This window comes from Streptopelia decaocto (assembly GCF_964273445.1).
Source record: "Streptopelia decaocto genome assembly, chromosome: 1".
Classification (NCBI taxonomy): Eukaryota; Metazoa; Chordata; class Aves; order Columbiformes; family Columbidae; genus Streptopelia; species Streptopelia decaocto.
The window spans coordinates 165,772,699-165,844,787 of NC_138663.1; positions in this window are offsets into that span (position 1 = coordinate 165,772,699).

Genomic DNA, 72,089 nt, shown 5'->3' on the forward strand with positions numbered 1-72,089 from the left:
ATATTATTTATTATTACGACAAATTGTGTTAGCACTTCATTTCGTCTGAAGAACCCTTCACTAATAATGGTACTTTTTCTTATTGGTGACGCTTCCTAAATTTTAATCAAACTTTAGTGTGTATCACAAATCTATGCTAATTGAAGAGGTGTACATGAGGTTATGCTACTTTCAATTATCTCATTTAAAACTTTCATAGTTCCTTAGGGTAAGAAGCACTTCATATACAACTGCAAGGTTATACTCTATAGCACACCACTGACAATATCTCATCTTAGATAAAAAGGATTCCACATAACTAATTATTTTCCAGACTTTTGTGAATCATGAAGTTTTACTGAAGTGAGTATGCAGTCACACAGTATCATTTGACTTGAGCACTGTAGCAGATCTTAAATATTTCAAAAAGCTTTGCAAGTCACTATTCAGAAAGTTTTGGCTGAGGGAAACAATGTCCAACAAGATCTCTAAGTCTTGCATAAAAATATCTATATAATAAAGAGATATTTCAGAAAACTAAGGAAAAAAGGCAGATCTGAGAATTATTTGCAGGGAAGAAAGAGAATCTCCCTGTGCCCCACTGTCAGGCCATTTGATGAGTTCAGTGCATTGGCCTAGCAGCTCTCTTCTCACTGTCTTCTCTCAAAGCCACATCTTTTCATTCCACAGCAATGCTCACATACACACATCCTCAAAAAGCCAAGAGCATGCAATTTTAACATCGGGCCTCACTGGAAGTGCCCATAGTACAAATGTAGCTCATTGTAGATCACACATCACAATATGCTTATCAAACTAGTCAGACACAAAGGAAAGGGTCTTAGGCAAGAAACCATTAGGAGTGGCAAACTTTTACACCAAATAGCTCTTGTTTAACAACAGGGTAGTAGATCAGGGTATCTGGCTCATTTTGTTTGCAAGGAAGAAAAATCAATATATATCAATTTTCCATTTTTTTATTCATGCTCTTTTGTATTACTTATAAGGTAACAAAGGTGGATTTTGCCTAAAACTGCGTTCTTCTGACACTGACCTCTTGTCTGCACTGAAATTCCCAATTACAGGTGTAATCAGATATTGTGTTGTAGAAGCATATCCATATTTCTAAAATAGATAATAGTAAAGGTACAGCTAAATGCTATCATGATGTTAAGAACTGGTACAAACAAAACAGAAAGCAAATATAGCTGCACTAATGAGCCTTTAAGTTATCTGAAAATTAAAGAAGATGATAAATATATGTATCTAAGTTTAGATGCAGAGGAAAAGCATGAGAACTGAAGGATGAAGCTAAAAAAGGACTAAGGCAAAAACTAAGTTACAAACAAGTGACTTATTAAGGAAAGAATGGCTCATGGAATATTTCGACAGCTTGGTTCATTGTCAGTAAGTAATCACTCATGAAATCCATCCTCTGGCTCTAAAGAATCCACTAAATACAGCATCCAGAATATTAGTGTTCTTCTTTGGATACTAAGGAAGACATTATTATATTTAAAAGAACATAAGGAAAGCTATATAAATGAAAAGGATAATCAAAAGTAAAAAAAGATCAATTCTAGAACTCACAGATACAATGGAATAACTTAATGAACAGTCACTTTGCTAACACCTCAGTAATAATAAGGCAACCAGAGACAGACCATGGACAGTAAGCAATAGCCGTGTATAATGTGTGTCATTTCCTTTCTGGATACTGTAACAGGTCTGTTGTATATAGGTGATTCAGTAGACCTGATATATATAACAACACTTTGTTTAGAATTCCATATCAGAAGTAAAAATGTTGAAAGTAAAAATGCTGAAAAAAATACACAAATAATAGTTATTAACAGTCAAATTGTGAAGATATATCAAGGAAGATCCTAAAGGTACCGTTCAGAATCATAGAATCATTTTGTTTGGAAGAGACCCTCAGGGTCGTTGAGTCCAAGCATAACCTAGCTCTGGCACTAAATGATGTCCCTAAGAACCTCATCTAAATGCCTTTTAAACACCTTGAGGAATGGTGGCTCCACCATTTCCCTGGGCAGCCTGTTCCAGTGCCTGACAAACTTTTCTGTGAAGAATTTTTTCCATTTCCTTGTCCACCAAACAGTCCACCCATCAAATACATATCTGTCCAATTTAGAGAGAAGGCTGCTGTGGGAGACCATGTCAAAGGCTTCACAGAAGTCCAGATAGACAACACCTGTAGCCCTTCCTTTATCCACTGATGTAGTTACTCCATTGTAGAAGGCCACTAGATTGGTGAGGCAGGACTTGCTCTTGGTGAAACTGTGCTGGCTGTCCTGAATCACCTCCCTGTCCTCCATGTGCGTAGCTTCTAGGAGGATCTATTCCACAATCTTCCCAGATAGCACTGAGAAAAAGATTAAACTATATGCTACAGGATGTTCTGATTAGCTGATTTTCATTGCCTTGAAAATATTCAGCTGTAACTGTGAAAAAGCCCAACAATCTTAAGTACTGACCTAAGAAAACAGAATATATATACAGGGCTGGATAGTTACCGACTTCCTTCCACACCAGACTCCATGTCAAAAGCAAAATATGTTACCAGTTTTGACAGCAAATCTGGATACCATCGAATTAAGAAAGAAAGAAAAAAAAAAAGTAGCTGAAGATTAAGAGCAAAAAAACATATTTATGACACCCTGTCAATTATTTCAGTCCTCTAGAATGCTTTTCAAATTGTGAGTGCATGAGGGACTTTTCAGAAGGCACTAGCTGATCTAAGCCACATTTTGAGAATTTTAAACATCCTCACGTATTTAGATGACTTCATTTGTTTCCATAAAACATCGGAAGAACATCTGGCAGGAGCGGAAAGGCTTCTAAAGCTTTTTAAGGAGTAATGGTTTAAACTTCAGAAAAACAAATGTGAGTTTCTGAGGGATCACATTACCTTGTAAGGATATGCATGTCCTGAAGACAGACAGAAGCCTCAGTCACAGAAATTGGATATTAAGAAATATTGTATAGTTCCTGGAAACATAGATGTAAAATCTTGTCCAGATTCTCAAGGATACTTACACAAAATTTTCCAAAAAAGCCAACCAAAAGCAGCTTTGTCATGATGCAAAAACTTGAGAATATTTTTTATTTCCTGAAGTTTTAAATACATTTTTGTTTAAATTCCTTAAAATACAGCAGCTTGTAGAAACTTGTGTTTCCTCAGAAATTAATGTCACAGTGTTAGGGGAATAAATCAATAACGTGCTGAATAACAGCTATTTAAGGTTTTAAAAATGTGTAGCAAAATTAAATACTCAAATTTATCTTATGATCTTTGAGTCGGCCTCAAAGAGATATTCACTAAGAATGAAATGCATCAGGTATATGGACTATAATTCCTCGTACTGTCTACTTACAAATCCAAAAGAGTCTTGTGGAAGTGGGCACACAAACTATCTAAAAAGATTTTCAATTATGTATTAGTTTGGAAAACAGTGTGCCAGCATATGTTTCAAGTTCACTAAAGGCAAAGAGATTAGAGACACTGAGGTTCAGTGGATGTATTTAAGAAAAATAGGTTTTACAGGTTAAATTGAAATATTATTGAAGTATTAATTTGCCTAGTTATACATGTCATAGAGATGTTACATTGTTGTTCTTGTCTACACTATACACAGAAGGGACCTGAAGTGTCCTCAAAGTCTATGGTGGTGACATGCTGGATTTTTACTTTTCTTTTTTTTTTTTAATGTGGCCTGCTTGAAGCTGTTATTGTCTGGGTGTTCTTTTAAGAGATCTCAATTCTGGAGAACAAAGAATTTTTTCCAAAATCTCTAAGAAATTAGATCACAGAGAAGCCTGGCAGATATCTGATGAAGTAGCCCTATATATTTATTTTTTTTTTCTGAGACATCTATTTCTGGATATATCCAGCAACAGGATACTGGCTAGATGGACAACTGGTTTCACTTCAGGTGTTCAAGATGTTCAGTCTTAAAAGTTTGTCCACTAAATATACATTTAACTTATTGTACAGACGTGAAATTCTCTCCTTACTGAAAATCTAGATCCTGTTCTGTGTCCATAAACACAAGACTCAAGAAGACCAATCCAGAAATATTCAGAGAACAACAGAGTGGATGTTGATGACCAATGAACTGGACATGGAGAAGTCAAGAAAATCAATTAAAACTTGTGAAGTTGTTTTGAAACTCTTTATTAAACTAAAGAGCAGAAAACAGAAAGAAATAACTTTTAATAAATACTGGTATTATCCGAAATCTGACTTGGAGTTTCCCTGAATCAGTCACCCTAAAAACCCTTTATAATCATTAGAAAGAAGCAGACATTTTGTGAGGCCTGGATGTCTAACACAGGAAAGATGTCTCACATCTTAAAAGAGACTACCTCTAAAGTTGGCTCAGAGAAAGGTAAGTACTGTCTCTGTTACTTTCAGTAGCCTTCTGTTAACTGTATAGTTGCAAAATCAAATGCACAAACACTGAAGGAGAACAGCAGGATTAGCATTCTAATGTAAAAAAGATCTGGGGAAATTCACTGCTGGTGAATGCCAAACGAGACATATTAGCAGATATAATGTAAAACAGACATTTCTGGTTTGTAAACTAGCTCAATTGTCTCAGTAAAAACAAACAAACAAAAAGGATTTTAGAAAAAGTAAAGATTCAGTTCAATGGACAGTTTACTGAAAATATCTTCTCAGTGTGTAATACTGTTTAAAAACCCAGCATAGCATTAGAAGGCCTGAAGAATGAAACAAACATTATAATTACAGAATATTATAATATCTTGTTTAAACCAGGAGTCTATCTTCACTGCAAATACTGGTCTATGTTCTTCACTACCTTAATATGGGTAAGGTTACAAACACTGTAACAGTCTGGTCATGGTAGTTATTGTGGCTGTAGAACAATGTTCATGAGAAAAAACTCTGAAAGAGACTGAGATACTTTTCATCAAGTATGAATGAATAATAGACTTAATAAACACATGCAACATGATAAGTAGTACAGGAAAAGAAAGAGCAGATTTTTGTCTTATTCTTTTTCCTTTTTATAAAACAGACTTATGGCAAAATGAGAAGATATGTAGATTTGTAAGAATACATACTCTCACACGGTGTAGAATTGTCACAAGTTATCCAGAATTTAACAAGGCTTGAAAAAAGGGGATCAAAAATGCTTATGAGTCAAGGACACTTAAGGAATGCAAAATGCATTAGTTAAATACACCATGGGGAGCATAAAAATAGATGCTATGTTTCATAGCCTAATGTGATCTCTGACTTCTTTGAGAGAAAGTAAACTTTTTTGCCCCTTCTTTTTGTTTGTTCAGAACTGGTCACAAAGTAGTAGATTCTCTAAAAATTATTATTTTAAACCAATCTGTTAGTCATTTTGATGCAAGAAAAGTAAGATATGAATGAAATACTCCATAGACTGTTGTAGGAGCTCTTCTGCCTGAGTAGACTGGAGACAGTAGAATTATGCTTTCTAGCCAGAAATCAAATTACAAAGCTCTTGGAACTCCATATCCATCATTTCTGTCCACCATGTGATATGCTCTACACATTCTTCAAGTCCATTCTGTGAGCTTTCAAACTCTCTTCTTTTTCCAGCCTTCTCACTTCAGCGCTGTTTTTTGTATGACGCTGCCTAAGATAACTTTTCTCCTTAAGCACTGTTATATGTAACACAAGCAGAAAAAAACTGCTGGAATGCATGCATTTTTGCCATATATAAGTAGCTAAAGCTTTTCAGATCACTCCAAAGCTTCAAGAGCAACAAACTGTGATTCTGCAAGAGCACCCAGCTGTTCCAGAAAACAGTAGTCAAAAGAAACAGGACAAGCTCCACAGGAACACTCATGTACAAGTAGTGCCTTTCCCAGTAGGGCTGTCAGCCATCACAACTCAATTTAGATTGCTGTCATGCTCTACTACACTTCCCTAGCCAAGACTATGGGCTGCTTCCATACAAACACAACATTTGATGAAATCTTCAATAGAACCTAAACCCAAACTGTATTTTGTTCAGCTTGTATCACTTGTTCATGAACCTGCTCCTGAGTAACCACTTAATAACTGTAACTTTGATTGTGTGATGATAGAATTTACATCCCCACTCAGGTTACATTGATTGCCATGAAAGTAAGGTAAGTTGATTGACCTTGTATGAATCTGTCAAAATAACACACATGGTATGTCTAGTGAATGACCTGTTGTTACTGGTCAAAATTGCTCACTTTGAAGAACAGCTAAAAACAGAAAAGAGGAGAATTTGGCTTAAAGATTACACTGTTATTCTCCTTGAATATATTGACAGTAAAGGGATAATTGTAGAAAAAGAATGAGTATAAACTGTGCTTGACTAAGCTTTGGTTAGAAATCTAAACAAAGATTCTATCTATCTTGAGAGAAGCCAGATTCTTGAACAGTGTTTCACCAAGATAACTGAAGACAAGGAACATAAATGCTTCTGGATGAAGCTGAACATATTTATTAACAGAATTGTATAAAGGACTTGAATGTAATAGCCAAGAACTAGTCATAACACTTTGGCTTGCTCCTGTGTCCCAAAGGCCTTTATTAGTGTGATAAAAAGGAGGGCAGAACTTAGACATAGTTAGGAAAACACAAGGGGAACTGGTGGGTGAGATTTCAAATACACATATTACCTAACTTTTATAGTACTTTCAGGACAATAATAAAAAAGCCAAAATAAGAAATTCAAATTAAAAAAAAAAAAAAAAAAAAGCTGTATCTCCTAATTCTATAATTTTGTTTACTTTTTTTTTTTTTTTGGTCAGACAGTAAGAGGGCTATTTATTTTATCTGTCATGGGTATTTATTTTATTGATGGTGAGCAAAAAACATATTTAAAGGAAGATAAAGAATTTTAAAATTCTCTAGTTTCTGACCTAAATCCTGCAGAAAATGGTTTTAAAACTCTTAAATATGATGATGTATATACCTGACATAAATATTTAAACTGCCATTTGAGAGTAGAAGTGAAGTTATCCTGTTTGTAGATACAGTTAGATATAGTCTTCCAGATTTTGTGACAGTAAGTGCTCTTTTCATTCCTTCTGCTATGATTAAAATCAAGACAAGCACTTTATACCTTATCTTCTAATGCAAATGAATTTGAAGGTTTTACTCTGAGTATGATGGGTGTCATACAAAGCAGTCTGTAAATTTTTTGTGGTGCTGGTAATGACCTTCTACTTTGTCACTTCTATGACTGTTCTGTACTTCATCAAATATTAAACACCATCTATCTAATCTATCTGAACAGAGTGAACAGAGTGATGGTTCCTGTGTAACACACACGACTTAAGTTACAGGCTAGAGTTCAGCCCTACAGCTAGGCTATTGAACTTATAATTTTTGGTTATTTACATTCATATCAAATGCCAGAGAAGATTAATCACTGCAATACTGTTCACAAACATGTGTGCTGTTCCCTCAGCCTCAAAGAAATGTAAATTCAACTTGTAAAATATCAATGAACTACAAAGAGTAAATCTCATGTAAATCTTATGAAGTTTCTACACTCCCCAAGTACATTATGAAACACTACTAACCAGTATGCAGGAACTCTGTTGCAGTTGAAAGTAAGCAAAACCATATTTACAGTATGTGAAATATGAATCCTTACCTTCTTTGCAATGCATAGTATTCAGGGCCTCTGTCTTCCAGGTGATACCTACAATTACAAATGGGAAATTAAGTCTTGAGGATTGAGGGGACATTTAACCTATGGTACCTACTGTTGAGCTGACCATGTGACTTCCCATAACTATTGTCAGCATCAGCTAAATTAATACAGAGCCTTGATGCCCACACAGGGGAATTTCACATATCTTCTGGGGATTGGTTCAAAAAGTTAAAGAAAGTGACTGTCGAGTTGCAGACTGACAGCAGCTGAAGAATGTGCAGTGTGTCTTAAAAGTATGGTGTTTGGGGTAAAACTACCAAAGATGTCCTTAGTCTCCTTAGCCTTTGCAATGTCTGAGTGCTTATTGAAAATGCAAGGAAGATCCAGTCATATTCCCTTTTTACAGTAAAATTCGCTATGCTCACAAGCAATAAATTGGACAGCATGTGGCATCAGTTTTAAGAAATATCAGGATCCCCCTGGCATGGAACCTCTCCATTGCTACGCTACCTTTGGAGCCATTTTTCAATGTGTGCGAAGGATCTGCAACACAGTAGAGCACTGAAGACTTATGTGTCTGAAGTCTATTCAACACAATAGGATGAAATTGTTTTTAACAGCAAAAAACTCTAAATGCCTGTCTTATCTGTGGATGTCATTTGAAACAAACAATGAAACATATACACTTATGCATGGACTGAGAAACTATGGACACACAAATCAATCCCAAAATTCAACTCGTTTTGTATCTCATACTACAGATTTGTAGAATGCATTAATTTTCATTGCAGTCTTCTGCTGAAAAAAACAGCCACTAAGAAGTGCTGAGACAAAATACAGCTTAAGAGGATCCTGCAAACACTTAAACTCTAAATGTGCCCTAAGCAGAAACAACCCAATATCCTGCATTTAAAATGAAAATATATTTCTCCTTTGTGAATAGTTAGCTGGAGCCAAGAGCACATCTGTTATGAGGATTCCACCTCGTTTTTGTGCTCAGCATTCCTGAGAACAAAAGGTTTTTTTGTTGTGTCTTTTTTTTAAAGATCATTTACAAATGTATATCTGCAAAAACCTTTGTATTATTTATTTTTTTTATTTTATTTAATGTTTTCTGTTCATCCATTGCTTATCATTAGGTTCAATAACAAAAAGCTGAATCTCTCCTGAAGTGATAATGGAAAAAAGGGATATTAGAGAGAGGAAATGTTATGGGAGTGACAGAAGAATGCAGCTATAAATTTTGATGAACAGTGAGTGTTCAGTGACCCAAGACAGAGGAAGCTATACATGATTTATAACTTTGAGATATTCTGTAGTTGAGGTAATTTAAGACATAGAGTTCTATCTAATTAAAAGTAAGTACAGTATCTACTTCGGTCTTAGCTCTTTTATTGGGTCTTGGCTTCAGTAAAATTATTTTCATGTGAACCACATTGCTATTTTAAGGGCCTCTGTATGGTGTATTGGTTGATTTATTATTATCTGATTTACACATTGAAAATGATTGCCCTCGGGAGAATTACAATGGGATTTGATTCAGATGTAAATAAATAACAGAAGAGCCCTGAGATCTCAGCACAGTTTGCTTCTTTTTGTGGAGCTTTCCAGATTTCCTAACTTGCCAGAAAATATTTTCCAAACCTAAAGGCATAATTTTACAATTTGTGTCCCACTTTTTTTTTTTTTTTTTTTTTTTTAATTGATACATTATTTATATAATGCACAGCTGTCTCTGACTTCTCCGGTATGGTTGTCCTTGTGGTCATTCCTGTTGTAAATTCAGGCTAGATAAATATTTCCAATACTCTCATTTGATACCTGAAAATAACTTTCTATTATTTGCTATATGTATAAAAATACCCTGATTCTGCAAATACGTGCACACACACATAGATTTATCTAAAACCTAAGTTGAAAAACAACATACAGAAAAACCTCAGATGTCTTAAAGTCAAAGCCTGAACTTCCATTTTTTAGACACCTGGCACTCTGAGGGAAATCCAAAATCTGGATTCAGGCACATTAGACAGGAAATCAAGAGAACTTGCAAGTACTGGTCAGGGAACTGCAGAGCTAAGCAGAAGAAAACCCAAACTTCCCTAGAAATTAGGAAACTGAATGGGACTTTCAGGGGCTTATCCTGACCACCAGAAATTAATAACTTTTTCCAGAAGAACTCACACAATATTTCTGCCTATTTTTTGCACAAATGATTGGCAATCTAAAGTAAATTACTGTAACACAATTAAAAAGATTGCAACTCTAGTTGAGGGACAAGGAATTTTTAAATACCTTGAGATGGATAACAAGAATATGTTTGATATAAGAGCATGTATCATTCATGATCTTGTGTATAACTTTTTACTTCTCCTCAGGTGTAAACTTTTACCCACAGCTTTACAGTTTCATCCCTAGTGATGACATAAGAAATCCATCCTACATTCAGTGAAAGTAACCACAACGACTTAATACAGTATTAATTGATTAAAATATTAACTAATTCATTGCTTTTTACCATCAATTATTTGGAGACCTCCTTTACTTTAAAGAGAACAGATGGACTGTCTTTAACACTTATGATGGCCTGGCTTATCTGTTCTTTTCTTTCAGTTTCATGTTTTCCTTTTGGAGTTCTAGGGGACAGAGTCCCTTAAGATCATTGAGTCCAACCATAACCTAACTCTGGCACTAAACCATGTCCCTAAGAACCTCACCTATCCATCTTTTAGACGCCTCCACAGATGGTGACTCAACCACTTCCCTGGGCAGCCTGTTCCTGTGCTTGACAAACCCTTACTGTGAAGAAGTTTTCTCTAATATCCAATCTAAACCTTCCCTGGCACAACTTGAGGCCTTTTCCTCTCTTCCTATTGCTTCTTACTTGGAAAAAGAGACCAACATCCTTCATGCTACAACCTCCTTTCAGACGGTTGCAGAGACCAATAAGGTCTCCCCTCAGCCTCCTTTTCCCCAGGCTAAACAGCTCCAGGTCCCTCAGCTGCTCCTCATAAGACTTGTACTCCAGACCCTTCATGAGCTTCATTGCCTTTCTCCGAACTCTCTCTAAGTACCTCAATGTCTTTCCTGTAGTGAGGGCCCCAAAACAGAAGACAGGATTTGAGGTGCAGCTTCACCAGCACTTAGTACAGGGGGACAATCACTTCACTAGTCCTATTGGCTACAAGCCAGGATGCTGTTGGCCTTTTTGGTCAGTTGGGCACACTGCTGGTTCATGTTCAGCTGGCTGTCAACCAACATCCCTAGGTCCTTTTCCACCAGGCAGCTTTCCAGCCACCTTTCCCTAAGCCTTTAGCAGTATATGGGGTTGTTGCGACCCAAGTGCAGGACCCGGAACTTGGCCTTGTTGGACCTCATGCAATTGGCTTCAGCCCAATGATCCAGCCTGTCCAGATCCCTCTGTAGAGCCTTCCTACCCTCAAGCAGATCAACACTCCCACCCACCTTGGTGTCATCTGCAAACTTACTGAGGGTGCACTCAATCCCCTCATCCAGATTGCTGATAAAGATATTGAACAGAACTGGCCCAAATCCTGATACCTGGGGAACATCACTCATGACCGGCCACCAACTGGATTTGGCTCCATTTACCACAACTCTTTGTGTCCTGCCGTCCAGACAGTTCTTTACCCAGTGAAGAGTATGCCTGTCTAAGCCACGAGCTGCCAGCTTCTACAGGAGAATGCTGTGGAAAACAGTGTCAAAGGCTTTACTGAAATCAAAGTACACAACATCGACAGCTTTTCCCTTGTCCACTGAATGTGTCACCTTGTCATAGAAGGAGATCAGGTTAGTCAAGCAGGACCTGCCTTTCATAAAACTATGCTGACTGGGTCTGATTGCTTTGTTTTCTTGTATGTGCTGCATGATGGCACTCAGGATGATCTGCTCCATGACCTTCCCTGGCACTGAGGTCAGATTGACAGGCCTGTAATTCCCCAGATCCTCCTTCCAGCCCTTCTTGTCGATGGGTGTCACATTTGTCAGCTTCCAGTCAACTGGTACGTCCCCGGTTAGCCCGGACTGCTGATAAATGAAAGTAGCTTGGTGAGCACTTCTGCCAGCTCCCTCGGTACCCTTGGGTGGATCCCATCTGACCCCATAGACTTGTGGGTCTCTAAGTGGTGTAGCAGGTTACTAACCATTTCCATTTGGATTAATGGGGCTTCATTTTGTTTCCTGTTCCTGTCTTCTGGCTCAGGGGGTTGTGTACCTGGAGAACAACTATTCTGACTAATAAAGACTGAAGCAAAGAAGGCATTTAGTACCTCAGCCTTTCCCTCATCCTCTGTCACTATGCTTCCCCCAGTATCCACCAGAGGGTGGAGATTCTCCTTAATTCTCCTTTTGTTGCTGATGTATTTATAGAAGGATTTTTTTGGTTCCCTTTTACAGCAGTAGCCAGGCTCAGCTCCAGCTGAGCTTTGGAAGATGTGTTTTTCTCCTATTGACAATTTTTGGTGTAAATGGCAGCATGCAATGAAGTCACAATAGCTCTGACAGGCACCATTCCCCAGAATCTGAGTGAGGTGGGCTGACATGTTAGAGAGTGACAGAAACCACTGACAGCCCCCAGAACTTTCAGGGAGGAATGAGCCAGAGCTGGGGCCCAGCCAGCCTGTCCCATCACAAGCAGATGGAGATGGGACCAGAGACAAGACAAGATTGAAAAGTCTGGTCAGGAGATGAGGTCCCCAGAGAGTCAGAGCCAGAGACAGGGCTGAGCACAGAGACCCCTACAGCATTAGTGCAGCCGGCATGGGTGCTGACCAAGCCAAAATGGGGCACAGGGACCCTGAGTGGGGGATCCTAGGTCAGGCCCATCAGGGCTAATAGGATCAATAGTGCTCTCAGGACCCTGGCAATAAGACTGTATCTTTATGAGAAGCTAGAGGATGAAAGAGCAAAAGTTATATACTTTTGGTGAAACAGAGATTTAGGAGCAGTATTTAAATCTAAGTGGGTTGTAAAATGAGTGTTGTTCCTCCCAAGCAATGTCAGTGCTGCTCTAAAACAATATAAGATGAAAGCCCATAATTTGCAGATTCAGGTAAGGAAGTTAGAGATGCAAGATTCCTAAGAAATTGTCATTAGGTTTCTAAAGTTCTTGTGGCAATTCTATCACATGACCTAGATATCATCACAGTGTAAGTTACATGAGCTTAAGTTTTGTTATTTTATTTTTAAATCTCAGCCTTATCCCACTGAAAGTTTCAAACTCATCTGCTCCTATGTCATTGCTAAAATCCCTTTTGAGCTCAGAGTTTTAAGGCAAATGGAGAGAAAAGAGACGCCTGATTTATTACTCAAGATATGTGACTCATATAGTCCTGTCAATGTCCAAGAGAGGTTTTTTCTTCCTCCCTCAATTACACCATTATTTTAAATACCACATACGGTTCACAGTGTTATCAAACTTTTCTACAAAGAGAATCACACATGCACGAAGAAACTTAGTAAGAAATGAAGTAAGAAACACAATCATTTAATGAACAAATTTGTGTGGTAAAAAAATGCAGGAGCAGTAAGGTAGTATGAGAAAAAATAAACGAATGCAGGAGAATAATGTCAAGAAAAAAGAATGTAAATATGAATGATAATGCAAAAAAAAAAAAAGTAAGAGGAGGAAAATATCAAGAAATAGGAAGCAGTAGAAAAATTAATAAAAATGGAAAAAAAATCACTGAAGACAATGTATTTGTTGCAAGAACACATTGGAGGTAATTACAGCAGTTGCTAATCAAAAATCTGATATAAAAATGTACATGACACACTTGCGTGTGAATTAAAAAGACAGTCTATCAAGATATATCATAGGATAGCAAGCAATTGCAAATTAATGCAACAGCTTGTGCTTATTTTTTATGTCTAGATAGTGAAAGGACAAGAAAACTTCACCTCAGGATGAACTCATCAACTCAAGAACTCAAACATTAGTGTGTGTGTGGTTTTTTTTTTTAATGGAAAACCAAAAATTATTCTTAAACTATTTTTAAAATGCAAGATTTTCTATTCTATTCCAGTGTTTTTCATTAATGTATTTATCTTTTCATCATGCAGCTTATCAATGTTTTAATTCATACTTCTGTTGAATAATATATTTCAGTGTGATTATATCCTCAAATGCTTATTTTGTGTCTGGTAATTAGTACAAACAGATGCCTAGGTATAGTATGTGATTGCATTGTGCATGATGGTAGTATGTTTTTTGGTCAATAATTAAAAGCATGTTCAAAAACATTCAAAAAGTGGTAGAATTTAATTTTTCATTATTTTGTTACAAGACAAAACAAACCAAAATGTAACATCCCTGCTGAATATTTGGGTTTGTAAGGAATGTTATTGGCAGTTAGTTTGTTTTATTTTTTCTCTTTAACAAATGGATACATGCATGACCTCTCCTTCTGTTAAATCCTAGTTAAGGTAAAACACCATCAATTTTGGTTTCAAGACATTAAGGTCAATGCTACAGTCTCACTTCTGTTAAATTCATTTACTCAGCTTCATATCCACTAGGTAAGTGAGAATGTAAGTTATTAACTTTGTTTTGATTAATTTTAGATTACAATATATGCATTCTGCAAAGCAGTCCTTGTCCTTAAATTATTCACTTCATAGGTCATGTATCCCCATCTCAGCTCCTGGTACCTCTCTTACAATACATACCAAATTATTATCCCAACATCAATCAAGAGATAGACTACCCAGCCAAGAGCTACCAGGAACTAGGACATGGCCTCACATGACACAGATGTAATATACTGTATAAAAACACCTACCATTTTGACATAATCTTAGTTACCACTACATAGAGATGGAAGATGAGGTGAATAATTTCTAACAATATGACACCATGAGCCATTTACTAAAGGGGTAATTTTTTACTGTCATAATAAGAACATTTTTTGTAAGAGACACAAAGAGTGAATACAGAGATGTGACTGTCATCACAAACAACTGTTCCTTCACAAATTGATAAACATATGCATGCAATAAAGAAAAAAAAAAGACAGGAAAGCCTGAAGAGCAAAAGGAACATAGAATCATAGAATCATAGAAAGTCTTGAGTTGAAAGGGATCATTGAATCCAGCTCCTGTCCCTGCATATGACAGCCCCACATTTCACACCATAAGAAGAGAAAAGAAATAATGAGCTCAGAAAGGTAGATGGTCATAAGTTAGAAAGATGGACCTAGAATTTAAGACAGTTTAAGTTTAAAGATTTATATATCACAAAAAAAACTAATACACATTCAGAAGCCATACATTTTGTGGTATGCTTTATCTAAGAAGGGTAGTCTTCATGTCCTGAAAAATTTTTGTAAACGTAATGATTTCAACCTTAGATACTTTGTAACTCATCTGCCAAAGATTTCTTCTAGAAGGTGGACAACATGCCTTCCAACTAGCAGTCTGACTTGAGCAAAGGAGATGTTTGAACCATCATTTACCACTGCCTGGGTGGGTAATCTAGGCAATAGGCTTTCAGACATGAGGGAGAACATAATTTCTTCATTTCCCTGCTTTTTTCTAGATCTGCTTTTGAAAGCACAATTGGGTCTAACCCTAGAAGTAAATAAACAATGTGAGAATCCCACTGCAAACTCAGGTATGCTTTGGAGGTTTTGAGGACTATGCCAAGAGCTGTGTACACGGGAACTAGAAGTTTCCCATGGACTTCGAATGTTTCCCTGGTTTGGTAAAGGGTACAAAACTGTTCTGAAAAGGTTCAGAGGTCCATTAATACCAAATATTGTCTTAGCATGATTAATAGTTATCTAAATCTTTTCATTATTTTAATTCCTTATTCCCTCAGCTCTCCTTTGGCCATCTCCTAAGATTGAATAATGATGGTTTTGGAGTGGATTTTTTAGACTATAAACTCTCTCCTTCTCTCTGAGTATTCAATATAGAGCCTAAGTATCACCAGACCCTTACAGGCACTCTTACAAGTAAATTCTTACAGTAAACAAAGTTTTGGATACTGTGGCTAAGTTGGTAGGAGAGAAATTATTTAGACTGAAAGCTTTACTATAGATGAAGCAGAAGAAAGATAAGGGAGCAATTAAAATATTTTGGATTCTTTGAAGTTTCAAGTTCTCCAAATCCTTCAAGGTCGATAAAGAGATGACCTAGATTAACTCCAACAGATGTATTCCAATTCAATAATTGTAAAAAGGTTACAAACACATTTTTAAGCACAATTCTCAGAAGAGAACAAAAGACAGAGTTCTGGTTCTGGTGGAGTATGAGAACTAAATATAAAAAGATATATATTGCAATCATATTAGCAGTTCTATCACAGTAGAATAAGCACCAGGATAGTGTTAGGTAGTTTTTAGAATGCAACTGGCCTAAACAGTACAGTTCCATGCAGAAATATCTGAGCTATTATTAATATGACACCATTTTAAGTGTTCATTGTGACAGCATTGTGTCACTTTTTGTACCAATCTTTCCTATAGAGATAATTGTTATAAAGTATCAAACTTCCTGTATCTTGTATATTAAAGTAATCAGTTCAGTTTAAAATGAATCTACCCTGACTCGTTGACATTCAGAGAACGATAAAACTAATGACCAAATACTTCAGCCTTCACACAGAAATTAAGGTACTGAGAAGCCTAGATAGCACTCTGAATAAGTAGCAGTCAGCACTGCAGGGAGATAGGTAGGGAAAAAATAAAAGAAAAAAGCAACAAAAACAACAGGAAAAGAAAAAAAAAAAAGAAAGAAAGAAAAAAAAAACCACACAAAGAAACCCCACATAATATGTGTGGTCACTAGTTTTGCTGGTCTTGGGTTAGTATTTACAGACATCCTTTTGAAGACTTCTAAATTTTATGAGAAACAATAAGGCATTAGCTAATACAATTTCTTTATGCCTGAAGTATTTCTCCCTCAACACTTCTCAAATTACTTCTGCAAAATAATTACTGTAAACTTTGCTTATGGATGTTGCATTGTGCTTTTGTGAATGAGATGTCATCATTCATCTGAACAGGGTGGTAAGCCTGGAAGAGATAGGGAGAAACTCTTAATTACTTTAACTGTAAAAGCCATCTATTACGAGAGTTTGAATTAACTCCCATTTGCCTCCTTGCATGTCTTGACTAAAATAAGTTTGCTCAAATATAAAATAATTCACCTATACTTAAAGAAAAACATACATGAGATAAAGCATCTGACTGTCACCTCCTGAGTTTACTTCACTGGTTTAAATTATCCAGAAAAAAATACTCAGAAGCCTTAGTTACTGACACTGTGCATATCCAAAGGTAATATTACAACAAGCCAACCCTACGATTAGGAGACTCAATGAAGGTAAAGTTAAATTGAATGAAAGATATTGTCTAAATTCGTAACTCTTGAAGGATAAAATAGTTTTAAACATTATATTTAATTTTTCTGTGTATTCCCCTAAGAAGTAAAAAGATTTGTCTTCATGCTAATTAACTTTAGAAAACAAACTTCTTTTTTTTTTTTCCCTCCATAAAAAGTTAGCCCTTGATAATATCATGAGTATTGGGAAAGCAGTAAAAATATTTTGTCTAATCCATTTTGAATGGCAACTTCAGGGCTAAATTGTGGGATCATATCATTGGGTGATAATTAAGAATCTGGATTTTATGTTCATGTCAGTGAGTTTGGGCATGTTCAAACACATTTTTTTTTTATTATTTCAATCAACAAACAAAGAGAATCCACATCTTTGGATAACAACATCAAAACATGGAAATTCTGCTCTGAACATCTCTGGAAATTTTGATCAATATATCAAAACTGTGTTGAAGTAAAAATTGCTTTCCTCATACATTCAAATCATTCATTTGTTTAGAAACACTTTTACAGTCTGAAATATCCACTCAGAACCAATATCGTAAGAGCAAGTGTGGAGCCACAATTGTGGAATATAGGCTAAAATTTTAAGAATTAGCTCTGTCACCATTTGAGTCTTTAATCCTCCAGCTGTGCATGTGTGTATTAACTCCAGAAGAGCTCTGGAAGGGTGCAGGGATGTGCCTACATAGCCCACTGAATATTCAGACTATACATTTTACTACCTCTCAACACAACTTTCACTTAAACTAAACTATCACATTTCATATCTTTTTCTCACTGAGAGAAAAACAAAAAAAAAGAAATTTTATAAAAACTTGCATCTGCCCATAAAATTTATGACATTTAAACTCTGAATTTCTAAAAGCACATTAGAAAATGAGTCACATTTATTTTAAATGTATACTTGTCTAAGACTGTGCAGTAAAATGAAGACCAAATTATGATATACAGTGGACAGGTACTGTATGCATTTTTTTCATTGTTTGAAGAGCTTGAGGTTTTGTCTGGTTTAGACCAAGAAATTAAATAAATGTCCAGAAATCTTGTACAACACTGCTGTAGCAGAAGTTGGGACACTATAGTAAGCTATAAAATGAACAACATCTATACTCTCTATTCTTCTCTTTCAAAAACACCTAGCCTGCAGAACATTATTTTGCTGGGTTTTTTAATAACACTAGGTGAATCACTAAATTGGAAAATGGTCTGTTTAGCAGATATTGTCACTGTATCAGGATATTGTCAGAGAATAATTCTCTCCTGCAATTACAGAAACATGATATATGTTACAGTAATCCTGGATACATAAAGCAAGATCCTGTTTATTTTCAAAAGAGAGGTATAAAACCTGTAGGAATGTAACAGTACAAAACTTTGCTGAATTGCACTTATACTATTTGTCATCTATTGTATTTGGAAAAATGTGGAGTTAGGTATTATTCTCTGTGTGCAAGGGCAAAACAATTTGATTGTGACTGGATTAAATAACAAATCTATTTGAACTGTTCCCCTTTCTCCATAGACTGGTGATGAAGAGTAGAATTAGGTGGGTGTAAAGCTTTAGAGACATGCCAAAAATTAAGGCAATTGTGTCCCCTATGTTGTTCATAAAGATAACAGTTCAGTAACAATAACACTTTTAATAAAGCTGAATCCCAGTTCATTCTTATCTTTAGAACAAACGAAGAGTCACAATTAATTGTCCTTCCACACTTCAAGCACACAAGCACAATGATGTGCAAACTCTTAGAAACAAATGCCTGTGACTTCTCTCTGTTTTCACTGTTCAAGCTATCTTATTCTTGATATCAAATTCCTATTTTACATAAACCACACAGCATTAACAATTGCCTTTCCATATCATCTCAATAAGCTTATTACTGAAGGAAGAGTGGCTGCATCAATACGAAAAACTGTCAATGAGCCCACGCCCTGTTGGACAGCTCCAAATTAATGATCTATTTCATTACAAAAACAGCATTTCCCTTCTTTTCCAGATGACAGTGATTATAGTCAGCCATGGAAAAGTTTCTCCAGATGAGGTGCCTGAAGGAGAGCACTAATCTGACTCTTCTGAAAGAGCAATGCTTTCATTTCCCAGAGGCTACAAAACACCACAAAAGAATGTTCTCCTTGGCTTCTACCCATCTTTCCCCCTCAACATACACTTCTCAATTTATTGAACAGCTTCAGAGACTGAACTGCAGAATTTAACTCCTACATATCTGAAGTGAAGAGGATTCAACCTGATTAGCCTGACTTTCCTGCAAATTTCTTTGTTCTTTTCCATCTTACATTGAAAAGGCAAAGAAAGGAATGGGGTGGGGGGTAGGGGGGAAGAAAATGCATAAGTAGCCATGAATAGATAATCTGCTTCTTCAAAACTGCACATTTCCTGAGGTACTTAACCTATGAAGTGACACAGAATAAGACAAGAAGGAAAGACTTTTCAGGAGGAACAACCAACAATATGGTTAATGAAGGCCAAGAGGCTGCTCTGAGTTTACCGGTGGTCCTTCAGTTATGAATGACAGAAAAATGGGATAAATGCTGATGGCAGATCTACGGAATGTGATGTATTTACTTTTCAAGAGTCACTATACTCCTTCTTGCCCATAACAGGCAGAGGAAAAAGAAAAGAAAAACCTCCAAATCTCAGTTTCAAAGGAGTCTCTGGCTTGAGATTCACAAGTAACCAAAGAGACAAATATGAAACTGTATGGCACCTGTGTCACTGGGTTCAGCAATGTTTACTGTTCTCGAAAAAGATATGGAAATATTCATCAAAAATAGTATAGACTTAGGCTGCAATAGGTATTTTAACAAGAATTTCAGCAAAAGAGAGGCTTGAACCAATGCAGTCTGACACAGAGGCAGTCTATGTACATGCTCAAGCCACTTGCTGACCTGATGACTAGTCATGAATCTCTTTAGGGATACACAGTTTTCTGTTCAGTAATGAGACAAATCTCCATCCCTGATGACTCAACTGAAAAGGCTGTAAGATTTTCTCCTTTTCTAGGCTTTGCTATATAAATGGGATTTTTTATAAAATGGTGACTATTCTCAAAAAAAAAAAAAAAAAAAAAGTATAAATTGAAGCAGCTCGTTTTATTTATTCTGAGGATCTTCTTATCTCTTCTTCCTGGTATCTAAACACCTGTTTCGTTTCTCATTACAAACTACAGGAAAAATAGTATTCTATATCAGTATTCAATAAACAAATCAATGCAACAGGCATATGTTACTACTCAGAACCAGCAAAAATGTAAACATCTGCTCTAAATCCCCAAACAAAACATGTTTTCCTTGGGGACATTTAAGTTTTCATTTCCTGATAGATCATCTTTCTTGTCTCAGGCTTCTTATGGGAAATCCTGAAGCCATTATTCTGGATAAAAATAAATAAATGTAAGAACTCCAAAGCAATTAGGATTAAAAAAAAAAAACCCAAACCCAACCCTGATTAAATTGTTTAGAATATACACAGGCTATGTGATCACAGACAGATAAAACATGGTTAAAAATATTAACTACAGTTTTTCTTCTTTTTTTTCTCTCCAAATACATATTAACAAGTCTTTGTACTTGCACTTTTATCTTTCTGTTTGGATTAGCAAATATGAGTAAGACTGGATATAACAGCTTTCTGCTGTTTTGGACATAGGCTTGTATATCTTGATGTAACTATATAATGAAACTATCGTAGAGGGTTAGGGCATCATACAGTTTGATTTTAAAATCAACGTATTATTAAGGATCAGAAGGCACTAAGGACGCCACTTCTGATCAACAAATGTTAGTGTGGAAGTACCAAAAAATTGACTTTGGAATGGTGGGCAAAAATCACTTTGAAAAACTATTTTGTAACTTTTCCCAAGGAACTGTCTTTGACACTGTGATCTTTAATTGCATGGTTGAAACCATCTTTCCTTGGAAACCTACTGAAGAACTGAGAAGAAACAAGACTGAAGACACTGACCAGATCTCACTGTGAAGTCAGCAAAAGAAGATCTGGATATGCAGGTTTCTCAGGAAGGTTTGACCTGGAAGATGTTTAAGTTAGCACTATGATTCATCACATGGATAATTTATCCTTTTGCAACTCAGGATTTTTGTAAGATGCAAACAGATTTCACTGTACAATCAGTCAAAATATACACAAAGCTATCAGACAAAAGTAACATAGGATGAAACCCCGACATTAAAGACAGTGGACAATTTTGTTACTGATTTCAGTGTAGCTAAAATCTGCTGAGCATCTTTATTACTTCCTGACACATAAATATAACTGACATGCTAAGTAAGTTTCTATATATACCATGATGTTTAACAGTACTACCTTCCTAAAACAGTAAAGTATACAGAGTATATGTAATCAAAATGTGAATTTAACTGAATACTGGAGAGGAAGTGTTAAATATTAGCTGCTTGATTTAGGTAAACCTGTAATTAAATCAGTTGGAAGAGCTTTATAAGATTTGTCCATATCCACAACCATGAGAATACATTGGTCATTTATTACATTATGTTTCAGTACTTTATCTTGACCTGGTTTTCTACTCTAAAAAAGGGAGTGCTTCTTTCTGTGTTACTGAAAGTAATATCATGACTTTTTGTTTGGCTGGTACACTCACTCATTTTTTTTTAACTTAATATTAAAAATAAAATTAATTACAAGACTCTGTAGAAACAGAATCTAGTTGTTTGTACTTTTTGTTTTGCAAATCAGCAAGTTACAGACATTAAATCTGTGAGTGGATTTCATAGTGTTGGCATTAAAAAAATAATCATATTTCAAAGAATTAGACAAACCTTACTATTAAAAAAGTGAAAGTAGAAATTCTACTTATGTTTGTATTTTAAGAATACTGACAGTTGTATCTTTTTCTGGCCCATGTGATAAGTTGAAAGACTTGAAAATTTTTGTTTTGCTTAGAATATTGTTAGACTACTAGTTAGAATATCTGTTTTATTGATCCAGCTGAGATCAGTGTAATTTAAACTGTAGATTTGTAAATAACCATCTGCCTACATTGGAATCTGCATGCTACACTGAGTTTTAAACAAGAATTCTGTAAATGCTTTGTTCCAGCTTCCTTGAACTAATAGGGTCAAATTCTCCTTAAGATGCACATCTGGCCCCGTTTGCTGAAACAGGACATACTGCATTTTACAAAAAGGACTAAAGATCAGCCAAGTAATCTTTCATGTATTTTGCAAATGCATTTACACAGTGTGCAGCTGCTGCGGTACTCTTCCAAGGTGTTCCCCTTATTTGTGCCTCTGCTTCTCCCAGTGTTGGAAGCGGAAATTATTCCATTGCTAATTCCAGATTAATCATTATTAAATACTGGTTCTTAAGTAGGAGAGCAGGAATGTCTGGGATTAACATCAGCACTTCAGTATCCAGGAAACAAAGGCAATAAAATCTTAAAAGTAATAGGCTTCTAGTTATTTTTAATCTTCCTGGTTAAGTTCTAAAACTTTGATCCTTCAAAAGAAAGCAAAACCAAACTCAGATACGTACTGCTTGACAGAATGTATCTTTCTGGTATATTACGAATGTACAGAGTAATGCATTTCAGAACTTCACAGTATCACAGTATGTTTGGGATTGGAAGGGACCTCAAAAGATCATCTAGTCCAATCCCCCTGCTGGAGCAGGAACGCCTAGGTGAGGTCGCACAGGAACATGTCCAGGCGGGTTTTGAATGTCTCCAGAGAAGGAGACTCCACAACCTCCCTGGGCAGCCTGTTCCAGTGCTCTGTCACCCTCACTGAGAAGAAGTTTCTTCTCAAATTTAAGTGGAACCTCTTGTGCTCCAGCTTGATCCCATTACCCCTTGTCCTATCATTGGTTGTCACCGAGAAGAGCCTGGCTCCGTCCTCGTGGCACTCACCCTTTATATATTTATAAGCACTAATAAGGTCACCCCTCAGTCTCCTCCAAACTAAAGAGACCCATCTCCCTCAGCCTTTCTTCATAAGGGAGGTGCTCCACTTGAAACAACATAACTTTTCTGAAGTTTAAAATAGAAGAACTATGTTTTCAAACATGCCAGTGATTATTCCCACCTACATTTATGTGTTTCTTTCCTGCTCTTGGTCTCTAAAATCCTCCGTACTTGCATGAAGTTATGTCTGTAGTAAAGACAGGCATCCAAACAACAAATTTAAGAATAACTGTCCTTTTTATAGGCATACAGTAGACAAGTAAGCTGTAACTCAGGCTACAGTCATACTAGCGTCAACAAGAACAATAATGCTACAAAAAATAAATTAAATTAATTAAATTAAATTTCCTTTGAAAAACTACTGCCCAATTATTGTAAAAAAAAGAAAAAAAATGAACATATTGTGTTAAATAAATTAATGTACAATTATTTTATAATTACTATATAACTAATTAATATATGTTAATAAGTGAAAATGTATTTATGATGATAAATACAACATTCAATATTATAACTGTAAGCGATGGTGATATTTAATGGAGACTTTTCTTCTCTTGAAAACTCATACTATTGACCACAGCAGTACTTCATTAACTTCTGCCAGTTTAAATCCTGACTTCTAGACTGAAGCTTGGCAGAATCTATTAAATTCCATAAAATGAATAGAATAAATACCTGTATATTTTTATTTAACACACACCTCTATACTATACACATTAATATGTACACACATGCCTACATATATGTCTGATTGAAAAACACACAAAAGAAAAATAATAGTAATGCCTTTTTAGAATTCCAAGTTTAAAAGCAAAGAAGAAAAGAAACAAATCACCACCATGAAATAAGGAGGCCAACAGGATTCAAAGCTATATGGTTAAATAGATCCTGCAGTAGAAAAACTCACCTTCTCTACAAAGGCACGCTAACTTGATAAATTTAATATAAAGAACTGGCAATTATGTAAACTCAGCACTACAGGAAAGGTTCATTAATGTTTTTACATCATATGAAAATAATGTGAATCACGAAGTCATCTTAGTTGTTTGGGTTTTTTGCTGTCCAAAGTGACTAAGAAATGCCGCAGGCAGGAGAATGTTCTTCTAGTTATTATTTTTAGGAATAAAAATTCTGGACCAACTGTATCAATGTTCTCATACATTTTAATGCAGCTACATTTGTTTGAGGCTTTTTTCTGTCCCATCAGTAGTTCTGAATTTTCCTATGCCTGTTCAGCAATTGTTTTCTGCTCTAATGAAGCAGATATAAATATTAGCATAAAAAGCGAGCAACTCTTCCTTATGTCAAATGTAATTTCATATGGTTGTGACTGCAACACAACCCTTACATTTCCAGTCAAGTGAACTAAATGTATATGTGCATTTGTTTAGATAATAACAGCCTGGAACACAGGAGTGTCGCAAAACCATGTGAAGAGTCCCTTTTCCATTCTCTGAGATGCAGTGCTCATCTCCTTTCCAGAGTCACTATGTCAGTACTGAGCTGTGTAGAAGAAGTTGCAGTTTAACTAAAAGGCAAAACTTCCCTATTTTTGTCTTGTCCCACCTTCTCTTCTGAATCCTTGCCTTGCAGTGACAGAGTTTCAGAGAAAATGAAAGTACAGAAAAGCCACTTGCCTGGGATATCATGAAGAATTTAGAGAATAGAATAACACAGTTAACTGACGCCATTCTGGACACAGTTATTTCCACCTGGCTAAGGTTGTTATAGCTTTCAGAGTGATGTGGTACAAGTGGTTTCAGACAATTCAAAGAATTTCAGAGAATTTAGAGTCAGCGACATCAGTCCCTATATCAGGGCTGGACCTGAAGACAAACCATTTTTCGTCTCCTTCAAAACAAAATAGCAACAACAATTATCAAATGGTCCTATTTTACCACACCAGAGGATGCATATGAAGTTCTTCATACTAGCAGCAGGCAGAATTTCGTAGCTGTTGCCCTATTAGAAAGCTCTGGAAGAGAGTGACTTAGAAATTAAAGGAAATAATAGACAAGAAGTTTTGGGAAACTCTGGGTACATTGGGAAAAACTGAGACAACTCCCAATGGCACAAGCTGAGACAAATCCAGAGACGTAGTATTTTTTACCTGGATTTATTTTACCAGGAGAGGACAGTTGGAGTAACATATTTAGGTAGGGTAAACAGAAAAGCACAAGAGCAAGTCCATGATTTCCATACAAAATGCTTTGAGAAATGTATTTAAATATCAATAATGCTTTAATGCAGTTGCATCGGTCCAACACAACACAATGCATGCCCCAAATATTGATAAATGCCCAAATAGGCATTCCCATGCTCCTGTAGTGTTGGGTGGGCTTACAGTGAAGATCTTTGTGCTTGCAAATGATATTGAATCTTTAGGCTATTACAGTCTATTGGAACTCCCTATGTCTTAAGAGATCAAGACCAGAAATCTACTGACAGTATTTCACTGCACTTCCTGAAACTCCACTTCGTCAGAATTTCTGATATGCTAGTTCTAATAAGAGAGTTATATGAGAGACTGTAGAGCTGTAGGGCTGTAATTTAACAAGCAATCATTCCTGTGTTAATCATGGACAGTATATATGCATGAAAACCCACAAAAATAATAAAATCCTTATTTTTCAAACAATTTAATTATTTGAACTTTCAGCTGCTTACTGCTTATTGTTGTAAGAAAATTATTTGTCATCTCAGTTTCAGAAGGTATCAAGGAGGTAAACATGAGCTTCTTCCCAAAAAAGAGGTTTTTTAGCATATAGGGATAAAGTAGAGCTCAAAAATAGGTATAAGCACAGTAAAAAATAGGTAATGTACATTCGTCTCTTTTCCTTGCTTGTTTCAAGCTGTTCTGAGAGATTTAATTTCAGAACAGGAAAAGATTCACTTTGGACTAAATGAATCCCTTTTGGCATTTGAATTCAGCAGCTTAAGCACTTCCTATAATTAAGTCCAAAGAAATACTTATTTTAGGCTTAAATAAATCCCCTTGGAGCTGTCAATGAATGCTGACTTCTCTGGGCTCCAGAGAGATGTAGGGGTCCAGGGATTTCTCTTAAGTGCCTCATTACCCATTAGCTTGCAAAACACATTTATTTTCAATACCTGTAATATGATATTGAGTTTTAAGAGAGTGAAAAAAATCAGCTGAGAATCCAGCAGGAATGCCCCCTTATGAAATTTAATATGAAACTAACTTCAATCCCAGGATTGTGTTGTGGTTTTTATATATATATATATATATATATATGTTTGGTTTTTTTCCCTGATGGAGTGCAAGTTAACATGAAACACCATACAGGAAACTTTTTTTCTTTCTGCTTTTTCAGCACTCCATCCCCACCCCCACCTTTGAAAACAATGTACAAAAAGGGACTCTTCTGCTGCCTGCAAGAGGTGTCTAATTACTAACTGGAAACTCCATTCATCACCCAGGTGTTAGCAAACACAGCCCTTTAATAGCAGGCCATTGCACTTCAGTTAACTTGCCCTGCAGGGGATTGGATTGTTCAAGGCCAAGCCTAGGGAAACCTGTTCCCAACCATATGGAGGAGGTCTATAGTTTTGTTTATAACAGGCCTCCCTTAATTTCTGTTCTTCCTTCACCATCCCCACAGAGATTTAAGAAAAAAAAATATTTGCAGGAAGAAGCAGACGCCTCCAGCCACCTGTCCAGCAATTTTTTTTAGCATAGGAGGTTGTTGTTGGATCTCCTGTGCAAAACTAAAATAAAGTATGCGTGCATGAACAGCTATCAACCATTAATGTAGAAAAGGAACAGAAGGAAAAATAAACAAACATATAAACAAAACAAAACCAAAACCAAAAACAACAAACAAAACCCAAAACAAAACAACAACAACAAATAACAGGAAATTTAAAAGTGACTTGAACAAGCGTAAAAGAATAGCTGTTTGAGGCAGCATTACAAATCATCTATTATTTATATTCTCACTCCTAAAGATCTAATCTAATTTCCTTTCTTTATTTTTTTTTTTTGCCTATTTATTTGGAACTGGAGAGTGATGGGATAAACAGACACACCATCTTGTGCATTTAGATTGTTGAAACATGTATGCATAATAGTCACATAAGCCCTCATGTTTGTCTTCCTGACATTTCTACTGCATTTTATAGCAGTTCTTAAAGCACTGACAAATACAGCTCTTTCACCCAATTGGCCAGAGCTTCAACCTTGCTGCAGTTTAATTTTAGCCAGTTTTAAACAGTCCAGTACTCAAATTCCACAGCGTGCATGCCAATAGGTCTGTCCCTGTTGGTGCAAAATACACTGCATGTAACTACGAATGAGTTTTAGGCCAGATCACGAATTTGAAACTAAATCTCCTGATTACTGTGGAGTAATTCTCTTCTCAATGCAGCCTCAAAGAGTGCTAAATGCATTTGGTTTAGCTGAAAGTAAAATGGAAGATGTGCTTAAGGAACAAACTGAATTTGTTCCAACTGTTAACGGATGTTAAGCCCATGAGACCAACCCAGAACTTGTGAAAGGTCCTGAAATGTTGACATACGAGGTCCTCAGCACCCCTGGTTCCCTCCACAGATCCACTGTGCCACACTACTTACGAATGATGACTTGGTGTGTGAGCATCTGCTGAGCAACAGATACTACGTAGACCAATTCTCTCTAGCTAGTCTCTCTAGCCCTTTTCCATCTCTGAAGTTACAGATAATCCTTCTGTATCAATTACTGATGAGCAGTTCAGTCATCCTGAAAAAGGAAACTGAGTGTCACAAAGCAACTCCCTCTTCCACAAATGATTAGGAAAATGTTTGTAATTTCAAAAAGAACTGGTAGTAAAAAAGTTGAGTTCTGTATGTTGAAGTAAGTTCAAAACACATGCTTATGATATAAAATACATTTACTTCAAGTTATGTGGGTATCCTACAGAAGAGGAGTCTGTAGGAATCATTGAAAGTGATTATATGATTGCTTCGAAATGCCTACTTTAGAATAAGATGTATCTACTGATATATCCCTGAATACACACATATTTTCACATATGTAAAATTTTCTTTTACATTACACACATACAAAGATATGTGTATAGGATATTAAGAAATATTAGTTGAAGTGAATAATAAATACTGTGCTCCTCACCTGTATAGCTGGAGATGTCTACACAGAGTATTATGTGCATAAAAGACATTATGACTTTTGCTTGTTCTGTAACCTGGACTAAAGATGGGCAACTCCAGTCAACAAATTGGGTAGCTATTTTTGCCTGGTGCTGTTTCTAAATGAGCATGACTCCTAGCAAATATCAGATATGTCTATGTGGACGGCAGTAATATGAGCAATATTCATTGAGGCATTGTACCACACTAATGTAGCTCAATGGTATCCAGAACAAATTTCCAGTGTCCTGTCATTTGAAACACAGACTTGAGGAGCAGGAGCACTTCTTCATCCATCCATATAAAAATTACCTGAGTTTGCATTTCCTGACAAGGCTCTAAGTACTCTGGGAACCGTTGTCTCCTTGAAGTCTCATAGCATAATGCCCAAGAAATGAATATTCACAAAAATATTAATATAGGAAAGTTGTGATCTTTTAATTATTTGCATTAATCTAAAACTCAGCTTTCACTTATATTCAGACTGAATCACTGAAGGAAACAAAGAACTGGTCCTGCTTTTCAGAGTATTTGGTATTTTCAGTTGCTGCATTTGAAAGCACAGTAAACATTGTTTGGGTCTCAAATTTATTAAAACTGCAAAATTCTTATCTTTAAATTTTTGTATCCCTCCTATCTTTAAAGTATCTCAGCTATCTCAGACACACGCACTTTTTAATTTTCATCTCTATCTAACAATGTTTGAACCCTGTTCCAGGCTTTACTTTCATCAGCTAATCTTTAGAAGAGATCTCCCTTCTTAATGAGAATTTTATATTTACTTCAAAATTTTCCTATATTAAATCAGATTTCTGTTAAGAAAATTATTTGTTAATTCCTAAAAGTTTTTCAGAAGTCTAATGAAAAAAACATGTCTTAGAAAGTATTCTTGCAAACAAAAATGGTGAATCAACTCACATATTTTTCTTTTTTTTTTTTTCCCAGTAACTGTGCCCGACATTTCAGTTTGCTGATATTATGTGTGTTTTCTTTTCACCAACTTTCCCAGGCCTCTACTTCCTCTGAGATGAGAGGCCTTTCCAACTGCATTATCTCCAAACTCCCATGTTGACAGAGAATCATTCTTTCAGTTCCCTTGGAAGGACAATGTCCCTTTGAATCATCTGCTGAAGAGATATGCTATTATATCTTTTATTCGCTTTTCTTCCTCTTTCCTCCCTAAAGGAATAAAATGTCTGTACCTCCTTCAAAAACTGAATGAGTAGCTACCTCTCTCAGATTTTCATCCGTGTTCTTTATATTTTGTCTGTTCCAGAAGAGGAGGCTGAGTTGGACTTGCTGCATCAACTAACATAAATAATTTATACCTGAAATATCAAATGATCTTCTGCAGAACACTGATTATAGTTTCTCTCTCATCTTACATTCTACTAAGAGAAAGAAGGCCCAAGTACACTATAAATATCTATGAAATTTAATAGTTGTGCACAAGAGCAAAAAGTGATGGATTACGTTCATTTAAAAGACTTAACAGAATGCATATTATTGTACTATACATATAGAAAACTAACTTTTTTATTATTATTTTAATAGGCAAATACGATGAGTAAATTGTAAAAAGAAAGGAAAAAAACACCAGTATGAACACTTAAGAATCTAAGATATTTTTCTGGAAGGTATCTTCAGGTAGAAAGATTTTAAAAGCATATGAGCATAGGTAGAAATCTGTAAGCATAACAGCTTCCTGAAAATAATCTTTCCAGTCTATTATTTGAGTGATGCAGCAATCCTATATAAACATTACAGCACCAGACCACGGCTTGTTCTAGTTACTAACTGACTCACAGGCAAATCTGTTTAGTCACTTATTCAAGCTATTTTTACTTTTAGATTCAGTGTTATCCTGTATCTCTGAGCTAATGATTTTATTTCTTTTAAATTAACACATTAATGGATGCACAATACTGAATGTCACTAGATTATCATGAGAAAGAATCATAAGAAAATAACATTGCCATGAGTTCAGAAATCATCATCTCTAATTTAGCCCTGACACAATCATGTATATCTATTTCTGACAGTGTTCCAGTGATATATGTTTAATATGGTCTGTTCTTTAGTTCTCTTACCTTTACAAAATTTTCCTGATATCTAACATGATCAATTTGCTAAAAAGAGTTTCAACCAAACAATAGTAACTTATTAGTTCTCTGCCATAGTTATGGAAAACACATTGTTCTTTTCTTCTTTGGAAAATTCTTTTTTCTATTTGAAGTGTGTTATCATGACCTCTATAAATCTTCTGTTCTTTACATAAGCAACACGGTTTCTTTCATTCATTTATCACATATAATGTTTTTCATATTTGTGGAAGTTTTTGGTTTTCTAATTAAGACTCTCTTCACTTAGGCCAAATATTATGACTCTGTAGTACCCAACTTGAATTCCAGCTGATACTTTAATGTTGCTCGATACAGCACATGGATCATTGACATGTCTTACAGTCTTAATTCCTATTGAAACATCTCAATTTGATTGTCTTCTTCATAACACTATGGCATGGTGAAATTCTGGTTCCTTGTAATCTCAGAGCCTTTTCTTAAGAACTGCTGTTAAATAGTTTTTTTCACCTTGTATTTCTTCAGTTAATTATTTTTTACTTTATGATGGCCCTTGTTAAACATTTCTCATTTCCTTCTCAGCCAATTTCACTAATAAGTCAAGACAATTTGAACTCTGGTCCAGATGATCACATGTCAGTTTCTTTAGGATTTTAAAGATGTCTGTTGCATATTACTTGTATTATACTTGCATTTTGCTGAAGATTCCTCTTTCTTTTGCAGCGTCTTCATTTAGAGGTCATTCCATACCACTGATTAGCCATTTTACCTTCAGTGTACTTTTTTTACTTCTGCTGTTTGGTGGGATGATAAATTGTCACAAGGTTAATATACATGCTGGTTTTAAACACTACTTATTGAATCAAAGATGTAGTACTATTAATATTACTTTCTAGAGAACAGTTTGCAAAATAAGTACAAACATCAGAATCAAACTGCAGAAGAATTAATGTGTCAATACAGGATAAATATTTAAAACTCAAAACCTTTCAACACTGTTTCTATACAGTTTCATCACAGTCAATTTTATGCAGTGGCTTCAATTTGGAAAGTAGACAGCTGCACTCTATTACTGAAATGTTTTGCATACCTGTCCTCATCTGGGTTCCTGGTTTATTGTGCAGGTCATAAAATAACTTATTCTGAAGAATGTTTTCATATATCTTATATATATGATAGTGGGAAGTTATTTAAATTGTTTATGTAATCATCAGTTTAAAATGTCAGTTTAAAAATAGATCTACCTGCCAGTTCATACATTTCTACTTGTCTTCACCTTATTATTATGAGTTTCATCCAGAACTCACTGAAATTATCAGCTTCATTTAATGAAATTTTCTCTGCACTTCAGTGCTTTGTGTGAGACTTCAACTCTTCTGGTTGCTTGCCCTGGACAATTTGTTAAACCCCAGAGAGACCCCGTGGATTTCATGAAGTCTTCAGGCTTTTTCCTAGGTGGAACTGTTTTAACAGCAAGGACTTGTCCTTCACCATTTAACACTACGCCACTATACTGTGAAATTTAATCATTATTCTACTCATCATATGCTATTTTTGGTATATTCACAGATATGAACATTTATGAAATTCCAAATAACAGGAAGTCATTTCAGCTAAGCCTAGGATGTTTGCTGTTTCAACTGGACAGCAGTACTGGCAGTAAAAGACTAAGCTAAATCAAAATGCGGATTGTCATGTATTAGTTATTGTTGAATTAAGCAACAACTTCAAACTTAGCTGCTAGTGCAATATTTTAGCATACAAAAATAACAGTATAAAACTGTTCATGAACTGAACTGAGGACTGAGTATATGAGTCCCATTTTTATATGTGTGTATATATATGCCAAGTGTACATAAATGAAGGCATGCTTTTTAACTATAGAAAAAAGATATCAAGGAAGCAGTAGAATGATTTATTTATTTATTTATTTATTTATTTATTTATTTATTTATTTATTTTCATATGGTGGAGATACTAGGTTTTACAAAATTCCTTACTAGAGAAGGCTGAATGACTTGACATTCTTTGTTGTAGTATGACCCTATTGCTGCAGAAATAGAGCTCAAAATAGAGAGAAACAGTTTTGTTTGTTTGTTTGTTTGTTTTTATCGCCAGTAGGCGAAAACACTAAGAGTTGGACCTCCCGGGGGAGGACTCGCCTCACATAACTTCAAACATCTAAAAGTGATTACCAACATCTATGACAATTGCCTTATGCTCACTGTACTATCAGTAGAGGAAAATGAAATCTTCAGGAGCACTCTTTGTCTCATCTTCATATCTAAAATCTCAGACAATTCAGGTCAATTGCCTGTTTCTCTCCATTGTCTCTAAGGAAAACTATTATGAATAGCTCAGGTTGAAATGTTTAACTATTTGTAGCCTAAACTAAGGGAAAATGTTCCAAATTTAGGGGAACTAGAAGTTTTAAAGATATTAATGATTTCCTTAAATCAGTGTCAAATTAGTAGTCAGTACAAAGTATCTGATTAATCTTGATCTTGTAAGGTTTCCAAGCAAGTGCTTGACAATAAGCACACAAATAGACCCAGTAACCTCACTTGTAACTCAAATTTAATGGAGTGACTTAGATAATCACAAGCGGGATTAAGTACTAGTTACGTGGGAACCAGGGATAATATCTATCAGCCAAGTGTCATAAATGATATGGACTCTATAAACAAATCTGATAGGCAATGTCACCTAAACCTATCTAAATCAGTTTGGTAGACTTCTGTCATTTCAGTTCTGAACAATACTGAAAAGATAAATACTGATGTGTTTGTAAGGTATTTATGGCTTCAAAGGAGGTAGAATTCAGTAAATTTTCACTGCTAAACACTTGTCACAAGGTTAGCCAATCTGTCAGTGTTTAATTAAGCCAAGTATTTTAAATAGCTGCGATAACTGACTAAACATCAAACTATCTGAATATAAACTCTGCAGTTCTTAAAGTCTGTTCAATGCTATATTAAAACTTAGTTGAACTGACTTTGCCAGGGTAAATACTTTATACAATTGTACAAAAATATTATTGTTATATAAAACATATTTTCTCTTAAATAACAAGTGCTATTAGTTTGTGACTTGTGACCTTAAAATCTATATCAGAGACAAATTTAATAGAGAAACATAATCATTTTATCTCAAAGAAAATCCATGCCACGTTATTAATGTTAAGCATCCTCAACAAAACTTTTCTAAAGTTAGGAACTTCTAACAGGAATTTACAACACATATCAAAAACATATAAGATGTCTAGGGATGTAAAATTCTGTACTGCTATCACACAACTCCACCACTTTCAAAATGCTCTCATTTACACGTGGTGGTCACTATAAATTCGTGTCAAATTGATCCTCCTTTGAAGACACAGAACTGTAAAGAAATGTCATTATACATACTGTAGTTATAAAAATCTCATATAGTACTGTAAAAGGTTTCTTGTGGAACCCAACAAATTAAAAAAAAAAAAAAAACTAGCTTTCTGGTGTGATGTGGCTGAGGAGAGAGAATCTATTGTTTCTAGTGGTGGTAAATCAGCTGGCATTCCCTAAGGATTTTAGTCTACACCCAAAAATGTCCCGATGCAAAAAGAAGTTCATTTCCTTTCTACCCCACATGCCACTCACCCTCATGTCAGAGCAGTGAGGATATTGTTGACCACGAAAATACTAAAAGCAAACAGTATTAGGAACTCTTACAGTGAAAATTATTTCATAGTTAAAACAAAACCCCCGAGCTTTCTTTGGAGAACACACACAACTTCTTCACACTTAATTCAGCTGCTTAGAGCTAGCCATCCTGTTCTCAGGTCAGTGCTCAGCAAGTGAAAGTATTGTCTGTTTACAGATAAATGTTCCTCAAAATATATTTTCTCCATTATTTTTAATTTATTTAGAAAAAGTTTTTGAAATTTAATAACATTTCATCTCATCTGTATCACAATAGTGTGGCTCAGCTCAATTTCCTTACTGAATTAATGTTTGGGGAATATATTTCTGAAAATGTTAATTAGTCTGGGATAGAAATTATAATTTTCTTGTGAGTCTTCTTGTAAGTTTAAAAACTGGGATGAAAAAGACTGTTGGCATCAAAAAAGTTCATATGTACCTCAGCATTCTAAAACCTGCAGACATTTTTCTGTTATCCTCTGTTAGAAATTTCAAGGAGCATATCATATAATAACTTAGTTAAATTAAGCAGTTAGAAAGTCACTGAACTAGTCAGAAGAGACACTGAGGTTCAGAATGCAGACGTCTTTTTCTCATTATAATTATTCAACAGCTGATTTTTTAACTTTAGAACTATGTCTGCCATGGTTTTAGTGATTTTCATCCATTCTTTCATCTGAACATGTGAAACTGTGTATCTCTCAGTGATATCCATGTACAAGGTATAACCATGGCTTTTCAACACTGACAAGAATAAACATTTTTTACATATTTCTTATGTAAGAAAAATGTTTCTTTCATGTAGATTTCTGAGACTGAGACAATTTCGATTAAAAAAAACCAAAGTAGTATTATACAGCAAACATGGGCTACAACAGCCATTTTTCTGAGTCCATATGGGCTTCTTCTAGTTAGTTGTATAAAATCTACAGGTTTACTTTTTTCAAGTATAAAATGCAGATTAAAATCTTTTGACTACGCTATTGTACACATGAACAAAATATATTTTGTAACATTTAATGCTTTCTAGAATATTTTAATGCAGTTTTAATAAAATTATTGTTTCATATGTTATAGGGTAAAACTGATGAGAAGTACTACATAAGAGTAACTACAGTTACTATCTTACTATTTAGAGAGTTGGTCAGTATTTTTTTTCTGCATAATATGGAAGCCAGACCAAGGCCTATATAAAAGGGTCCTGAAGAAGATTGTAACCCTTTTTCTCTCTTTGAAAAGCAAAATCCTAGCACTACCATAACACTAAGCCTACTGTCAGTGCTTCCATAAGTAACTGCATTCACATTATTATCTAATTTACCCTTTGAACTGTCTTTGTAGCATTTAAAACCATTTAGTAGTTCATGTTCTCTCCCTCAAATATTCTGCTGTATGGTAGCAATTAAACTGCAAATTGTAGCACCTGTGCATGCTGTTTTACTTCACATTACAGTTTCCAGATGGCATGTAACAGGTGATACAGCAACACAGAAAGTCTTCTTTATGACAGGGAAACACTTTAGTATGCATAGCACCATGTCTCATTGCAGCTAGATCCCTGGAAAAAAAAAAAAAAAAAGGATCCCTGAAATACATGAAGTTTACAGCAGCAAAAAGTACAAAAAGCACCACTGATGACTAACAAATAAGGTGTATCCCTTTCCTTTAAAGAAATGTAGAGACAAAGACAAAGTTCCTGCCTCTCTGCCTACCCTGTGAGTTAAAAGAAATCCCACAAGATCATGGTCAAAAATTCCAAGCCCTATTGTCATCTCTCTTTGCTGGAAATATACAGAAATCAATCTGTGTTTTTATATACATCTATTAAAGACAATTAGTTAAGATACTCATTTTTCTCAGTGTTAGATTGTTCAGCACAGTCATTTTTCTTTTTATGCTTCAACCAAGGAAGTCCAGACCTTATTTATTATCAAAACAATGGCAGAACTGTCATCAGGCATGTTAGTACTGTGTGATGGAATGTGGTTGACCCTCAAACCAGCTAAGATCCAATTCAGTAAGACTCTAAAAATGACTTGAAGTAGCTTCTACACATCCATCTATCTATACATACATACATCATACATACAAAACCACATTATTTTATCTCTTATTTTTCTTTCTTCTACAGTTAAGAGATGTTGTGTATTTTCTGCTGGAAGTAGAGAATCCACATCTTCCCAAAACCTCTTTTTTTACCACTAGAGGGCCAGTAGATACTAGATTTCTTTACTTGCCCATTATATAGCTAATGCTGGAAGAACCCGGAGCAAGTAAAGAGCAAACATTATTTCTGGCAGTTTCTCATGGCTTTGTTTTGCTTGTTTGCCACTGGGCACTGCTCAGAGAATCTAATTGTTTGAGTTCTTATGAAACAAAGATTTGAAGTGCACAATTCTTGTGAGGGGATCGGAACTGCACAAGTAAATTTAGTAAGTATCTGATTCATGCAATTTATTACACAGCGACCTTGTCCATACAGATAATAAAACTTGATGCTTGCATGATTGTCTGCACATGAACACATGCATTTGAACTCAGCTGCAAGTTGCCTGAAGACAGGAGAGCTTGCACCAAGTCTTCAGTGATTTTTACTAGCTAGGGTATAACAACAATGTTGCTTACCAAGAAATAGTAAGGACATTCCTGTGGTATAAAATTTGTGGAATATATTATTACTTTAGGTTATTTGTATATTTTTCTTTTTAGACTAAGTCTGCTTTGCAACAATTAGGATAGAATAAATTAAAACTCTTGTTTGAGGCCATTAAAAATTGACTCAATGCAGAAGGATGTCTGATGGAGCTTCATGAATCTACCTCAGTAATATCTGCTGGAATGATTTTCAAGTACTGGCTGAAGTGCATTCCTGTGTATTTCCACTTGAGCCATCTGCCAATCTTAATACTTATTCCTGAGGGAGGAAGTCTTCCAGTGCTGTTTTTCATTTAATTTGCAAGGGCATCCTGTTTAGGTACTTATCAAAAGAACAGAAGAATGGATGCCAAATCCCACAGAAACTTACTGGGTCAGTCTAAAGTAACAAGCTATATTTTAAAGAAGCTGCAGCCTTGTTCCTTTATTGCTCCTTATTATTGCTCTTTTCAGACCAGCTACACTCACGCATGTCTCAACAGTAACTGCACTCTGTTTCATAAACACTAAAGGATTTTGCTAAAAGCAGCGAAATTACTCTAGTTTGATGACTAAAGATGAAATCCAAAAGAACACCTAAGTGAGCTATGCAGAGAAATCATGACTGACTTAGGGCACCAGTTAGCTTAGTTTCCTAAACAGTCATTGACCACAGAGTTTAACGCAGGAGTGTTGACATACTCAGGTGCCTGAAGTTCTGCTGTTGTACTTGTTTAGAGATCTTGCCATTGTGTCTGGGCCAAGGATCACGGTGCCTACCTCATGCTTCAGGCAGTTTGATTCAAGCAAAAGAGGCTTCTTTGTGCCTAATTCTCCTGAAATACATTTTTTAGAATGAGAGGGGGAAGGAGAAGGGGAGAGAAGAGAAAGGAAGAGACCACACCTGAAGCACACTCAAAGCACCAAATAAAGTGCAACCACACAGCTATCACATGGACCACCATGTCAAAAAGACTGACAGAGAGAGGCTGCAGGTTTGTCCTGGACTATCGATGTTCATTTTGTCTTTCTAAAAGAGTGCCTGACCACCAGTCTGCATGCAAAGATTGAATTGCAGTAGGAAGACTCTCCTGTTAAACATTGGGCTACTGTACAAAACTAGATCAGTGAGAAACACAGAAGAGAGCTTATAAACTGCACAGTAGTTAATACAGTTGCATCCTCCTGGCAGGAGAAAAGGGTCTTAAGTTCCATTTCATGATTCAGAGACCTTATACTTTCTGTGTTGAAAAGCCATTGGATAAAATGCCTCAACTTTAATGGCAAGAACTAGAATGAAGGGAGAAAAGAGAAAAACAGACAAGCAGTAACTAGCCTTAGCATACTAATAAAAATTGCTGTATTCTTTACACTATGTCTCTGGGGAAGCTGAATTCCTACAGCTCCCACTGGCTTCACAAAATAAAATTCCCATCTCGGGGAAAAAGTACAACCAACTTCTGTCCAGGTTTTGCGATCAGTATGATAAAGTGACTCTACCAGCTCCATTCTCTTCTACTCTTTAAAGGGTAAAGCTGGTATTGACACTGGGAAAAGAAGTCAGTCCCCTACAATGTAAACTGATCCATCTTAGTTATTCACCTGAGGGCCTTTTATAGGCAAAGAACAGAGTTTTGAGCAGCAAGTCATCTTATCCAAGGTTAGCTACCTAAGCAATGTTCAATAGCTTGAACCATGAAGGGGTCTATGTTCTTGTGTTGAATAAAAATGAGTCAAAATAGCTGCTCAGATGCAAAGATCTTTAATATGGATACCCAAAATAAAGTGAGCCATAATGCCTCCTACTTCAGTGGGGGATGTTTGCTTGCACAGGAGTAGCATGCTCGATCTCAGACCTTCATTTCAGCTGAACAGGAAAAAATAAAAAAAAACGAACTATCACTGAAGTTCTGACCAAAATATTTTCTACTGATAAAATAAAAATAACCTTAAGAACAGATCCTGAATTTTGCCTTTATAGCAAATAAAACTTGACTGAAGGCACAGATACAAATTTGGAATCTTTTCCTGTTAACAGGAAGAAAAGAGTAAGACTAAAAACGGCCTGATACACTGTAATTATTCAGCTGTGGATATCCACTATTTGACAAACAGCCGACATCATAACAGTATTAATGTGAACCCATGGCTAGGAGCTGTCAAACAAACTGTTAGAAAAGGAGAAGATAAAGTCTATTGCCAGTAATCCACCAAAGATCGACATCTGAAGTTATCTTTGTCTGATTCTGTGATCCCTCTGTACAGAGAGTCAGGGTGGAAATGTTTTTTCAGTATTAGATTATCTGGTCCCACATCAATCTTGCCCTACATACACTTTTGCAATGCCTTTCTGCTTCCATATATGCAGCTTGCATAACGCTGGGCTGTGCTCCCTGCTGAAAGTATTTAACCCTGTTTACTTGTCTACAGATTAAAAGCAAAAAAAAAAAACATTAGCATGCCAGCCAAGAGCTCATATGTGGCTAAAGAGGAGTTGGTTGGGCTTGCCTATTAATGAAGAACAGACTACATTTCAAACCTAAAAAATAATATTTTTTTAAACACCTGTGGAACATGTTTCTACAAGTTTATAAAAGACAGAGAAACTGTTACTAAAACAACCATCAAAAAGAAAAAAAAAAATTTAAAAAAAATACAGTGAGGAGATTCACATGTAATGGTGCAGTGGGGGTGGGAATAAAAAAGCTGAACAGTGTTAAAGTTCTGACTCAGATGAATGATTGCCAGGAAATTCCGTGTTAAGGAGGGCATTCCATTAAAAACTCATGCTGTTGTTGCTGTTTCTGAGTTCTCACAGCCATTGGAGAAAACCATATAGTCTGAATTGTCTTGGGTTTGTCCACTGGAGTTCCTAGTGCAACCATTTAAATGTGGCTTTCATCTGCTTGAACACACTTAATTCATGAACTCCAGGCTTATAATGACCCATTTTGAAATGCTGCATTAGCTGAAGGAAGAGCCAGTTTGTCTCAATGACGGATTGTGAGGCACAAAACAGTTACTTAGTCATATCTAGCAGCACAAAACTAACACGTTTCTTCTATTTTTTTCATGTTCATTTTTAAAAAAGGAGATTAACTGTGGAAATATTTTACTAAGAAATTCTATCTGACCTGGCACTGTTAAGTCAGTCAGGAGAGACCTCTCTCAACAAAAGAGCGGCCATTTGTTCAAATGCTTAAGCTATCACGAAGATATTTTTAACATTACTAATTGCAGTACAACAAGAGTGTCAGTTTGGCAGGGGTATCGGTTCACAGTCATGAAATACCAGCGTATCCATCTAGTCTCTCACCTGATGCTTTGGAGTCAGAATAACAGGCTTAGCTGTCCTTTGACAAAGAAACAAATCAGCCCACTGTTAAAGCCAAATGATGTTTGGCTAAGCAGCTTATCGGAGTATTGCAGAACTTGCTTGCAAGGGTAGATGCATAGGAAACGAAGGTCAGAAAGGGTTAAATCCAATCAAGTTTATTAAAAATCACTACAATCATCTTGGGGCAACCAAGAACATTGTATCAATATACCACACTATTAACATCAGCTTCCTTTTTTCCTTTTCCTTCTCTCTCATTCTACTAAGACTATTAAAATTCAAAGAATTAATTTATAATTGTGCAGGCATTCCTATGCATCCTGATGTTTGTTCCTATCAATTGGCTCTTTATGCCTCTCAGTCGAAGCCGGATGTTTGCAGTTGCTGGCAGCTGTTGTTCCAGGCCCAGCGAACAGCTGATAGACTGGCAGCCTACATTGAAAAAGTGCAGCCCAGAGCCTGGGAAAGGTCCTAATGCTGAATACTCTCAGCTCTGGTGGGTAATTAGCTTAGTACATGCAAGATTAGAGAATTAGCACTGAAGATAGTCCATCTGACCTGCTTTCAAAAGTCATTACAAATTAGAAACGGTAATTCTTTCACAAAAAATGTAAAGAATTTTGTGAATGGGACTTGTTGGCTTTCTTTGCTGAAGAAACTCTGCTAGAAGATGAGCTCCTCTGAGCATTTATTCAAACAAATGGTTATTATTTTAGCTTTTATTTGTATGATTAATTAGTATATTTTAAAATTGCTTAAAAATGAATTTATGTGTACTTTTCTCTGGAATTTGTGTCTGCTGTGGATTTTCAGGCATGACTATTTGCCCCATTGAATCATCTTTTAAAGGAGGGAGTGGGGGGGAATCACCTTTCAAATATTTATAGTAAACCCCTCCTTTCTTACAGATCTGATTCGAAAAAAAAATAAAAAATGAGGAAGCAAAATGCTATTTGTAAAAATATAATTTAGGCTCAGGTTTTTTTCTCCTTTATTTTCTGGTGAAATCTCCATATTCATCATATACACAGGATCAGACCCAAAACAGATGAGATCAAATTAAGTTTTCTGTGTCCTAAGAGGATCTGCTGTAATATTCAGGAAGTATCTGTATACATGGGGGAGGTGTGTGTGTGTATATGTATGAATTAGAGCATACCACATCCTTTTCTGTGCTCAGCACTTGGACTGAGCTTCTTTCAGGATCACGAAGTTCTCGGAAATTCTGATCTAAGAACAGCAATAAAATGTTGTTTCATCCAGCCCTCACACTAGCTCCCTCTATGCTCTGGCAATATTTTCATGAGTTTCTGCAAAAATGAATAACATTATTATCGACTTCACAGATGATTTTTTTGGGGGGAAAAAAATGATGTCTGCAACATACTTAAAGGAAAAAAGTAGAGCATTATCATAACTACAAGTCCATTGCTACGGTTCTTATTAAAAATTCAAGGATTTTAATGCAGTGTGGATTTTATGTCTTTCACAATACTAAAATGTTTGGCATATTAAGTTCTCAGTGTCAGTGTATTTGGACCTGTATTTGGACTTGAGAATTGCTACCTGCAGTTCATGTTGCTTGGGCTTTGGGCTTTCAGAGAAGTAGTACAAAGAAGATGATTAGCAGATCTAGAAACAAACAGAGACCATGGATGAGCCTTCTCCTCTTTTGTTTTAGCTTACTGTAATTTCAATTTGCAGTGACATTTGCTGCTCAAGGAACTTCTTTGGAGAATAAGATAAAACCAGCTGAGAAACAACAAGTTAAACACAGGACTACTAAATAAATAAAGAATTTAGTCAGTGTCAGGTCTCTCTAATATTAGTTGTTATGGCTGAGATTACTTCTTCCATCAGATAAAGAACACGGTTTAAGAAAAAAAAAAAAAAGGGCAAAAGCAAAGCATGATGTATTTTGCTAGTTACTATTATTCACTTGCTCATTTTTATTAAATACTGAACATTATCAGTATTCCAAACTTCATTTAAAGCAAGGACACAGCCCCAAAGAGTTCTATCATCTCATATACAGTATCAAAAGCTGATGTGGCTTCATATTATGACTAAAGTCAGCCTAAAAATGCAGAGATTCACAGTTATAAAAATAAACCGGGAAAAAAAAAACTGACAACAAGAACAATCTTATTTTCTTCTCTTTCTTGCTTCAGTACAGGAGAGGTACAAGACACAATGTCCATGGTTTAACTTGTCCACAGTTTTACTAACCTATTTGTGAAAGAATCTAGCAGTAAAGACCACGCCATTGCTGAGAGTACTCAGTTTTTCACAACAGCCTCCATGTTCATCCCAGAAGTGTTGCAGTGTTCTAGTGTCCTTTTCTGAAAATAAAAGAAGGAAGTGCAGAAGAGTTCGAATGTTTTCTAAACCAGAAATCAGACACACAATTTATTTAATGTAACTTTAGGTATCTGAAGTAGGATGATTATATGTAAGTTAGTCATGTTATCATCAGTGGAGGCTTCTGTGGACTGATTTATCTCATCCTAAACCAAAAATATTATTTGTGATTACTACCCGTTCAGCATATTTGTCTCAATTGGATCCTCGTACAGGTATAAACATTTACATTATAGATGTCTAAAGTTAAGTGAATTAAGTCATTCACTGAACGCCACCCAACATTTCCCCTGTCACTCTTCCAGAAACTTATTCCATGACCTTCACTACAAATTTAGAACAGTAGTGACCAAGACACTCCATTACATGAGCAGTGCTAAATTACACAAACTTTATAACTTACTACACCCATCCTGTTTACATGCCCCAGTGTGGAAAGCAAAGAAAAATATCATCATGAAGCTGACTCATTAGGGACAGGGAGAAATACTAGTTACTCCTTATCACTCCTGAAAGGCATGTGCCCACGTCAGAGCTTAAGTTGCTGAAGCACCGTTTCTGATTTTTCATTCAGTTGTTCAGATCAACAGTTCCCCAGGCAGGAGAATAAGGTTGTAAAAAGAACAGGTTTCTGCTATATCAGTCCAATTCAGGCAATTATTTCAAGAATCCCTCTCCTTATCAAGAGACAGTGCAGGCTGACCACTCATGTGGCAGATACAGAGGAAATTTTATATATGCTTCTGATTGCTCCAAGGTTGATTTTTCCACTGGTCAGCTTATACAACCCTCCTGCATTTAACACAGAAGTGGAAGTTGCAAGAGGGTTTTTTAAATGCTAAATAAGTTCCAGGGAAGACACATATACTATGTAACTCAGAAAAAAAAATATTAAGTAATAGTGATTTACACTATTGTTGCAAATTTCAGCACGTGCAGGTATTATGTTTTTGTGTTCTTATATTCGCAAAACAGACTGCTTTCCCCACAAACTGATTAATATGTTCAAAACCATGAATGTTTCCACCTTAAACTTTAAGAATTCTTTTTAAACTGAAGTAAGAAACAATAAGTCCTCAAGGAAATGCCACAAAAGTACCAAACAGTATTAATATGAATCATGGAACATCAAGGAGAAGGCTGATAGGAGGAAGAGCACTGATTTATCTCTGAGTACATGTCTGTGTACGTTAAAGAAGGGAAGAGATGCATCAGCATTTGAATATATCATGTGGAGGATGGATAGCGATCGATATTGATGTTATTGTTGAATTCCTAAAATGGAATTATATTTATTTTCATTTAAATTGCAAATTGAATGTTACCTGCCTTTAATTTCCATAAATATAACAGGCCAGTGTTTTTTGGTTTACATAATCCTATTTAAACTGTAAGTATTTTTTAGACTTTCTTCCGAATATTCTCTCAAAAATGTTAAACTGTAGATCACATAGAAAAAAAAAGGTGGTTGTTGCTAGGAATTATAACTTTTAATGAACTAGTCTACGGTAATATGATCTAATATTATTAATATATTCTTTATGGAATACTGCGGCAGAATGCAAACCCCCCTCTCTCCCCCTCCCTCCTTCAGTATGGAAGGAGTAGGCACATCTCTCTCTCTCTGCTACTTGAAGCTAACAGCTTCTTTTGTTTGGCCCCAGAGCACCCTGGCCAGGGCCATTAGGAGAAGGGAGTGCCGAGGCGCCACTGAGCCGCTGGGCACCTGCGGCCAGTGTGGGGGATGTATGGAGGCTTCAGGGGCACCCACAGCCAGTGTGGGGGTGCAGAGAAACTTCTAGAATGCCTACAGTCAGATCTGATCAGCCAATATAAAAATGGGATTCTCATCGAGACTCCGCCCATTGTCGCGGGTCTCTCGGAGCACGAGCAAGATGCTGCCGCCAAGAGCCCCCTCCCCGGGATGGAGACTCCGCTTGCCTTGCCACCAGGGCTATGAGTAAAACTTCTCATAGGATTATGAGTATATTTATACTTTCCGTGCACATATGCACGTGTAACTTTCCATGCTCAATATGAGCACGTGTAAAATTAATCCTCGCATAATCGTGGGTGTATTTTCCTTCTGTGCATATTTGCACATGTAACTTTCCGTGCATCCTTGCCTAATACAAGCACGTGTACTTTCCGTGCACATTTGCACGCGTAACTTTCCATGCTCAATATGAGCACGAGTATAAATTATTTCCTCGCACAATCGCGAGTGTATTTTCCTCCCGTGCTTCCACATAAGCACGTGTAATATTAACCCTCACAGGATTGCGAGTGTATTATAAATTTACCCTCGCAGAATCACGAGTGTACACTTCCCGTACTCACTACGAGTACGTGTATCTCTTTAAAAATAATCCCACAACAGCAGTTTTGGGTGAAATCATGTGCATGCCCTCTGTGGACCGCCTGTGGTATTAGTTGCTGCCCCTCAATAATTTTCCTCAACTGATATCCGAACCTGTATCTAAGTCACTTTTGGAGTGTTAAACCCCTGTTTCTCACCGGTTTAATAAAAGTTGTTTTGGACCCTGTTGTCCCTTAAACTAACCTTGGGGTGCCTCTGTGACAAATACGTATGCCACTATCATAGACTCAAACTATCAGTCAACAGACTGGCCCAAAATTATAATAAGAAGGAGGAAAAGACAGAAAGACAGAAAGAAAGATAAGAAAGACAAAACAGGAAGGAGGGGAGGAAGGAGGGAAGGAGGGAAGGAAGGAGGGAAGGAAGGAGGGAAGGAAGGAGGGAAGGAAGGAGGGAGGGAAGGAGGGAGGGAAGGAAGGAGGGAAGGAAGGAGGGAAGGAAGGAGGGAGGGAAGGAGGGAGCGAAGGAAGGAGGGAAGGAAGGAAGGAAGGAAGGAAGGAAGGAAGGAAGGGAGATGGTTTAAAGGTAGGGTCTTTGATATCATAATGGAACTCAAGTTTACATTTCTGGCTCCCGACATTTATCATTTTGATTCCAGTTCTTGCCTACCTTTTGAAGAGTGAATTTCCCTTGAAAGATACCCAGAACTCAAGAGGATAGCTTACCAAGTTTCAGCAAGATTGACTGAAACCAAACCTTAAACATGACTCAACACTATACTTTGCCTACAGACCACACCTCTCCCAGACACCAAAACTACCACAGTGGGCCACTGTGTTATATCAAATAGCTATGGTCCATGGTGATAAAGCAGTACATCAACATTACTGCTAAAATTTCATTAGAATCAGCCTCAGGGAACCCTAAAAAGAATCAGGCCTCTGTCATAGGTGAAACAATTAATTCAATTTACAGTTAATTTTGGCCTGCACTAACCGTTATAAGCCTCCTGTCTCAGTTATTTTATGCATTACAAGATTTTTACCATTTAAGCTAAAATTTTCTAAGATTGATTTTCCCTGGGGCTGATTATGCTAAGGATATTTCAACAATAATGGTTCTTTTCTTTTTTTTAACCCTTGACTTTATGACTTCAATATCTTTTTAAATGTATTTTTGCACAAAATGCTATTAAACTACCATCTTAATGATGCTTAGTCACTAGCACTATGAGCTAGCCTTTTTAATCACTTCAGATGGAAGAAAAAATCACATTATAACTGTCAGTTCATGAAATAATGAGTTCATATAAACAATCAAATAGGGATAAAACTGAGGATTAACCTAATCTTTATATCGTGCTCATCATTATAAAATGTGGTTTGCGTTACTTTGCCATGCTTCTAGATACTGTAAATATCTTTTTTTTTTCTTAAAAGCTGCATTTGTAAGAAAGGAATTTAATCAATAATCTCATTTATCCATTCTAAATGTTAACAGATTTCCTGCTTCTATTAGTTCTTCCCAGAAGAATATGTATGTTACAATGATGTAAGCACCGAAAAAAGTTCTGTCTAGGACATGAATACACTGAGTCTCTCTACTTTGATTAATACGAAGTCACCAGTTCAAACTGATTTAATTAGGAAAGCTGAAAGATATTTCTCGGTAGAGATTTAAATGTGAGGACTGGATCAAATAGTGCTCATTGGCAAAGCTAGTTCTATTGGAATTTTGGGGTTGACAATATGTAAACTTTGGTGGAAAAAAGTGAACAGAAACACAGAGCATTTAGACTTTCTGATATTAACTTGCTACTATCAAAAATAATTTCATTTGGGATAGTTACCATACTTACATTCAATATTATAATTACATCTAATTTTAACTTTTATGTAATAATATATTAATTTTAAATTCTATTGTGTTGTATATTTTATTTAAAACTTTTCAAAGTTATCAAAATATTTTTTTTATTTGAGGTGATGTATTCTGAAGTACTGAAGTTCGGTACCTATTGACATGACATGAGCAGAAAAAGATCTTGTACTCAACTGCTGAAAGGTGTGACCTTCCAACTTGGACTTGGAAATGGACATGTTCTTAACAAGAAAAGTTTTCTGCTGACATTCAAGAGATAAAAAGCAAAGCAAAACTCAAAACAAAAAATGAAGGCCAGAACAGAGAGTCCATGTCTACACTAGTAAATTAAATAGCTTGTAAACATTTCACTCTCCATTAATATCAATTGTTAGAAAGGCTACTTCAATTACTTCAGTTCAGTCAAGTGTGAAGCTGGGGACACTCCAACAGATGGTTTGTATGTAGGCCCTATGTTTTGGAGCCTTAGAGAATTTAGTAAGAGGAGGTGGGCTGTTCTACACTAGTTAGAAAATAATTCTGAGAACATTAAATTAAACAGTACAGTGAGTTTCTAAAAAAAATAAAATAAAAACAAACAAACAAAACAAAACAAAACAAACAAACAAACAAACCAAAACCTAGAAAAAATAGATATTAGAATCAGAAATAAGATGGCTCATGGAAGGTAGCTCAGAAGATGGAGAAGGAAGAAGGCCTGAAAAGGAGTATGAGAATAACATAGGAAAAAGAGAGACAAAAGTTAAAGCAAGGCTACTAGAATGGGGAGAAGAGAGCTAATCCTTTGTTTGGAATTACTTGAGGAGACCACTGAGTGTATGGATTAAGGCTGGAAGTCATGAGGCCAAGAAAACAAGTGGAAAAGAAAGAGGTAGAAACTGGGAAAGTAGGAAGGGTGATAATGATGCCGACAGTGATATCTGAAGAAAATGAGATCTAAGTGAAATGGCACACAGTCTAGACAGAGAGGAGATAAAAATGGTGGAGAATGTTTTAAAATTGTGTCTTGTGCATATCTGCTAGAGTTCTCTTCCAAATATCCCTGATATGAAAAATAATGATTTTTTTTATTTAGAAACCTAATTATACAAATATGTTCCTGTACTTTTCCACTATGATCAACACCATGAGTAAACTTTGTTCTTTTGTAAAAATGACTGGACAGATAAACTGAGTTAATGTTGGAAAACTTGACACAATAATGAAGCTGTATCATTTCCTTCTGAGGAACTTCATCTAAAGCCGTGGACCTCAACTGAATCAGTATAGTTAAATGAAAATTTAATTTTCTGCTTTGTCTTCAAAGTATGTTATTGATAACATGTTAATCATCTACTGCTTCCTCATTGGCAATCTGAGTTAGGCAAACTTGTACAAAGCTAGTAAAAATGTTTATTACTTTTAAATATTTAGATAACTGTGGGACTACGGTGGGTCCGTGGATTCCCTGGCGGAGGGCATGTGAACAGAAATTAGCCTTGAAGATATTAAGGCCTACCCATGAGAAAGATGGGAGTAAAGGAGTATCCAGAGATGTTAAGGATGTACCCGTGAGAGAGAAGGGAGTAAAAGAGTAATATCGATGATAGCAAAAATAGCCAATGAGATGTTACTGCTGTAACTTGTAACCAATAGTGAAGAGACACATGAATTGGTAAAACTGTATAAAAATGCACTTGCAGCAACAAATGGCATCTACTGCTTTCATCCTGGAAGAACTTGGTCCATGTTGTTTGTCTGTTTCAACCATGACAGATAAGTTTTCTGCAAAACAGAAAATAAATAAATAAATAAATAAATAGATAGATAGATAGATAGATAAATAAATAAATAAATAAGGACCATATCAGAACTCAGACTGTCCTAGTACTAGTAAACCAGAAAATATACAGGAAAGTTGCAGACATTTACATGTTAGATAATTTATGTAAACAGAGGCACCTGTGCCTTTTTGGGTGGCCTACAAAATTCTTCCATATCTTCAGCTGTGTGTGGGAAAGATATGGGTCTTTTGATTGACCCCTAGCAGACCTGTGCAGATACCTTGAATGTTCTTGTGAATCTCAAATGGGATAGTTTATTTGTTTAGGCAACTGAATACAGCCATTTGTCAGACAGAGTAGGTTGAGCTCTACAGCCAAAAAGCAGATTTTTAGATGCAAGTTAGTCACCAACACACAGTGGAGATCTCAGCAACAGGGTCAATAGATTTAGAGAGTTACTGAGCTCACTCTAAACTATCCATGTTCTGCATAGCTCACAGGAATACCTCTCTAAGCTCCATGAGGCTTGGTTCAGTTTTCAACACCTGAATGCACAGTGTTGATGTGCTCTGGTTCCCTACTTTGCCTTCAGCTGCCCATCTGGAAGTGTGCGGCTCTCCCATGGGTCTTCTGCTGTAACTGCCAGTTTTATGCAGCTGTCTTCTGTACCTAGAGGCATCTGCAATGCTACCAGATATCTATCCATGCACAACAACTGAAACAAGCCCTGGATTTTCATAGACAATAGCGTCAGATCAGAGCTTTAACTAAATGTTGACAACTAATTTTAGATGTCTAAACTAAGTTGACTGTATAGTGATGATGGCATTGTTTTCAGAAGCTTAAATTGATGAAAAAATTGAAAATATTTGGATTGGAAGAATCCCAAAAACACTGATACATTTAGTTCCTATAATTCCATTATAATTATTTCAAAATTGTATTACTTGCAATTTTAAGATTTATAAGTATTCACAGACATACGTAGGGTTTCTAACTTCCTCCTTTTTAAAACAAAAGTCATTCTTAAATACATCCATTTAGAATATAAGATTTTTTTTTTTCCCAAGTGAAACCAAAATAAGATGGAGGCAAGGAATATTTATTTCTAACTAGATCATAAAATAGAGAGCTCTCCTGGGGTTGGGACATAGCTATCTAAAGTCTCTGGTATAAAAGCAGGGAGGAAATGAGTTTCTTCATTTCCCACTAGTCTGAAAACTGTCAGCTGGTTGATAGTCAGCTCAGTTCAATAAATAATTTATGTGAAACAGCATTATGGCCTCTGAAAATGTTTTTACACTGTTCACAACTGTAAGCACAATCTCTCTCGCAACATGTAAGCCTTCAGGCAGAACAAAGCTGCTGTGGCTGCTGCCTTTATACAATTCAAACTCTGATGTGCCAGACTTGGCAAAAGCCTATATTTTATTAACATCAAAGGCTCTCAAATAAAACACCATTAGTGTTGTTTGGGATTGTCATGAGCAGTGCATATAAATACACATCTCTTACACTGTCCTAGTTGTGTTATTCTTCAGTATTAATGATGGCTCTGGGACAGAGAAACCTGATTTAGAGCTAGATTTTGAATCTACCACATTCAACCCAAAGATTTTGGAAAGTGTGTTGGTGCCCAGCGTTTGATTTAGAACTGTGTAAAAATTATAAGAAATATCAGATTTCCAACTGAATTGTACAGACTCTTCTAACATCTTCCATAAGTAATCCCTCTCTCTCCCCCTCTACTATTGTCTTGCAGGCTGTATGTCTGCTGTGCCTTATTTCCTGTCTCAGATGGAGATGTGCATCCATTCAGACATTCTGAGTGAAATCATTACTTAGACAGAAATAATTCTGAATGAATTTTTAAACTTTTCAGTGTAGACTGGTAAGGTGTTTAAGGTGAAAATTTCAGATATATTTACTTTCTTTGAACTCATTTCTAAATGTATCAGGAACTCATATGTTTATAATACTAAGCTTGTTTCTGCTGTTTGAATAAATGAAGAAACCAATTGTAGTTCAGAATTTTCTGGACATCACTGTATCTTTCTACAATAGAATGACTATTTGATATAGTAGTATTAAAGCTCACTATGAAGAGTATCTGCCCTATGACTTGCAAATCAGCATATGAAAATTGTGGTATATAGACACTTGGCTTTCAAAAAAGAGGAATGAACAGATTAAGTGGGTTCTTTGGTTTTAATTTATTTGTTTTCAGTTTCTCTTGTTTCCAGTTTGTTTCTCTTTAGGAAGAGATAGAACAGTTAAGATCCCATAAACTCAGCAGGTTATCAGCTCCCTATAATTCTTAGAAGCTTCCCATTCTGGCAATGATTTTATACTGGTAAATCTTTCCACGTCTCACTACTTTTGTAGCTCTTGTAGGAAGCAAATTTCTTAGAGCATATAGTTGTTACCAACAGAAATCAAAGCTCATACCAGTGAAAATAAATAGACCACCAGCCAGAGTAAAAGAGAATGCAGAACAGCCATCAGGGAACTGAAAACAGACAGAAGGACCTGAAGACTCCTTTCTCACCTTCAGCAGGGTGAGGCATGTGGTTTCATTTTAGTGATTAGGTTTTTTTCTACTGTTTGGTGAACTGCTCTTGGCTAAATTTTACTACGTTATACTGTATATGTGCCAGTAGGACTTCCAGGTACATTGCATTGTGGCAAATACATCAAGTAAACTTGGATATGTCTGGGAGCTTTTATTATTCCAGGTAATTTTTTTGCCGTGACACTCTCATTACATTTTAATCAACACTACATGTTTATCATGAAACTGTGAATTAGGTTTTAAAAAGATCATTTATCCAAAATTTTAAGTATTTCTGCTTTTTAAGTGATCTATTATTTTCATTTAATTTAGCTTAAACAAACAACAGTCGTGCAGATCTAAATATTGGTAGATATATACAGAAATAGTTTTCATATAAGAAATCTGATATACTATTTGGCCTTACTATATTGAATGAATGCCATCTTGATTCTTCTAATTTCCACAAGAATTTAGAAGTGGTCACCATGAGAACATGCATTCCTTATGTGTGACAGATGAAAAAAGTTGCATGTGAGTGGTTGATTCTTAAACACATATTGTAATTTCATTGCCATGTATACACAAATGCAAGTATGCTGCCACTTTTTCAATTTGAGTAAAAAGTTTGTAAACACTCTTGGTGACCCAAAATCACTCCTTTGAAATATTTTTAAATATGCATGTTGTTTCTGGTTTAATTCTATTCCGTTTTTTAACTCTTGAGAGATATGCAGTAAAGTGGAAAAAAAAAAAAACCACCTGTATATCACTACAATTTTCTAGCACCTTAAAATTATTAACAAGCTAATGATTCAGTTGAAGAAACTGATAGAGGTATTGTAACAACAACAAAAAATATTCAATTAAAACACTTAGTATCCTCATAACATCTTTAAAGACTTCCTAAATGTTTGGCTCAGACATTAGATAAATATTTTCTGAAAAGTTTTATTGTTATCATGAGATGTAATGACACTCTGCCTCTTCCTAATACTCATGTATACCACAGGTTTCAAGTTCTTCAGCAATTTTTACCTGTAAAGCAATCAGGACTGATACAGAATGCTAAAACAGAACAGCAGAGATACTATCAAGATTCAGACACTGGCATTATAACTGTTACTTTATTGTAACTCAATAATGTAATGCCAGAATTATCATAGTTATATCTGTTGGTGATTTTTTGTCAAAAAATAATGAGATACTGAATGTTATTTCCTGCTAAAATAGCCAATATTTCTGAATTCAATAAAAGCTTTGACTTGCATTACTCAAAACGGCATATACTAGCAATTGTAAACTAAGAATATTGTTGCTGCAGCTCTATTCCAAAACCGTACAAAAAGATCGAATCAAGGTAGAAAATTCTAAGAAACAAATACAGTAATACAGCGGTTTGTAAAATGTCAGGACTGGATGATGATAGCTCCATTTCTGACTATTATTAAACTGCATGTCTGTTCCAAGTGGATCTTGGATAAAACCAGAAAACTGGCAAACAAAATATCTGCTTATTGTACTGCTAAACAGGAAATTCTAGTTTCAAGTCGTAAAAAGTGATCAGAAGAAAAGGGGCAAAGTTTTTAGTGATTAGGAAGATTTCAGAAAGTTCTATAAAGTTTAAGCAAAAATCTTTATTTCTATGCCACTCTCCAACAAACATGGTCAAGTCCTTTTGGCTAATCAAAAGGAAATATGAGATATTAGCCCTGAAGTTTTTGATTGTTTGTTGCTCTTCTTTGAGCAACCTGAAATGAAGTTTTGTTCCATCTAAAGGTATCTAGCAAAAATGTGTAAAATATACTCTTAAGGCTCTTAAAAGTTGTTACAAGGCAAGGCAGGAGTTACTAAGGTCTCTCCTTCAGAAATATGCAATACATAATTGCACAGACCTCATCTCTTAATCAGAATATCAGTGCAGATGTTTTCCATCAAGTGGGATAAGGAGAACATGACATGAGCATCATAAACCTTTACAAAGAGAAGTCTGCTCAATTCCAGGATATACCACTCGTCTTAGCTGTGGGATAAATCCCTGTTTGGATAATGCAGTTCAGTTGCTATAAAAATCCTTTGGGAAAAACAAAGCTGCCTGTTATTTCTGCAGCTGAATTAAAACACAGTACACATAGCTCTATACCTGTTTGCCCTTCTAGCCAAACTAACATAAGTAACTGCAGTTGTCTCTAGATGGTCCTGCAAAAAGTCTGCTGTCTGGAAAATCTGCCAATATGCTTCATATTTTTTACATCATGGCAGGTTGACAAGGTCTTCAATATGAGTGGAATGACAGAAGCTTTTAATAACTTTTTGTCAAAATTTGTGCTTTGGTTGAACACACACAATATAGTGTCCAGAAGGCTACTGACTGTTTTGATAGTGGCACCAAAGCAATTCAGATTTAACATCACACAAACGAAAGGAGAATTCCCGCTCTACCCGTATTACATTGAAAAGTACATTGAGGCGATAGTATACAGTGGCGAAGTAGCCCTGAAATGTATGAATAAACTTTGCATCACAATGTTTCAGTTTATCAAGACTGATGATACATACATAAGAAATGCAAAACCACAGTCACCTTTTGAGAGATCAAAACATCATTCCTAGGAAGAGACATTTAATTGTATTAAAAAGGATCTATCTACAGAAGTTTTGCAACTTATAACAGTTTGCATCTCAATCATGGTGCATAGTTTTCCTTCCTGTATTCAGTGTCAAAGCAAAACTCCCAGAGATACCACTACAGTGGTAGTGAGCACTTTATGCTAAGTAATGTGACAGATACCCAAAGTTATTCTGTACAGTCTGATAAAAGATAATACACAGGTGGAAGGTGGGGCAGTTGAAATATCAAAAGGACTCATCTGAGGCAAGTCTTAGGTAGTTGTTCCATAATGGGGAGACTGCAGCTGAAGATCTGGTATAGCAAAGAGAATGGTACTAGTACTACCAAAACCCCAACACATCTGAAACAAACACATCGCATTTAAGGTACTGGAGAAAAAAATGGTGTTATAAGGGATTATACTCCAGGGGCTGGAAAAATTTCTCCACATTAAATGGAATCTGGTATGATCAATCAACAGGACATGCCATTGTAATTGTTCAATATTAAAAGAAATGCCATCTTTACCAAATATGGCTTGTCAATGGTTGGAAAACACACAAACGAACAAAACCACGACAATGACCAAATAAGCAAACAGGATAAAAAATGTTTCTGCCTTTTAATTCATGGAGATTTCCAAAAGTATTATGATCATATTGCTGTGTATGTACCTGGAAAGATAAATTTAAAAGTCTTTTTCAAAGTATCTGACAACATTTTCATAGTGTTACTTTCAGGAGGTTTTTACCTGCAAATTTCCCTGCATATTTCCCTCGATTTGTTATGATTTTTCTGCATAATCTGGAGCTAGACTGAAGCATATTTTTTTAGGTTTTTGTTTGTTTTGTTGTTTTTAATCTTACATTCATACAGCTCATAAGCATTAAATGCAAAACACAACTTTAGAACTAGTTTCAACAATCTTCAAAAGTACAGAAACACTGCAAAAACAATTAAAAAATATTCAATTCTAAAAGAAAATATTTGCCTTCGGTAAATCAGTACAAAAGCATTGCTTGTCCAAAGGAAGCATAGAAACTTAGGCCATGGAATATGGATGTTTTAAGAGAACAAAGTGCTGTCTTACTGAATTCATGCTGGAGTCAGGCAAAGAATGACAAAGAAATATTTAGACAGATTATGCCATGAGCTGTTCATTTCCTGTTACCAAGGAAGAGGCAGTAGCCAAAATATTCCAGCCTTCCGGCCGTTATTGTACATCTGCTGTCTTATTGTTGTTTAGTACACTAAGTTCTCATTGACCAGAGGCTGAGTTAGCATAGTTGTTCCCCCAAAAGACGTAGTCAATAACAGATGTTTTAAAATGCACATTATGTTATTTTGAGATTATTTTTTTTAAATAACTTGGGAGCAATCAAGTGAAGGTTATAGATACATAGCCATAAGGTAATGTATGTACGCTTCTTCTGAGAATAGGCAAGGCTGATTCCAATGAGAAACATAATTTGCCTGACCTATACATTTTATATTACAGATATATTTCTCTCATTTATAGTACACTTCAGCTTTTGTAAAAAAATTGTATGTGTGCCAGGTCACAGAACTACATTTTCTGTATCTGCTGTGAGATTTTGCCCAACACACTACAGAATTCAGACAATGTTAAAGAGGTATTGCAGTTATTGCATAAAAAACAGATATGATACAATATAGAGATACTAAACAGAAGGTACATAGTTATGAGATTACTGTCGGAAGGAATGTTTTTTACATTACCTTTTTAAATATACAGGAAGTCAGGATGCACACAAAACCGCAGCCCATTTCATCCTAAAATCTTCTCAATATCTGCACCTTTGTACTTCATTTTCTTTCTCTTTATTTCAGTTTTATAATATTGTTTATGTGATTTCTTGAAGACTTTAGTGAAATGTGTTGTAGCTGAGGAGATGTGTTGGTTTGAATTGGAATAAAAGTTACGGATGTTTTTGGAACAAAAGAATGGACTGTGTTCTCTTTGGTGACACAAAGTAATCCCTGAAATGAGCAAACAAATATAATTTTTAAAGGTACTCTCCCTCCTGCTGCCTTCAAATTTCCTGAAAAAAAGTATTTAAACTAATCCTGCCAAGGGCATGGGGGTAGGGGGCTCAGGGAGGTGGGGATTCCAGGTAGGGGGGGTGGGGAGAAGGTGAGTTTAATGTGAAAAAATAAGAAAACAAACAAACAAACAAAACCACAAAACAGCCACTACACACTAAACACTCCTCTAATTAAATAAAGCTATCTGTTTCAAAGGTGAAATATGAAAATGATCATTTGAATATTTAGCTTACATTTCAACAAAATCTGAACCTTTTTCCCCAAAAAAACTCCAAACTTTGCAGATCTTGTGAAGAATAGGAAATAACTTTGACAAAGGTATGCATGAGAGATTTTTTTTTTCTGCAAAGAAAGAAGGGCAAAATAGTAAAACAAACAAAGGCTATAAATCAGATGATAAAAAATGCATGTTATGAAAGAACTGCTTCCTGTTTGGGAAGGCAGAATAACTAAAATAACATGCACTCAGTTTTCACTACCTGTAGCAGGAATGACTTCAAAGAAATAGCTAAGCAGCCAAAGGTTAAAAGGAAGCATCCGATCCCATCTGACAGAATCTGTTTTAACTTTTTGGATGGAGATATGCCACATTTACACTTCTTCTTTAATTCCGGAAGGAAAGGAAATAGTTAGAATGTTCCTCTTTATCTGTTTGTGGATGCTGGGATAAATTAATAATCTTTCATTAATCTCTGTAATGCAAATAATTTTTGTGGACGAAAGCAGAGGCTACGTGAACCGTGAGGACATAAACTGAAAAGAACAATTGAAAAAAAAAAACACAAAACTAAACCAAATCATGTTATCATTGCCATTAATATTTTCTCTTCAAAGACAAATGAAAGACTTATTTGGACTGTTGTTTAATATCTGTGTACAAATATATTTGCAAGAATGTCAAAGGCCCCATTACACAGCATGTAAAGGAAAATTTTATTAGCTTCTTTTTTTTTTTTTTTTCATTTCTCTCTGATACCTATAATAACCGGCTATTTCTTGCATGTCTATTTTCATGCCTATTAGTATTTTCTCATTTCATTACTGTTGTCTCTACTGCAATCACTTGTTTTACATCCTGCCCAGCTGCACAGATCTTTCAAATTTCAGACTTCTTTTGGGGAAATTCAGATGTCACTATTTCCAGGTAATCAAAGCACCTATCCTTGATCTAATTTATGTAATCTTCTCCAGTTCATTGCCTTAAAAAATGAACTTTTTTCCTTTAAGGTTAGAAAAGTGTTCGCTGTTGCTCTGTCCATGTGCTTTTGTGTGTTCATGTGCATATTTTTAATTCTAAACAGACACACCATGTATTGGAAAAAAAAAAAAAGCTTCTCAAATGGTCATTTACTGTTATAAATACTTTGGAATATACAACTAGTCACTGCTAAAACTCTATACTAGAAATATTGAAAGCCATAACTTGCCTTCATAGCTAGCTATCTGAGCCAAGCAAATTATTTTATTACACTTACCTGTAATTCCTTTTGTCAGAAAGGACCAGGCACTGCTCTCCAGAAGTTATGAACTCTCAAATACTGAGACAAGGAATATATACATTTTGAATTTTCCTAAAATGCCAGTCCTAGATCTGATCTAATAGAGCTTCAAATGACATTTTAAAATGTATTGAGAGATCTGCAACCTTTTTTCATTCTATAATTTCTAATGAACTGTATGTAACTTTACCAGATTGAGGTAAATCTACATGGTGTTTCAATAAGATAGACCCAATTTGAAATCACTGTATCTCTGCTACCACTATCCACCCATGACCGAAGCTCTTATCACTTGAAAGGGCAGGGCATAGAGTTTCAAAAAGTTACTAAAACTCATTAACTCATTAAACCATTTGTAAAATTTTGTGTAGTTGTAACATGTTGCCATCATGAAATATACTGCTTTGAAACTGGGCCCACCTTTTTGAAACACCCTTTATCTTTGCCTGTAACAGAGACTGTACAAAGAAAAGTTCCTGGAATCTCCCACCTCTTTTCAGTGTTCTTTATTACAATGCTCATGCATCAAAATGCACCTCTTCCAAAGTCACCCTGCAGAAACAGGAAAGTTTACTAGAAATTTAATCGATAGAAACAAAATGTTGAAGAGGAAAAATGTGGAAATATTGCTCCATGTACTTAAGGAGAAAATGCTGAATTTTCCAGGCATGTTGAATGTGCTGCTAAGCATGCCCTGATGGAACGAGTAGGAAGATCACAGCTTGCCAAGGAGTCTCCGGCTTTCTGAATATGCATGGAGGGGTTCTGCTGTGCATGTGGAGCACACATGCAGCAAGTAGCCTCATACTTGGAAAGTGCCTGAAGAAGACAGAGGTGAAGACAAGGCTGCTCTGGCTGCCAGAACTGTTTTATCTGGCTTGGAGTTTTCCTGACATGTCCTCAGTATGGTGCATGAAACATTTGAAAGCCAGAAGCTAGATGAACTTCTTTTATAGGCCAGCTATGCCTGGTTAGTGTCACCTGTTGAGTCTGCATGTCCTCAAGTATATTGCATTCTAGTGATGTCAGATAAATATTATAATAATTAAAAACAAACAAACAAACAAAACCCCAAAACAAACGAACAAAAAAAACTTCTCATATTTTGCCTCATACATTTTAAAGAGTTAGATTACAGAGAGGAAATGTGGCTTTTAAATGAGTGTGAGCTGCAAAACCAGCAAATTTCAACATTTTAGTTTGTGTTAATCATAGTTTTTTTCAACCTCATATGCCTCTTTTAAGAATAATGTTATCCAAGTCTCCTTTCACAGTCAATGAAAAGAGAGAGGAAGCCTACAGAGAGATTCAGATTCTATGAAGACTGGATTCTTCCTTCCACTTCCTTCCTCAGTAGCTGAAGACTTAACTACAAAATAGACTTCAAAATTAAGAGAAAGGGCTCAAAACAGGAAAATTCTGATCCTCCTCTTGATTCAAACTTTATAAAATGAACTGCTGCAAAGGAAAGTTAAACCAGACTGAAAGGATTTTGAAAATTTGAATACTTCAGCAGTGATCACCACAGACAAATCGAAACAGAGCTGAATCCACAAAACAGCCTGAGACTGAAGTATTTTTAAAAGTTCTTATTTTGCTGAATAATAACACCAATTACTTCATTTTTAGTACAAAATTTATGTAATTGTTATAAAAAATAAAATAATTTTGAGTTCAAGCCATTAACATTTAAATAAAAGACAAGTGAATCATGATTTTCTACCCTGATTTATTTACTACTTATATTACTAAATTATGTTACTTTTTTTTCATCAGCGCAGTATCCTGCCAGCAGCAGTCTGGAAATAAGACACTTACAGATGTGCCACAAATGTATGCATATACCTTCTTTTCTGTGTCATCTGTTGCAGATTTGTGCAACAGTCAGGGTATAGAGTAGCTTTTTGGAGCATTTAAATTACTTTGCATAAGATTTTGTATTAGATAGTTATTAGATTATGGAACATTTACAGTATTTTTGGTCTTCTGTGCTGAGTCAAGTAGGCATGACTGGAAAAAGTGCTAATTACAAAAAGGCATAGTTCCATGAAAAATAATTATGACAGAAACTAAAAACGTATATGACTATTTATGAGCCATCATATCTCATAGAGATAGTATTAATGGTTCGTTTGAATGGTTCAGAATGCATCAATAAACTGCAAGAAGAGTATTTAAAGTCACAAAAGCAACACATCAACCCAACACATAACATTCCTGTGCAAAGCAAATTGGTCTTTTCTCAGTTTTGTTTACAATCAGCTCTTCATAGACTAAACTCCAGTAAGTTGTAGAGTTTCTGATGTCCTCTCTCTATATACAAACAGTGCATTCACTATAAACACAATGAGGGAGGTAGGAAATAGAACCCCACAGAAAGACTCTGAAAAACTGACCCCTTATATGAAGAGCTGGTTGATAATGAAAACTGGTGGGGGTGACAAAAGGTAAGAGAAGCTTAAAGCACTAATGATTTAAGCAAGAAAATATCAGCTTACCCTCTCTGATTTCTGCAATACTGAAGCTTACAAAGATTCAGTTTTCGACCAGAAACAGAAGTTCATTTAGAAGTGAGTTCTGTAAGAAACATTTTCTGTTTGCATATGTAATTGATAAGTGCCCTACAGTACTAAACAGAATCACTTCGGTTTTAACTTAGGTTTCAGTGTTTACAAAGCTTCCAGACTGTTTCCTATGAACTACAAAAGCTGTTTTATATTCTATAACTTTCTACTGCACAAGGTTTACAAGCGTTGAGTACACAGTAACATGACTTTAAATCTTTCCAAAATGTATTAATATGCAAAGACATTAGTAATATGACTTAAGCTTAATTTTTCCAATATACAGACAAATAAAAAAATGTATCTATAAAAAAAAAATCTTTAATATAGATCATAAAATATCTGTTGCTTTTTAGGAGGATATATCTGTCAGATGTGTATATACTTCGGCATGTTGTACTTTCAGGTTTAGGAGTTAGGTGGCCATTTGTGGCCATTTTCCAATTATAAGACTTCAATAAATACAGTGTTACCAGTACCTTGCTGAGTAATCTAATCAGGAGTCTTAAATTCAAAAGAACATCTGCTTTTTTGATTAAAAGTTAGACAGTAATAATAAAGGAACTTTACAGAGAAAGCAAGATTTCTAACATACTCTAATTTGGTGGATTACTTATTTGTGACAGTAAAAGATCATCTTTTATGGGAAATATACTAGATAAATGAAGTACTCATTCCTGACCTAACCCACCCCATAAAAGCTTTGTCTGCATTGCATGCTGCTGAAAGAAATCCAATTAGATGTCACTGTATGATCTATATTGCTGTTAAGGAAGCTGTCATTTTACAGAGCCATCCCATGGACCCATCTACAGATAGTAAGAAAGCTCATCACAAAAGTAGACAAATACTGGAATAAATTTTTTCTTAAAGACAGCAAAAAATTAATGCATGACAAGACTAGTTGTCCTTCTATATTATGATAAAGCAGTAGCTCAGTGGAGTGAGTAGGATTTCATACACTGGGAAAGAATAAGAAACCTGGTCCTTCATCCACAGAAAACATCCAGAATGTGTGGAATGTGAAACCCCAGACTCACCATCTGAAGACATAAATAACTCAAAACTAAAAAAAAGTACATCAATAAATTTCAAGCAAACATCAACAAGTAAATCACCATTTATTCAGGTTTTGTTGCTTAATTCAATCTCTAAGTCTTCTAAATTAAGTAACCAACCAAGATTTCAAAAAGCAAGAAAATCTGCATTCTCTGTTACAGTACCTAAAAAAAAAATCAACCAAAAAGAGTTCTAAACCTTGAGGAGGGTGGTTACCAGAGATAAACTGTTCAGTTTGTTAACTATATTTATGTCTATGTATGTATCTATGTGTAATTTATGTAATGTTTCAATTCACTTTAAGTGTGAATAATGCTTTTAGAAATTTACTTCCTTATGTGTTCAGCATGGTTAAGGGTTTTTTTTCCAACAGCTAGTGATTTTTAACTAATTTAAAAAAATACAAACAAACAAAATTGAGTAACTTATGACATTCCAGCTAACAGGAAAGAAACAATTCCTTTTCTGGATGCTAGAAAACTCTGATTTTCGTGGGGGATTTTAACTTCCCTGATTTTTGCTGGAAGGAGTACTTGGCCAGCCAACCACAGGCCAGGAGGTTCCTCCAGTGCATTGATGGTAACTTTCTGATGCAAATGGTGGAGGAGCCGACTAGGAGAGGTGCACTGCTGGACCTCATCCTCACTAACAAGGAGGGTCTGGTTGAAGCAGTAAAGGCTGAGGCCTGCCTTGGTTGCAGCAACCATGGAATAGTGGAGTTCAGGATCTCATATGGCAGGAACAGAGTAGCAAGCAGAATTGCAAACCTGGGCTTCAGAAGGGCAAACTTTAACCTTTTCAAGAAATTGCTGGGGGAAATCCCATGGACAAGGCTGCTTTAAGGTAAAGGGGCCCAAGATAGTTGGTTAGCATTCAGGGACTGCTTCCTCCAAGCTCAAGATGACAGCATCCCAACATGCAGGAAGTCAAGGAAGGGATCCAGGAGACCTGCGTGGTTAAACAGTGAACTGCTGGGTAAGCTCAAGTGGAAGAGGAGAGTTTATAGATCATGGAAGGAGAGACTGGCCACTTGGGAAGAATATAAGGCTGTTGTCAGAGGGTGTAGGGAGGCAACTAGGAAAGCTAAGGCCTCCTTAGAGTTAAACCTTGCGAGATGGGTCAAGGACAACAGAAAGAGCTTTTTCAAATACATGGCAGATAAAACTAACGCCAGAGGCAATGTAGGCCCACTTATGAATGAGGTGGATGCCCTGGTGACAGAAGATATAGAGAAGGCAGAGTTACCGAATGCCTTCTTTGTTTCTTTCTACTCTGCTGGAGGCTGTCCTGAGGATCCCCGTCCTGCTGAGGCCCCAGAGGAAGTCAGGACAATGGAGGAGTTTGCCTCGTTTGATGAGGACTGGGTTAGGGACCAATTAAGCAATCTGGACATCTATAAATCCGTGAGTCCAGATGGGATGCACCTGTGATCGCTGAGGGAGCTGGCTGAAGTCATTGCTAGACCACTCTCCATCATCTTTGCCAAGTCTTGGGAAATGGGAGAGGTGCCTGAGGACTGGAGCAAAGCAAATGTCACTCCAGTCTTCAAAAAGGACAAGAAGGAGGACTCGGGTCACTATAGACTGGTCAGCCTCACCTCCATCCCAGGAAAACTGATGGAACGACTTATCCTTGGCACTATTTCAAGGCATATCAAGGATAAGAGGGTCATTAGGGGCAGGCAACATGGCTTCACCAAGGCGAAGTGATGCTTGACCAACATCATAGCCTTTTATGAAGACATAACAAGGTATAGATTATGGCAGGGTGGTAGATGTGGTCTACCTTGACTTCAGTAAAGCATTTGACGCATATTCCCACAGTGTCCTTGCTGCTAAACTGAGAAAGTGTGATCTGGATGATCAGGTAGTGAGGTGGACTCTGAAATGGCTGAAGGGAAGAAGCCAGAGAGTTGTGTTCAGTGGGGCATAGTCTAGTTGTAGGCCTGTATCTAGTGGAGTCCTTCAAGGGTCAGTACTGAGACCAGTATTATTTAATATATTCATCAATGACTTGGATGAGAGAATAGAAGGAACTGTCATAAAGTTTGCTGATGACACAAAACTGGGAGGAGTGGCTGACACACTAGAAGGCTGTGCTGCCATCCAATGAAACCTGGACAGTCTGGAGATTTGGGCGGGGAAAAAATTAATGAAATATAACAAGTGCAAGTGTAGAGTCTTACATCTGGGTAGGAACAACCCCAGGTTCCAGTGTAAATTGGGGAATGACCTATTAGAGAGCAGTGTAGGGGAAAGGGACCTGGTGGTCCTGGTAGACAGCAGGATGACCATGAGCCAGCACCGTGCCCTTGTGGCCAAGAGGGCCAATGGCATCCTGGGGTGTATTAGAAGGGGGGTGGTTAGTAGGTCGACAGAGGTTCTCCTTTCCCTCTATTTTGCCCTGGTGAGACCATATCTGGAATATTGTGTCCAGTTCTGGGCCCCTCAGTTCAAGAAGGACAGGGAACTGCTGGCGAGAGTCCAGCGCAGGGCAACAAAGATGATTAAGTGAGTGGAGCATCTCCCTTATGAGGAAAGGCTGAGGGAGCTCGTTCTCTTTAGCTTGGAGAAGATTGAGGGATGACCTCATTAATGTTTATGTAAACGGTGAGTGTCACAAGTATGGAGCCAGGCTCTTCTCAGTGACAACCAATGATAGGACAAGGGGCAATAGGTACAAACTATAACACAAGAGGTTCCACTTAAATATGAGAAGAAACTTCTTCACAGTGAGGGTGACAGAACACTGGAACAAGCTACCCAGGCAGGTTGTGAAGTTTCCTTGTCTGGAGACATTCAAAACCCACCTGGACGCATTCCTGTGTAGCCTCATCTAAGTGTTCCTGCTCCAGTGGTGGGATTGGACTAGATGATCTTTTGAGGTCCCTTCCAGTCCTTAACATTCTGTGATTCTGTGTATAATCATATGTGTCTTCTGACATCATCAGGTATGAGAAATTTAACAGGTTTTTGCCCTGGAAAAGAGGGAGGTAGAATACCTGATTTCATCATTACCAGAGGTAGATTGATGTACTTCTGAATAGGAAGCAGTCTCTGCTGCTGCATGAAACTCCATGTTCTACAAATGATAAATTGTGACAGAAATAAAGCCCTTAGGAGAATGTTTGCCAAGTGGTACTGTTTGTAAACCCTCACAGGTCAAGATCAAAAGATTAATTTCATTTTTTTTTCCTAGAATTCCTTCTTTCACTTAGGTTCTTCATGCCAATATATACTGTCAACTGAAAAGGAAATATTATAAAGAATTAGGTCATTTTCCTACTGTAATATATATTAAAGCATGATGTAACCGGCTTCTTGTGTCATTCAAGTACCGAGTTGTCACTGAAATTGTAGGCTGAAAAAATATTGGCAGCTATTAACAACATACTTGATTTCTGTGATACATATTTTTAAATTATAACCACTAACATGGAATTGACATTCTTCCAGCCACAGATTTTGTTAGCAGTTTCTTTACATAATTTTAAAGCTTTTCTCCAGAATTACCTCAAAAATATCAAAACAAAACATCAACAAAAAATGTTGCTGATCCAAGGGAGATGCCACATATCCATATCCCAGTAAATTTAAAAAACTCCACATAAGGGTAGCCTTCAAACTGTGTGCAATCTCTAGCCTCTAATTTGGGATAGCATTCCTCTATTTTTCAACAATTTGACAGTCATGAAATAGAATATAACACAACAATAATTTGGTGGACTCCAACTAAAACAAAACAAACAAAACCAAAACAAAACAAAAAAGTAAATTAGGGAACAAGGCCTATTAAAAGTTTTGTAACAAGATTTGGAATATTCCTAGTTATGGTTCTGGTTACATTAAATGAAGCCCTGGTCTCAATCAACACCTGTAATAGTTTACCAAAACCACAGTCACATTTGGTATCCATTGATACCCTTGTTTACAGTCTCAGAAAGGAGACAAAGCAATAAGTTAACGTGGGCTTAGAACTGAATCCTAATTCTTGTTGATGAGCTGTCAGATTGGCCTCCACAATACTGGCAGGAGGAGTGTGGGGCCTCAGCAATAGTTACGTAATGAAAATTGAGAAACTGAGTCTGTCAAAAATTGAACATATGCTTTTGTTTCTTTCTTCCAAGTATCAACAAGAAAAATAAAGGTTTCTGATTTTGTAATCTGGATACAACATAGATGCATGCCATCTTTTTACAGTATACTTCCCAGAATCACCAAACTCACTTGCCAGGGAGTGGTTTCAGCTATGTTAATCTTAGATCCAGGTAGTGAAAATTTTGCAGTCTCTGCAGGCAATGTGTTCCAGTATTTCCTTGGCCCTTTCTGTTTGAATTCTTTCTTCTTCTATCTAATCCAGATCTTCTTTTCTGTACTTTAAAACATTTTTTTTTTCTTCTTACCTGCTATGGATATGTAAACACATTACCCTTTCCCTTCTGTAAGACCCTTTTAAACAACTTTCCATTGATGTTCAAATTGAGTTCCGTTCCATCCTACAGATCTTTTCAAAGCCATTTGTCTTGTGTCTGTTCATTTCTAAATATAGAAACTGCCTCTTTTTTTGATTAAATACATCCTTCAATAAAACATTTTCTCAACTTCTGACTCCCTTTTGGAATGCTAATTACAATCTCCGTTGTGCTTGTAACCTTGATCAGCTTCTGATTTTTTTAAAAGTGTCCTCTATTGCATTATCATTCAAAAACAGCTAAAAGAGGACTGTAAAGACTCAAATCTGTACATCCTGCAGTTTAATAATGAGCAATTGATAACTTCTTTGGCTTTCAGCCAGTTTTGTATCATCTTATAGTAATATGTTTCTCTAACCTACTTACAAGAACATCATATGACACTATGCCATTCATTTTATTCAAGTAAAGATGTACAACACCCTCTTCTTCTCTTATATTTACAGTCCCTGTTAACCTATTACATAAAAAGTTCATCTGATCTGTAATCATTTGTCTTGGCAATTCATCCTATTTTTATGCCATATTCTATAGCACTGTTTATAAATTTTTATTACTTATTTTCACATAGTCTGAGGATTGAGTTTATACTGACTAGTATTTAATTTTTAACCTAAAGTTTTGAAACGAGATCAGATTGGTGTTAAATGCCACAGTTAGAAAAAGAAAACATCACCTCTTCCACAAATGCTAAAATCTAAAGAAGGACTACTGTCAAAGTGATTAGGAGAAACAGCATGAACTCCCTCCCTACACCCCAGCAATTTAAATGTGAACAAGCAGAAGCAAGAAAGCAAGGGCAACTTGATCTTTATTCTACACCTAAGTCACTGAGGCAGGAAGAAATAAAGCAAAAGTTCTGAAGGTATTTCCTTTAGAGAACAGAATAAAAGCAAATTATGTTTCTTGATTCAAAACATTTGCAATATTGCAGAAGCCATTATCAAGACATGTTGTGCTGACATTTTACAAGCAAAAGAGTAAAGGTTAGCATGAACAATGCCAAATATGTGCTACAGTGGAATATAAATATTTGCCAAAGGTGTGGGGAAGCAATGTGCATGCTGCAGAAAGATAGGCTTATGGACAACCTTTGCTGGAAAAACAAAACAAAACACCACCACATAAAATAATATTTTCCTTAGTTTCTTCATTAACATTGTTAGAGTTTCATAAACAATTTATTTGAAACAAGAAACATTTGATCTTGGTGTATGTTCTTCAGTATACAACCAAATGAGTACGCATTTTCAAAGCGTTAAAGAGTATCTAAAAGACAGCATGTAAATATTTCAGAAGTCCTCTGAATATTGTTTACAATAGATCATGTGATGTTTAACAAATTTCTGCCACTTACTTAAACACTTAGCCAAAATGAATGAAGAAATTAAAGAGGTAGGGGAAAGGAGAGGGACTAAGAGAGAAAAAAAGGGGGGAAAATAAATCAATAAAGTAATAAGAAATAACTTTACATTGATTTGAAGTTAGAATGTCTTCCCAGTGCCAGTTCAAGGCTCTACAAAGAGCTGGAGGATATTTGCATTCTAAAAGCATGTTCATTCTAAATGAACAATATGCAAACATCAGCAGAAAGAGCTTGCAGAGTGTGCTATAGTGCTGGTATAGCTATATACCACTGAATAATTTTTACACAATTAGAAAGGCTATGAAAATCGCAAACACTTGTAAGCAGTCTGCTGGCTAAAGATGTTTTTTGCAGATGGATTGGAAAGGGTGAGTCATTTTAGGAATTATTTTCAGAGCACATTCTTAAAAAAATATGTACCGATTCATAAAATCACTGGATTTGTTCAATTATGAAATGAATTGTTATAGAAATCCCTTATCAACTTTCCAGTCATTAACATTTTAATAGCATTAAATATTACACTTTTCATTGTGGCTGAAAAGTAAAATTACACAAACATTAGATTTGTATATAGGAACCTTATTTTTTAAAGTTAAAAAAAAAAAAATTACATATCTAGACACAGTTTACTGGAGAAGGTTATTAAGAGTCTGTTTTCAAAATTTTCTTGGACCTGAGATACCAGAGCCACCTCAGTTACCACTAAATACTAATCCCACTAATCCTTCATCCATTCCCTTTCCACAGCAAAGTTCCTTCTGGGTATATCTCGTCTTAATGTGACTATCTCAGGCATGTGTATGCCTTTTTTTTACTATATTTTTTGTCCCAGACTGTCAGTCAGGTACTGAGCTCTTTTTTTTTTTTCTTTTTCTATCTTCATCTTTTTTCTTTTTTTTTCTTCTTTTTTTTTTTTCTTTTTTTCTTTTTGTTCCTCCTCCTCCCCCCCAAAGTTTTTCTTATACTGTTAAGCTAAGAAAGCTTCCAAGCAGCAGTAATTACATGGAAGAAAAAGTTCTTCATATAGCTTCTCCCATCTGATTAGGAAATCCCCTATGTAACACCAAGTCCTGACAAAATATTCCTTGTTGTATTCATGCAGAAACCTGTCAGCAAAAATTGATCATCTTCTCAGAACTCAATGTATTACAAAATTCAAGGAGGGAATTCAGGACTAGGTTTAGATACATGACAGTAAAGTATGAGGTTCGATCCTGATCCCTAAATTTGTGTCTGTACAATCCTCTCTCTTTTTAGCTATTTCATCCACATTTCCTCTGGTTTTTCATCTCCTCTCCTATTGCTCAATCTCTTGCCAGGTCTTGCACTTGACTACCAATGAGAGTATATGTGAGGAAAGATACATGGGTCTATATAAATTCATTTATAAAGATGAGAAAAATAAGTGAAGACAATATTTAATTATTTCTTTACTTTCCACTAGCTTTGAAATAGCTTGCTCACGTATATCATGTTTAAATTGAGGCAGTGTGCTCGCTTTAAATGTCATCTGAAAGTACAGAACATGTTGGATGCATGGCAATGAGTGACATTGTACTAGACCCGGTGTAACAGCCTGACATTAAGATCATAAGATCATTATGATTGCTCCTAAACTTCATACTCACTAGAAAAAATAATCCTCTTTAGATAAACCCTAATGTCAGTAAATGAAGGTTGGGCACACTTCAAGACCTCTCAAGAGCACTTAGATAAACTTCTACCGCTCTTGTTTATCTCTGTTAGGAACCAATAGGAAACAATTTGTGCTTTCACCACTCATGATCCAGGTTTCCTCTTCTCAAGAAAGTTCTGAGTATTCGTTTCCTCTCTCCCTTTCTCTCTCGCTCAAACAGGGATAGATGTATTAACCCTGCATTTTGTAGTGCTTCTTAATGGTTAGAGTACTTGCCCAGAAATTGATGAATTTCAGTTACTGTGTTCTGTAACCCAAGAGGTTGGAAAAGTTGCCCATTCCCTGTGTAAGTCTCAATGGACTTGTCTTGTGGTGATACACTGAGCACAATTGCAGTATATATTTCAAACTACCTGATGGTCAATATCGTTTAAGCAGACTAGAGAACTTCAGTCACTGCCAGGAAGCCAGCTCCCACTTCTACCTACATCATCACCATTTATTCTATCTTTATTGAAGAAGCAACATCTTGCTTTGATGTTTCCCTTCATATGCAGCAGATTCTGTCCTTAACATCTTTAAAAACAGCTTCTTGTTTCTCTTCACTTAAACCTGTCTTCAACCTTGATGTCTACCAAATACATTAATATAATTAAAACTTTGATTCACTGAAACCGCTGTTTACCATGTGGACAAGTACTATGAGCAATTTGCATGTATTTCTTTAGCTGTTTCTTGGTTTTCATTTTTACTCTGTACAGTACGTAGTATCCTGATATCATAATCAGTGGCTTCAAACTGCTTCTTGTCAAAACAAAAAAAATTGAAGTGCAATTAAAAAATTATCAAGCTTTTAGTTAATAAATTTGAGATAATGAAAAACACATGAATACAGTTTCATTTTGGATATAAATAGTACAAAAATTAATAGAAGTAGGTTTAAAAAAATATAATAGCAGTGGTTTCAATTTCACTTTAATATAAACACTTGCATTCATTGCTCTAGATCTGTTTTTTTGAATTTGGGTATTTTCTTTCCCTTTATTTCTTTTTTTCTTTTCTTTTTAATTACTTTTCCTTCCCTTTCTTGATATATTCTTTTCTTTTTTCCCCATTTCACAATTATATGTATACTGAGGCTAATAAATACAGACTGCTTAAACAGAGAAGGGGAAAAAATGATTCTTGTCTGTTTCATACAGGGGACAGGACATTCATGTACAGAACACTACAGTTTATTAGTCTTATATAGACACTCTTTTAGAATAAGAGGCATTTGAAAGATTTGAAAATATTCTGTAACCAAAACACAAGTAAAAATTAGATTCAAATGAGATTTGTGGTATTTATATGATGTGGTTTATTGTCTAATGTGATCTAGGGATATAGACAATTCTTACATCCTTATTTCTCCTGTGGGATTACAAGGGTAAACCACCAAGACTTTCACAAATAAGTTTACTGAATTGAATATATACAGTTCTTATTCTTATGTAAACAAACAGGCTATGACTTGAAGCCACACAATGGCCTTAATTGTACAAACTATGTATTGCTAAAATCAATCTGAGTCATAAATGCGGTGAGCAACCATCTGAGTCTTGAGCAATCTGTCAGTAAATTAATAAATTACATCAATGTGGAGAGAGGAAGAACTCCTCTTTTTATGGGCATCTGTTCAGCACTCAGAAATAGTTGGGTTCAAACTTTGCCAGCTTTAATCAAATAAGTAAATCCTTTTTTGCTTAAAAGTTTCTCCAAATCTTTTAGGAACTAAGATGTAAGGGATTTGTCATTTTACTTTCTCTTCATGATGGTTTGAAAGCATATAAACATGGAAGTAACAAACTAGTTCATCTCTTAATCCTGAAGTCCCTTCTTAAAAGAACCAAACTACACACACACTATGACAGTAAATCCACTTATTTAAAATGTTCCAGTTCCAGTATTTTGCTCTTTAACATCCATGGGACATTCTGGCTAAACAATGGTCACAGGACTGAGATCTGAAAGAATAATATGCGTCACTTTCAACATGTGAGTCATGTCACTGACAGTAACAACTACTCTTATTCTTGATTATATTACAGCAGATAATTTACAACCTGTTGCAGAGAGAAACAGGCAGCCCAACAAAGAGAAGGAGCTTAGAGACTGATGTACACCTGTGGGACATATTTGGAATAATTTCTCAGGATTAAAAACTGATTCTCATACACATTTTTGAATGGCATCTGATAAACCATTTTAACAATGCCAGAGGCCTTAAAGTTAAGAAAATCTGAGTTACTGGTCCTACTGAATTCAGCATAACATTAAAATTAATTTTACTGGATCAAGTAAGTAATGGAAAAGCAAACGTTAAACATGAACTTTTTTTTTTCCTTAAATTTACAGTGACATTATTCTTCACTCATGAAGCAGACTTATACATTATGTCGTGGGGAAAAAAATACACTATTTTTAGCAAAAGTAGAAATGGAAAGAAGAATTACCTAATTATTGAATTCAGAGATAATTTTGCCCCCACTGAAGTACACATTCAGTTTGACAGTTTCCTCCAGTATTCTCCTGGAAAAACTGGTTGCTTACAGCTTAGACAGGCATACTCTTTGCTGAGTAAAAACTGGCAGAATAGCCAGGCCCAAAGAGTTGTGGTCAGTGGAATTAAATCCAGTTGGTGGCCAGTCACAAGTGGTGTTCCCCAAGGGTCAATATTGGGGTCAGTTCTGTTTATTATCTTTATTAATGATCTGAACAAAGAGAGTAAGGGCACCCTCGGTAAGTTTGTAGACAACACCAAGTTGGGTGTGAGTGTTGATCTGCTTGAGGGTAGGAGGGGTCTGTTCTATGGAGGGATCTGGACTGACTGGATTGATGGATTGATGGATTGAGGCCAATTGTATGAGCTTCAACAAGGCCAAATCCTGCACCCAGGTCACAACAACCCCAGGCAGCATTACAGGCTTGGGGAAGAGTGGCTGGAAAGCTGCCTGAAGGAAAAGGACCTGGAAGTGTTGATCTACAGTTGGCTAAATATGAGACAAGAGTGTGCCCAGGTGGCATCCTGGGTTGTATCAGAAATAGTGTCACCAGCAGGACTAGGGGAGTGATCTTCCTCCGGTATTCAGCACTGGTGAGGCCCCACCTTGAATACCATGTTCAGTTTTTGGCCTCTCACTACAGGAAAAGCATTGAGGTGCTGGAGTGTGACAAAAGAAGGACAACGAAGCTGGTGAAGGGTCTGGAGCACAAGTCTCATGAGAAGCGGCTGAGGGAACTGGAGTTGTTTAGTTTGGAGAGAGGGAAGCTGAGGGGAGACTTTATGGTTCTCTACAACTACCAGAAAGTAGGTTGTATCAAGGTGGATGTCGGTCTCCTTTCCCAAGTAGCAAGTGAAAGGACAAGAGGAAATGGTCTTAAGTTGTGCCAGGGGAGATTTAGATTGGATATTAGGAAAAATTTCTTAACTGAAAGGGTTGTCAAGCGTTGGAACAGACTACCCAGGGAAGTGGTAGATACACCATTCCTGGAAGTATATAAGAGACACGTAGATGTGGTGCTTAGGGACATGGTTTAGTGGTGGACTCAGTAGTCCTAGCTTTATGCTTGAACTCGATGATCTAAAACGTCTTTTCCAACTTAACTGATTCTTTGATATATATATATATATGTGTGTGTGTGTGTGTGTATGTGTGTCTGTGTATATGTATATGTGTATAAATGTATATGTGTGTATATGTTTGCATGTATCAGCAGCACAAACTTAGAAGCTTACAATGAACCAAGAAAGAGATTTTGTATCATGTTCAGACAACTTTGATCCATGTCATGACCTGGATGAGTAAACCTTGGTCACATTCTTACTTCAGTGAGATATCTACAGGAAGTGATTCCTGCAAATACATGGATTTCTAGAGGTCAGACAGGATAGGTCAGAATGAACAAGTTTCTGTGAGGTGGACACACCTGCATACTGCCTGGGTGAGACTGCCAGTCCACACAACTGTATTACAGGACCAAAAGCCCCTGTTGAATCAGGAAGTCCTGACCTGAACAGCAGCCTGCAGGACATCTTGCCTTTCCCATCTTCTGCCTCCTCCTAG